The sequence below is a fragment of the Nicotiana tomentosiformis genome, chromosome 11 (assembly GCF_000390325.3).
Source record: "Nicotiana tomentosiformis chromosome 11, ASM39032v3, whole genome shotgun sequence".
In the NCBI taxonomy this organism is placed as follows: Eukaryota; Viridiplantae; Streptophyta; class Magnoliopsida; order Solanales; family Solanaceae; genus Nicotiana; species Nicotiana tomentosiformis.
The window spans coordinates 106,995,495-107,067,583 of NC_090822.1; the positions used below are offsets into that span (position 1 = coordinate 106,995,495).

The 72,089-nt window shown below is 39.9% G+C and overlaps 2 protein-coding genes across 4 annotated transcripts in view; one reads left to right on the forward strand and one right to left on the reverse strand.

Moving 5' to 3' along the window:
• The first annotated feature begins 32,230 nt into the window (after positions 1-32,230).
• LOC138901989 (uncharacterized) lies at positions 32,231-46,244 on the forward strand. Its single transcript, XM_070189791.1, has 6 exons — positions 32,231-34,120; positions 34,241-34,543; positions 36,434-36,530; positions 45,655-45,722; positions 45,882-45,967; positions 46,073-46,244. The coding sequence occupies exons 1-6, from the start codon at positions 32,231-32,233 to the stop codon at positions 46,242-46,244; spliced, it is 2,616 nt and encodes an 871-aa protein (XP_070045892.1).
• A 25,742-nt stretch (positions 46,245-71,986) lies between these two features.
• LOC104098369 (protein SOSEKI 3) overlaps positions 71,987-72,089 on the reverse strand; it is a 4,283-nt gene continuing 4,180 nt past the window's right edge. For all 3 annotated transcript variants that reach the window (XM_070188093.1, XM_033656685.2, XM_070188092.1), the window contains exon 6: positions 71,987-72,089. This exon is cut by the window's right edge and continues 671 nt beyond it. The gene's annotated coding sequence lies outside the window, so the exon portion shown is untranslated.

Genomic DNA, 72,089 nt, shown 5'->3' on the forward strand with positions numbered 1-72,089 from the left:
TCAGTAGTAATGAAGACTTTAAACACAATGAATTTCTTTACAATAAATGGAGTAAAATGATTGGCAGTCGAAGCACAAGTTAAAATCCTAAAAAAGTAACGCATCATTTATTCTTGAAATACTTTTCCCCGAAAAAGGGCAATACACAATTTCAACTCATGGATGTATGTAACGACCCGACCGGTCGTTATGAGAATTTAAGTCTCGTTCGGCGGCATAAGGCCCTGAGCAGCTTCATATTATGTGTATTGACTTGCGTGCGTGGTTGAATTCGGTTACCGGTTGTTTCGGAGTGACTTGGGACACTTAGTCTCTAAAACGGAAGCTTAAGTCTTAGGATTTTTGACCGTAATCAGAACTATGTGAAGACGACTCCGGAATGGAGTTTCGTCGGTTCCATTAGCTCTGTTGGGTGATTTTGGACTTAGGAGCGTGTCCGGACTGTAAATCCGAGGTCTATAGCTGATATAGGCTTGAAATGGCAAAAGTCAAATTTTGGAGATTTGAACCGGAAGTGGACTTTTTGATATCGGGGTCGGAATGCGATTTCGAGAGTTGGAACAGCTCCGTTATGTTATTTGGGACTTGCCTGCAAAATTTGATGTCATTCTGGGTTGATTTGATAGGTTTCGGCACGGGTTTTAGAAGTTGAAAGATTTGAAATTTATAAGTTCGATTCATGGTACGATGCGTAGTTTCATCATTAGTTAATGTGATTTGAAGGCTCGACTAAGTTCGTATGGTGTTTTAGGATTGGTTGGTATGTTTGGTTGAGGTCCCGGGGGCCTCGGGTGAGTTTCGGGTGCTTAACGGATTAAAAGTTTGATTTGTGTTACTGCTAAGTCTTCAGGCTTCTGGTATTTTCGCACGTGCGGAGAGGCAAGTGCAGAAGCGGAAAAGTGGAGGAGTTCCAGGGGTCGCAGGTGCGAGGAAAATTCCGCATCTGCGATGCCCGAAGATGCGAAGATTGAGACGCATGTGCGAGAAGAGCTGGACTTGACAGTCTCCGCAGGTGCGGAGAAATTGTGCGCATCAGCGGCTCCGCAGAAGGGAGAGGAAGCGCAGGTGAAGTTTGGACGTGCGCACCTGCGGTCGCGCAGATGCGACTAATTATGCGCAGGTGCGGTCATGCCTGGGTAGAAAAGAGAAATTCGAAGGTTTGGTTTCATTCTTCGTTTTTGGACTTGAGAGCTCGGAATTTGGCAATATTTCAAGGGATTTTCAGAGGAAGCTTTGGGGTAATGATTCCTAACTCGTTTTTGGTTGTATTGCATTAATCTATAGTTGTTTTCCCCATTTAGTTTCGGATTTTTGGGGTTGAAATTGGGAAATATTGGAAGAACTTCAATAAAGATTTCGAGTTTTGAAAGGGAATTTGTGGTCGGATTTGAGTAATTCTTATATGGTTGGACTCGTGAGTGAATGGGTGTTCATATTTTGTGATTTTTACCCAATTCCGAGACGTGGGCCCGGGTCGACTTTTCAGGGCAAATTTCGAAATTTTTGTTAAAATATTAATTTCATTAATTAGATGAGTCTATTATCGTTGTATTTATGATATGCAATTGTGTTTGGTTAGATTTGGACCATTCGGAGTCGGATAATTGAGGAAAGGGCATTCTTACGGAGTGTTTGAGCTTGGTTCGAGGTAAGTATCTTGCCTAACCTTGTGGGGGGGGGGGGGGGGATTTTCCCTTAGGATTTGAGTCTTCTATGTTGATTGTAGTTCATGCACGCGAGGTGACGAGTGCGTGCTCGGACTTATTTGTGAAAAGTTGGCCTTTTAGGATTCTTAGGTCCTTATATTCATTGAGTATGAAGTTGTTCTTGATATGACTAAGTTCTTATTTACTAGTTTCGCCTCTACATGCTTTAATTAAAATTAATTGCTTTCAGGATTTACTCTTATTGCCTATTTGACTCTTATTTGACTTAACTGAAGATTTTACCTCCTCTATTGTCATGCTATCTTTTCATAACTGCTTATCTTTATTTGAAATTATTATTGTATCATCTTATAATTTGTTCAGTCTTAATTGAGGTTATGATTATCTTTCCGCTGCTTATCCTTAATTAAATTATTGAAAATTCTTAGTAATTTCTCAACCTTAAAAGAAGTTTTAGATATCCTATGTCTTAGTCGACTGTTTTATTTGGAATTATTTGACTCGTGTTAGTTTTCCTGTTGTTGAAATGTATATTGTCGGATCGTTGATACACATTAGTTTCCCCTTTGTTGAGTTGTTCTCTTTATGCCTATCATTCTTTACTGTGGTTGTTCATTGTGATTTGGTCCCATATTTTCCTGTGATTTAAAAGTTCTTGAGTTGATTTACTTGTCGTACTTTGTATTATTGTCATTGTTATTATTGTATTTGTTGTGGTGATGCACGAGGTTTCTGCCGTGCGGTTGTTATTATTGTGATGCACGAGATTTCTGCCGTGCGGTTGTTATTATTATGATGCACGAGGTTTCTGCCGTGCGGTTGTTGTTATGGGGTTGCACAAGGTTTCTTTTGTGCTATTGTTACTATTGATATTTGCACATGTGGCGAGACAAGGTGGGAACATTATTATGCATGTGTGGCGAGACAAGGTGGGCATTTATGTTACTATTGCACACGTGGCGAGACAAGGTGGGCTGTGTCAGAGATTTATTTGTGATGATTTATGGCCTGGGGGCATTCTTGTTGCTGATATTTGTGTAGTGGTATACGTACCTGTGTGAGCTTTATCTGGTGAAAGCTGTGAGAAAATATTCTACGTGTTGTCTGTTCTTCTTCTTCCTTATTCTTATTTGCCGGTATGGGCTATGTTATGACACTTGCACAAGCATACACGTAGTTAATCACTCTTATCGGATAAGAGGTGTTCTTGATATTGTTGAGCATAGATGCTCACCCTTGTTTACTTGTCTTCTATGTGAGAATGGCTCTATTGGCACGTGAGTCATCGGTGTGGTCATTAGGTGTTATGAGGGCATAGGATGCCAAGTGTTAGGGTTCAGGTATTGAGACCCGTGAGTTATGAATTGTCCGAGGTTCGGTACCTCGTGGAGTTGTTGACTAAAACCTGATATAAAAGCTGTTGTAATTACCGAGTTATTACTTGTCCTTGCTGTATTCGTGATTCCAGATTTAGGTTGTGTTCCATTTACTTTGTCTATGTCATTTTCATGATATTCCGCCGATACTTGTTGTTTTCTTGCTTTAATGCCATTACTATATTGTGAGCCATATTTCATAGTCTTTATGTATATATCATACTTCTGTTATTCATGTGCTTATATATGTTCAGTTATTAGACCAGTGGGTGTCTTGACTGTTCCTCATCACTACACCACCGAGGTTAGTCTTGATACTTACTGGGCACCGTTGTGGTGTGCTCATGCTACTCTTCTGCGCATATTTTTGTGCAGATCCAGGTACTTGTTCGTTAGCTAGCTGTGTGGACTGTTGCTATGGAGACTCAAGGTAAACCTGCTGCTGCGTTCGCAGGCTTCGGAGTCGCCTTCCAGTTTTTGTTTTGCACTGTTTATCCTTACTTCTCGACTGTTGTATTTAGAAGTTTTATAGCAAACACTCTGTAGAGATTATGACTTGTACTACAGGTTTTGGGAATTTTAAGAGATTCTATTTAAATAATATTTTTTAAAATTATTGTTAGGCTTACCTAGTCCTTAAGACTAGGTGCCATCACGATACCCAGACGGAGGGAGAATTGGGTCGTGACAATACATAACAACGCAAAACAAATCGAAAATACTTACAAAGCGTAGCATTAGTTAAAACAGCCACATATGGGCATCACTTAAGTACATAAGCTTTTAGGCAATTCTATTTTCGAAATAATTTTGGAACAGTTGAATCAAAGCTCATTTCATAATCCTTCTCGCATCATCTCATTTCATTGGCACCACTAGCCACAAGTATAATTTTCGTTCTTGGCACGGTGGCCACAATTTATATCACCAACTCACTTCTTTCACTTTCGAGCATCTTTATGCATTATCAACAACAAGGAATTTCCAATCAAGACTTTAGGTACACATATGCGCAATTATGAGTCTTTAACACATCGAGATTTTCTCCCACAATTTGGCATACTAGCTTTCATTTGAAACACTACTCAAAGCCATAACATTTTAATACACATATCATTCTTGAACACATTCCCGAAGGATAACATAATGAGATAGGGACATTTAGAACACATTTTTAATACATAACTCTCGACACTTTGCTTACTCGGGACAATCGAATTTATAGGGAACAACTCAAAACATGAGAATAAGGAACTTGAGCCAACCATACGTGAAACTTACGGGAACATCATGGAATTCCATTCTAAGAGAGTAGTTTAGCCAACATACCTGAAATTCGCCCCTTAATGATACTACAATGATCCACTACACTAAGAAACTTTAATCTACAATAACAACATCCAATGGGAACAACATTAGTAACAAATTCCATAGTTTAGGCTATTTCCATTTTATCAAACACCTAGTAGAATGAATCTCTACGCCTCTTAATCATAGAATTAGTTCATACAATTACTACCATTTACTAATAATTTATCCCACCGTCATCCTTAAGCAATTTATAACTTCCAACATCATATACATGACCATCCATCCACACCCAACCAACAAAATTCCATCAAATAATCACCTTTCAATCTATGCAATGGTTATGTATTTAAATCAGGAACTTATGGCTTCCAATCATCATACCACAAGTTCCAATACTTAATTCATACTTATATTCTCATAATATATCCATGCATGTAAGTCCAAGGGTGTAGTATTACCTTTTGGAAGAAATCTTGCAAAACCCTTCTTTGAGTTCTTGAAGAATTACTTGAAGATATTTGTATTTTATGGAGGATTGAGTTAGTTCTCGGGTGGAATTGATGGAATGAAACACAAAATTAGTAGGGATTACTCACCTTGAAGATGGGTGGAGTTGGAGTTCTTGAGAGAGTGGAGGAAAATCCCAAAGTTCGGCCAAGAGAAATGGGGAAAATGAACCCCAAAATGAGTATATAGTGTTTCGAGCGCCACATGTGGTGTGGGGCGCTGCCTGTGGCGCTGGTTCCAGAACATCAAAATTTCCAGCGCTAGGGATAGCGCCCCATGCTACCATGGGCGTTGGCGATGGGAAATCATTTTTATTTCGCCCAAAAACGGGCATAACTCTCTCAGACGATGTTCGAATTTGACGATTCTTTTTGCTATGGCTTCGTAATTTCCATACGGATCTAATGCTTTAATCAAAACCGAATTTGGAGCAAATTTTCTTAATGTCATACCACTTATACTCGAAGAAACACCATCAAAACATTCTAGAAATATCCAAATTAAATTCCGGTCATACGCCCGAATCCAAAATCACCATCCGGCCTAACGGAATCATCAAAACTCTGTTACGAGGTTGAATATAAAAACAAACTCAAACTTGGTCATAATACAGCATATGAAGCTACTCAAGACTTTAAATAGTTGAAAGGAGTGTAAATTTTCAAAATGACAAGTCGGGTCGTTACATTCTCCCCCACTTAAGATCATTCGTCCTCGAATGAGGAGTAGAGTCCATCCCCAAACACTCAACATAACTGGTTTCTTCTTCCACACATCTTAAGCTCCCATATTTGACTAACTCCCAATTTTTTTCAGAAATTTCGGCAGAGTCTCCTGAAATTGGGCCTATCCACCTGTCAGAAAATCCCAAAAACCAATCCTAACAACATATCCATAACTCAACAAAGTATCACAATATATATCAACAACACTAATCTCAGAATTATAGGTACAACATTATCAAAATGATGTTTGGACATGAACTACACATTTTTAAATCATAACACCTAGAAAGTACCTTTCAAATCAAAACCAATTGCTATACAATGAATCAAGCGAAAATATTTTCTTTCCACAACACTTTCGGCCTTCAAGGTGACCTTATCGACTCACAGACTTCGCCATAACACCGGACGGAGGCAATCTCAACTTCCGGACTTATCTAACAAGGATGGCAAATATATACCCCTCATAATCCAATTATCCATTAACTTGACCTTTACTAGCTTTCACCGGAATGATAGACAGAGGATTTACAACTACCTCCTTAGACATAGACATATGAAACACCGGGTACACGGAGGACAATAATAGGGAAACATCATACTCACAGTTTGGCCTATTCCGTTCAAGATTTCGTAAGGCCTAATGTGACTACACATACTTTACCTTCCTTAACAATTCATCCAATATATTCATAGAGAAAACCTTGCAAATAATTCATTCACTTTCTTCAACTCTAAATCCCTACGCCAAACACCCAAACTAAACCTTTGGTGACCTCCAACAATTACTCTAAGATGTGCTAGCATGAATATGACCATAAAATTTCTTATCTAATATATTTGATCACGAGATAATGCTTCTTCTTTAACATGTTTGAACCTTCAACCCCCATAGATTTAATAACAGGAGAAACAACGGGGTTCGAGATTAGGATAGAATTGTTTTCAAGAATCCATCAATGTGCTGAGTAGGGCATTTCAGGAGGTTATATCCTAAGAGGCATGAAGGTAACTACCAATAACGCTGACATGGTTAATCATTGTGATGACATCATCAATTCGACAAATGAGGCATAGAGTTTCCTAGTACACATTGATAACGTCGAAACATGTACATGATCTAGAGATGAAAAAGAAGTGAGTCATTTTAGACATATGATATATGGGAGGCATGATCGGGACGATAAAACATTAGCCTCGGTTATTCTGGGAAGATGATGAGTTATGAAAGTGATAGTAATAATTGTTTCACTCCACATGTGCCTTGTTCGGCAATAGTAAGCCTCAAGGAGAAATAGCCAAGTACCTGACACCAGTTGTCTCCTAGAGTGTAGGGAAAATTAGTTTATCTCGAAATGAGAATATTCTGTCACCCTGAATGTGATATGGGTTTCAAAATACATGAAGTTGCATTACGCTCTTAACATTTACTAACACAAGAAATAGGTATGCCATAAGCCTATGAGGTTGAGAAAAGAAGTTGAACACTTGTGAGATTATTATAATTCTGACAGTTTAACCCTTGCTAATAGTTGATCCTATATGAGAGGACTAGAGATACGACAAACTTATCTCTCAAATCAATATGCTCACGATATGTGCCAAAATCTGAAAGCATCTAATTTCAACCTTTCATGAGTGAAACCGCATAGCAAGGACATCTTAAAATTGGGGTGAAATCATGTATTCGTTAGAGAGAATGAATATTTTGATATGAGCTAGACATGTTTCTACCATATTAACTCTCAAGCTGTAATACCAGGCCACTTCATGGGCAACTACAATACTAGGAACAAAGTGAGTTAGTCACTGAGGCATGATCTAGGTGGACATGAAAGCTATACTGATATGGGTGAACAAAAAAGATCTTCCTGTGATGAATTTGTAAAAATCTCAAATTTTCTAAAAACATTACGTGGACAAGTGACACATTTTAATTGACAAGTACACATATGATAGGTGCTGAGATATGCTCTCATGTTACAAGACAGTGAAAAGGATTCGTGATAATATTCACAAAGAATTAAAGTGACTCAAGAAGGATCTCAACACTAGGCTGCTTTACATTGGATTTGATACCACATAGGTAAACTTTATGACAGTGCATGCATAAGCACAGGTGAACAGATCTTATCCATTCGAATCAAGAGGTTCTATGAGAAATTCATCAGGTATAGTCCCTTGTTGAGAATTTAGGGAAGCAAGTGGGAAGTATTAGCCTAGGGTAATAACTCAATTCAAGAAAATAATTATATAGCTCAATCCCACAAGAAGCTGTAAATAAGAGAATTTCTGATAAATTGGCTTCACGAATAATGCGTCTCATTCGAAGAGTAGGTACATGTGATGTTTTATGATTCAATGTTTTGCCAAGACCATATTTATAAAGGCTCTTCAATATGGAAGTTCATATATAACAAGGAAACTAATGTGGTGTTAATAATGATGTACTAAGGAATGACTTACATGATGAATTTAGATTGACATAGCAATACCTAAATTGATGCCCCTCGACTCCACATCCATAATATACATTGGTACTATAGTGACATACCCCCGAATAATATCTCCTACACTTCACACAACAGGGATGAGGTCCACTAAACTGACTCGCCCCACTGACCTGATATTTACCCTTTTGCATACATCAAAAACATTCCTCATATCCTTCCTCTAAGCCTTCATGGCAGGAGTAATAGTCTCTATACTGGTTTGTTATGTGAGCCATTGGAATTTCCAAAGCCTACCACCCCAAACACACTCTTGAGCATACTCACAAGACGATGCAAAATATTCCTGCCCGTATATCGGGCAGACTAGGCTAAGTGTACCCAACCTGGGGCATTAGTTCTTCTTGTGCCCCCTCTTTCCACAACCATAACATATTTCAAGAGTCATCAAACACGTCCCCAAGTAGCACTTCTTACAAATCAAATATTCCGGCTAAATTGGTACAAACAACCCTCTTTCATTTCTTAAGTTCTCTCACCACATGATCTGATGGTGTAGTGACATTAATAGGAATAGGGACACTTCCCCTAGTAACTGGTTCTTTCATTCCCTCCTCGCTGCCTCAAACTCGTGGGTTACTCATATGGAAAATGATACATGACGAGGAAATTAGCTTCCTATCTTGAGCTCTATCGCACGATCTGGAGTATCAAAGAAGGGAGAAATTCCTAAATGTCCAAGTAGCCTTCTCATTATAGATGTGGTTGACAACACACCGATAAGAAGGATTCTACCAGACACGGCTCCGAGACATCCTAGGACAATTTAAAACCTTAGGCTCTGATACCAAGTTTGTCATGCCCCAAACTCGGGGAGCGCGACCGGCGCTTAATCGAGTGAATCTGGTCGAGTAAGCCTATTAGATTTTCTTCTACTCAAAATCATCCATGAATAAAGAGGATATGCACTCCATTAATCAAACAGTGAAGATTTCATTAACAACTCCCATTTCATTTCCATTAGCAGCTTCGTTCATAATTTCCAAAATATTACAAGTTTATAGATATAATGAAAAATATATTTGCCAAACACCAACATTTCTAGTTCAATTCTTCACATCAAATACCACCCACAACATGTCTATGGAGCCTCTAAGTACAATAGAAGAGTAATATAGAAGTGCCGGCAACAATGCCCCGGCAATACACAAGGAACAAAAGATACATGACCCTGAAATGAAGTGGGGATAACCAATTCAGCTGTGAAGAGGGTGTACTGCTATCACTGATCAATGTCTCATATTGTAGAACCACCTGCATCCATTGAAGATGCAGCACCCCGGCAAAAGGGACGTTAGTACATATGGAATAGTACTAGGATGTAAAGCTAATTGTCCTCTTTCAAAATAGAATGCCAATGTAAGAAAGGGAAAACCATGAGAACAACAATCAACAATCAATAATATCCAAATGCCAAGTTAAAACATACTAATTTCCAAAATATGAAGATAATACTGCGAAAATCATAATAAAAATATGAAGATAATATTTTATTTTTGGTTGGGAGATCTTTAGCATCAATATGTCACCGTTCACAATACCAATACCACCGTACTTTTAGCACGGAGCCCGATCATGACCCGACCGGCTAGGCCGTCTCTTTCGAGACATCAACCACAATCACAATTTCAATAATAATTTCCAACACAATCACCACCATGTGTGCGGCATGGCGTCCGATCATGACCCGATCGGCTAGACCATCTCATTCGAGACATCAACCACAATCACAATTTCAATTACATTTTCTAGCACAATCACCACCATGTTTGCGGCATGGCGTCCGATCACGACCCGATCGGCTAGGCCATCTCACTACAATGTCTTGTGGTATGACATCATCCTTTTCTATCAATCATCTCAACCCAAATTTACGGGACATATTTTAATTACATCAATCTCATCCCAAATAAGGGGAATAATCACAATCCACTCCTACACCTGCACGTGTAGTTTTGGAGTTAGGTTATTTCAACATACCCTTCCTCGGTGACTAACGATACTCCCAAATCTTTTTTTTGATTAGCATACAAATGAAATAACAATACAAATGCATTTACCTCATAACTTTTCATACCGTATATAGCCTCGTTGGCACTTTCAACCACTTACAACATCATTATTTCATTGGCTCTTTTGGCCATACATATGATTCATCATTCATGGCACGGTGGACGTATTTCATATTCCACACTTTTATTTCTTTCATTTCATGGATAATCATCAAAAATATCAACAGATAGAATATACCGAAAATCAGAACTCTAGGTTCAGTAGTAATTAAGACTTTAAACATAATGGATTTCTTTACAAGAAATGGAGTATAATGATTGGCAGTCAAAGCACAAGTTAAAATCATAAACGAGTATCACATTATTTATTCTTAAAATACTTTTTCCCCAAAAAGGGAAATACACAATTTCAACTCATGGATATATAACAACGCAAAACACATCGAAAATACTTACAAAGCATAGTATTAGTTAAAACAGCCACATATGGGCATCACTTAAGTACATAAGCTTTTAGGCAATTCTATTTTCGAAATAATTTTGGAACAGTTGAATCAAAGCTCATTTCATAATCCTTCTCGCATCATCTCATTTCATTGGCACCACTATCCACAAGTATTATTTTCATTCTTGGTATGGTGGCCACAATTTATATCACCAACTCACTTCTTTCACTTTCGAGCATCTTTATGCATTATCAACAACAAGGAATTTCCAATCAAGACTTTAGGTACACATATGCGCAATTATGAGTCTTTAACACATCGAGATTTTCTCCCACAATTTGGCATACTAGCTTTCATTTGAAACACTACTCAAAGCCATAACATTTTAATACACATATCATTCTTGAACACATTCCCGAAGGATAACATAATGAGATAGGGACATTTAGAACACATTTTTAATACATAACTCTCGACACTTTGCTTACTCGGGACAATCGAATTTATAGGGAACAACTCAAAACATGAGAATAAGGAACTTGAGCCAACCATACGTGAAACTTACGGGAACATCATGGAATTCCATTCTAAGAGAGTAGTTTAGCCAACATACCTAAAATTCGCCCCTTAATGATACTACAATGATCCACTACACTAAGAAACTTCAATCTACAATAACAACATCCAATGGGAACAACATTAGTAACAAATTCCATAGTTTAGGCCATTTCCATTTTATCAAACACCTAGTAGAATGAATCTCTATGCCTCTTAATCATAGAATTAGTTCATACAATTACTACCATTTACCAATAATTTATCCCACCGTCATTCTTAAGCAATTTATAACTTCCAACATCATATACATGACCATCCATCCACACCCAACCAACAAAATTCCATCAAATAATCACCTTTCAATCTATGCAATGGTTATGTATTTAAATCAGGAACTTATGGCTTCCAATCATCATACCACAAGTTCCAATACTTAATTCATACTTATATTCTCATAATATGTCCATGCATGTAAGTCCAAGGGTGTAGGATTACCTTTTGGAAGAAATCTTGCAAAACCCTTCTTTGAGTTCTTGAAGAATTACTTGAAGATATTTGTATTTTATGGTGGATTGAGTAAGTTTTAGGGTGGAATTGATGTAATGAAACACAAAATTTAGTAGGGATTACTCACCTTGAATATGGGTGGAGTTGGAGTTCTTGAGAGAGTGGAGGAAAATCCCAAAGTTCGGCCAAGAGAAATGGAAAAAATGAACCCCAAAATGAGTATATAGTATTTCGGGCGCCACATGTGGTGTGGGGCGCTACCTGTGGCACTGATTCCAGAACATCAAAATTCCCAGTACCAGGGATAGCGCTCCACGCTACCCTGGGCGCTGGCGATGGGAAATCATTTTTATTTCACCCGAAAATGGGCATAACTCTCTCATACGATGTCTGAATTCGACGATTCTTTTTGTTATGGCTCTATAATTTCCATACGGATCTAATGCTTCAAGAAAAACCGAATTTTGAGCTCATTTGCTTAATATCATACCACTTATACTCGATGAAATGCCGTCAAAACATTCTAGAAATATTCAAATTAAATTTCGGGCATACGCCCGAGTCCAAAATCACCATACGGCCTAACGGAATTATCAAAACTCCGTTAGGAGGTTGAATAAAAAAATAAACTCAAACTTGGTCATAATACAACATATGAAGCTACTCAAGACTTCAAATAGTTGAAAGGAGTGTAAATGTTCAAAATGACAAGTCGGGTCATTACACTTCATGATGCATGGAGTACGGAGTTTTAGCAGTTGTGCCAAGGTGCTATGAACGTATTAGAGTATGCTGCCAGGTTCAGCGAGTTGTCCAAACATGAACCAACTTTAGTCTCCACAGTCATAGAGTGAGTCTGTCGATTTATCAAGGGGCTCAACCACAATATTAGAGTCAACATAGATTGAGAGTTGGAGACTGAAATCCCATACCATCAGGTAGTGGAGATCGCTCGGAGATTAGAGGGTATGTGGGGGCGGGAGAGAAGGGATAGGGAGGCCAAGAGGCCTCGATATTTTGGCACATATAGTGGTGCCCGTGCCCCAGTTGCAGCCCGTCATGATAGAGGCTATGTGAGCCGTCCTATTCATTTATCACTTCTAGCTTCCAGTGGTATTCCGGCCACTCCCAGGTCTCCGGTTGCCTATTATGAACCGCCACTATCTAGTGCACCTCCTGTATGGGGCTTTCAACGGCCAGTCCAGTCGACCAGGCCCGAGCCAGTCTCAGTAGCCACGTCCTCCGAGGGCTTGTTTTGAGTGTGGTGACACTCATCATATGGTAAGGGAATGCCCCAAACTCAGGAGGGGTGCACCTCCACAGACTACTCAGGCTCCGCGTATTCCACAGGGTCCCCAGACTTCTCAGGTCGTGGTTACCGCACCAGTTGCCACTCCACATGCACAGTCAGTCAGAGGTGGAGGTCAGGCGGGTAGAGGGCTCCCTAGAGGGGGAGTCCAGACCAGATGTTATGCTCTTCTGGCTAGGACAGAGACGGTTGCATCCGACTCAGTTATCATAGGTATTGTTCTGGTTTGTCATAGAGATGCATGAGTTTTATTTGATCCAGGCTCTACTTATTCCTATATATCATCTTACTTTTCTCTATATTTGGGTATATCTCATGATTCCTTGAGTTCTCCTATCTATGTGTCCATGCCTGTGGGAGATTCCATTATTGTTGATCGTGCTTATCAGTCGTGTTTAGTTATTCTTGGTGGTTTTAAGACCAGAGCTGATCTATTGTTGCTTAGTATGGTAGATTTTGATGTTATTTTGGGCATGGACTAGTTGTCGCACTATCATGATATCCTTGATGGTCACGCTAAGACGGTGGCATTGGCTATGTCAGGTTTGTCGTAGTTGGAGTGGAGGGGTACTTTGGATTATGTTCCTAGCATGGTGGTGTCTTTCCTTAAGGCATAATAAATAGTTAGGAAGGGGTGTGAGGCATATCTAGCCTTCGTGAGAGGTGTCAGTATTGATACTCCTATAGTTAAGTCGGTTCCGGTAGTGAGGGATTATCCAGATGTATTTCCAGCGGACCTTTCGGCCATGCTGCCCGATATGGATATCAATTTTGGTATTGATTTGTTTATAGGCACTCAGCCCATTTCTATTCCACCATATCATATGACCCCAGCAAAGCTGAATGAGTTAAATGGGCAGTTGCAGGAGTTGCTTGATAAGGGTTACATTCGGCCCAGTGTATCTCCTTGAGGTGTTCCAGTCTTGTTTATAAAGAAAAAGGGTGGTTCTATGCACATGTGCATTGATTATCGACAGTTGAACAAGGTTACAGTGAAGAACAAGTATCCATTGCCACGCATTGATGACCTATATGATCAACTACAGGGTGCTAGAGTGTTCTCAAAATATTGATTTGCGGTCAGGCTATCACCAGTTGAAGATTCGGGATTCGAATATTTTGAAGACTGCCTTCAGGACTCGATATGGTCTTTACGAGTTCCTTGTGATATCATTTGGGTTGACCACCGCCCCAGCAACATTCATGCACTTGATGAACAGTGTATTCCAACCCTATCTTGACTCATTATTCATTGTGTTTATTGACGACATCTTGGTGTACTCTTAGAGCAGGGAGGATCATGAGTAGTACTTGAGGACCATGCTCTAGACCTTGAGAGAAAAGAAGTTATAGACAAACTTTTCAAAGTGTGAATTGTGGCTTGATTTGGTGGCGTGTTTTGGGGCATGTAGTGTCGAGTGAGGGGATCAACATAGATCTGAAGAATATTGAAGTAGTGTAGAGTTATCCCAAACCGTCTTCAGCTACTGAGATCTGGAGTTTTCTTGGTTTGGCAGGGTATTACCGCTGATTCGTAGAGGGCTTCTCATCTATTGCTGCTCTTATGACCAGATTGACCCAGAAGAGGGCTCTGTTCAGGTGGACCGAGGAGTGTGAGGAGAGCTTTCAAAAGCTCAATACTGCTTTGACTACTGCCCCAGTGTTGGTGTTGCTTACAAGTTCGGGGTCTTACACTGTGGACTGTAATGCATTGCGTATTGGCCTTGGCGTGGTATTGATGCAAGACGGTAGGGTGATTGCTTACGCATCTAGACAGTTGAAGGTACATGAGAATATTTATCCTATCCACGACCTTAAGTTAGCAGTTATTGTTCATGCCTTGAAGATTTGGTGGCACTACTAGTACGGTGTCCCTTGTGAGGTCTATACCGACCACCGGAGTCTACAACATCTGTTCAAACAGAAGGATATTAACTTGCGGTAGTGGAGATTATTAGAGTTGCTTAAGGAATATGATATCACCATTCTATATCATCCTAGAAAGGCCAATGTGGTGGCTGATGCCTTGAGTCGTAAGGCAGAGAGCTTGGGCAGTTTAGAATAACTATCGGCAACGGAGAGGCCATTAGATTTGGATGTTCAGGCCTTGGCCAACCAGTTTGTTAGATTGGATGTTTCATAGACGATTCGATTTTTGGCTATGTGGTTTCTTGGTCTTCTCTATATGATCATATCAGAGAGTGTCAGTATGATGACCCCCATTTACTTGTCCTCAAGGACATGATTCAGCACGGTGATGCGAAGGAGGTCACAATTGGGATGACTGTGTTTTACGGATGCAAGGCAGGCTATGTGTGCCCAATGTAGATGGTTTGCATGAATTGATTCTTTATGAGGCCCATAGTTCACGGTACTCCATTCATCTGGGTGTCGCCAAGATGTATCAGGACTTGAGGCAACATTATTGGTGAAAGAGAATGAAGAAGGACATAGTGGAGTATGTAGCTCGGTGCCTAAATTGACAGCAGGTGAAGTATGAGCATCAGTGGCCAAGTGGATTGCTTCAGATGCTAGATATTCCATAGTGTATATGGGAGCGGGTTAGTATAGATTTTGTTGTTGAGCTCCCACGGACTCAGAAGATGTTCGATATAGTATGGGTGATTGTGGATAGGTTGAATAGGTCGGCTCATTTCATTCCAGTGGTGACAACTTATTCTTCAGAGCAACTGGCACAGGTTTATATTCGCGAGATTGTCCAACTTCATGGCGTGCCAGTATCCATCATCTCTAACAGGGGTATGTAGTTTACATCACAATTCTGGAGGGTCGTACAGCGTGAGTTAGGCACGCGGGTTGAGTTGAGTATAGCATTCCACCCTCAGATGGACGGACGGACAGTCCGAGTGCACTATTCATATATTAGAGGATATGATACATGTTTGTGTGATTGAGTTTTTGGGTTATTGGGATCATTTCTTGCCGCTTGCGGAGTTTGCCAACAACAACAGCTACCAGTCGAGTATTCAGATAGCTCCATATGAGGCATCGTATGAGAGGCGGTGTCGGTCTTTGACGGGTTGGTTTAAGCTGCGCGAGGCTAGGATATTGGGTACTGACCTGGTTCAAGATGCTTTGGAGAAGGTTAGATTGATTCAGAATCGGCTTCGCACAACTCAATCTAAATAGAAGAGTTATGCAGATCGGAAGGTTCGTGATGTTGTATTCATGGTTTGGGAGAGGGTCTTGCTCCGGGTTTCTCCCATGAAGGGTGTCATGAGGTTCAGGAAGAAAGGCAAGTTGAGCCCTAGGTATATCACACCTTTTGAGATTCTTGAGAGGATTGGAGATGTGGCCTACAAGCTTGCACTGCCGCCAAGCCTAGCTGCAGTTCATCCAGTAATATATGTTTCTATGCTCCGGAAGTATCACGGTGATTCATCTCATGTGTTAGACTTCAGCTCAGTCCAGTTGGATAGGGATTCGTCTTATGTTGAGGAGCCGGTAGCCATTTTGGACAGGCAGGTCCGAAAGTTGAGTTCGAAGAACATTACTTCAATAAAGGTTCAGTGGAGGGGTTAACCAGTCGAGGAGGTGACCAAAGAACGATCATGATATGTGTGGCCGTTATGCTCATCTTTTCACCACTTCAGGTATGTCTTTATACCAATTCGAGGACGACCGTTTATTTTAAGAAGGGGAGGATGCAATGACCCGTCAGTTATTTTGAGTATTTTTTTTCCCCGATCCCCAATTTACTGCTTTCTCTATGTTGTATTATGGTTATGTGACTTGTCGAGAGTGTTTGGTTTTGGTTTTGGGTGAGTTTCAGAGTGAAATAGGACACATAGTCCCTAAGTTAGAGCCTTAAGTTGATACAGTTGATCGTAGTTAGACTTTTATGTAGAAGACTCCGAAATGGGGTTTTGCCGATTCCAATAGCTCCGTAAGATGATCTTAGACTTAGGAGCATATCCAGATGTTGATTTGGAGACCCGTAGGTCTTTTCGGCATAAATTGGCGAAAGTTTGGAAGTTGAAGGCTTGGAAGTTTAGAAAGTTTAACCGGAAGTTGACTTTATTGATATCGGGGTCGGTTTTCGATTCATGAAGTTGGAATAGGTCTGTCATGTTATTTATGACCTATGTACAAAATCTGAAGTCAATCGGAATTGTTTTGGTATGAATCGGCATTAGGTTTTAAATTCGAAAGTTCATAAGTTCATTAGGATTGAATTGATGCGTGATTCATGATTTTAGTATTGTTTGATGTGATTTGACGCTTCGAGCGTGTTCGTATGATATTTTAGTACTTGTAGGTATGTTTGGTTGAGGCCCCGGAGGCCTCGGGTGTAATTCGGATCATGTTCGGCGCACTTTGGAACCTTGAAGAACTACTGATTTTCTATTGTTGGTTTCCTTATACGCAATCGCAAATGGGCTATCGTGATCGCGAAGAGTTGTTAGCAACTGGTGGAAGATTGTTCTATGTGATCGCGAGAAGAAGTCGCAATTGTGGAGCTTTGGCATTTAATGAATCGCGAACGTGTATGTTGTGTCGTATCTGCGAAGAAGAAAAGAAGGGAATGGGGGTCCACGCGTTTTTGTTCTTTGCGATCGCGTGAAGGGTTTTGTTATCACGTTGCTTGTGGAGTCTGTGAGGCACATTCGCGCGTGGAGTTTCGCGTTTGCGGAGAGTTAATTTGGCAGCCTGTGAATTTGAGCTTCGCAATCGCGAAGCATTTCCTACGATCGTGAAGAAGAACATTGGGTATTTAAGTTTTCAAAAACGAGGGTTTCATCTCATTTTTCATAATTTGGACCTAGAGAGCTCGGTGTGTGGCGATGTTACGAGAGTTTTTCGAGGAAATCGTTAGGGTAAGTATTTCTAACCCATATTGGACTATGTTTCATGAATCTATTGTTATTTTCATCATCAAATTAGTGATTTGTGTTGAAATTTGGGGGAGAATTTTGAAAACATCCTAGACTAAATTTTAGGGTTTTGAAAGGCGATTTGAGGACGGATTTGAGTAATTCTTGTATGGTTGGACTCGTTATCGAATGGGTGTTTGGATTTTGTAATTTTGGTCAGGTTCCTAGACGAGGACCCCGGTTGACCATTTGAGTGGACTATTCATTTCTTTGCAAAGATCATAACCTTATTGTTTGAAATAGTTCTTATAGTTTATATTTATGGTATGAAGTTGTTTTGGCTAGATTCGAGCCGTTCGGAGTTTAGATAATCGAGGGAAAGGCCTACTAGTGGATTGAGTTAGCGTGTTTTGAGATAAGTGTCTTACCTAACTTTGTGTGGGGGAATTACCCCTTAGGATTGGTGTTGGTTTGTGATAATTGTGATATGTGAAAGCCGTATAGGCAAGGTGAAGAGTGTGTACACAGGTTAAATGTGAAAATTTGCCAATTTTAGCTATGTAGATTCCTTTCATGCCTTAATTGAGTTACCGTAACATTTTTTTATCCATCATCATTAGCCTATCTTCTCACGCTCTACTTGTCTTATCCCTTACTTGTTAATTTCTCTACATGTTTAATTGAAGTTCTTGCTCCTTCCATTCTTTATTCATTATTTAATTGTTGAGTTCTTCACTTGAAGTTGTTAATTATGGAATATCTTGTTGTTGGAATTGGTATTGAGTATAAAGGTCATGATTTAATTTAAGGCAAAGTTGTAAAGTTGTGAAATACTATTCTTGTTGAGTTATTCCCTTCTGGTTATTATTGTTGAGACTCTTGCATACATTGTGGTTGAGCCATGATCTATGTATTGTGAAAACACCATTGTTGTTGATCTCTCTGGCAAGTTGTGATATTAGGCACTTGAGATGCGATTTATGATATGATGTGACATTGATACGCATGCATGGTATAAGGTTTTGGGGTTGAAATTCATGCGGTGAGATTAGGTGGGCTTAATACGCGTATTGCTAGTAGGGGAACTACTTGAAGACACGCGGTATGATAAGGTGGGCTAAAACGCGGGAAGTTATTTCGGAAAAAATAATTTTCAAAATAAAATGCAAGGCTCCCGCGGTGATATAAGGAAAGATTGTGAATTGTTTTGTGATTTGAGACAGCGTGGCAGTACCTCGATAGTGACTCTTGTTGATATTTCACGATTACTTTACTTGTGTTTGGTTGTTTCATTTCTTTGGCATAACATCCCTTGTTTTCTTCCGTGATGCATTATTTGTCTTAGTCGGTGTAGTTAATCATTGTATATTTCTTACTTATTCCATTTCTATTGTTACTATTATTACACTGTTAATTACTCATTATGTTTCTTATTTATTCCAGTAGAGCCTTGACCTGATATCGTCACTACTCTACCGAGGTTAGGTTTGGCACTTATTGTGTACCGTTGTGGTGTACTCGTGCTATGCTTCTTCACATCTTTTTGTACAGATCCAGGTACCTCCTACCAGTCTAGGCACCAGAGAGGCGAGCTCAGTTCGGAGACATCAAGGTATACATGTCGGCATCCGCAGGCCTCGGAGTCCCCCTCTACCTAGACTATTTTATTTCCTTATCCTTTTACAGACACTGATGTATAGGGATGTTCAGTACCATTTTATAGAGCTTGCGACTTGTATTCGCCGGATTTTGGGAAGTTGTATATACTGAGTTGCGGTGTTCCTTTAAATTAGTTGTTGAGTTATTGAGACTTTAATCTTTATTTCAGTTATTTCTGCATGAATGTTAGGCTTACCTAGTCTTAGAGACTAGATGCCATCACGACATCCTACGGAGGGAATTTGGGGTCGTGATATTATGCTTTCCCTGGTAGACCTGAGGCAGAGGCATCCGATGCAGTCATTACAAATATTGTCTCAGACTTTCATAAAGATTTTGTTTTGACATTGTTTAATTTGGTTCTAATTATTCGTATGTGTCATCTTACTTTGTATCATATTTGGGTATATCCCGTAATTCTTTGGATATTTCAGTTTATGTGTCTTCACCTGTTGATTATCAATACCTTAGCACCATATAATCAATGCACATCCTCATATTACATGAGCCTATTTATGCATGCTAGAAATCATGTTTTAGCTTATGACATCTTATTTGGGCATGATGGACTATTTTGAGATATTGATACGCTTGTTTTAGCCGTAGACATACTTTATATCTTGAACACACATCTGCATCTTTATTTATTATGTTCTTGTGCATTTTGTTGATTATTTCTTGAGCATGTGCATACATCCTTAGAAATGAAGTTGTTGATACGAGTTGATATGATTATGGTATGTTTGGACATTAAGCGGATTAACATTGTTATGACATGATGGTTTATGTCGTGCGGTTATTGTGATATTAATATATTATAGCACGATCGATTTTAGGGGGGAGCTTGAATATATAAATGTTCTTCCGGAGTTAGGTGATTACTAATGTTACATTAGGCCTATTTGCTCAGGTGATACGCATATCGTGTTGAACATGTAGGACATGATGGATCATGTTGAAGAACATGGGATGTGCTGGACATTGGTTATGATATGTGAGCATATAATATTTGCCTCACCAAAAATACTCCCACAAAATTAATAAATAGATTTTTATTAATTATTTTAAGATTTTTTAAGAATTTTTTATAATTATTTGCATTTAGTTGCATTTTTCATGCATTTTTAGCATTTTAAAATCATAGAAAATTAACAAAATATTGTTCATTTTTACATTTTTAGCTCCTAGTGTTAAATTAGTAAATTTCTTTTGTTGATTTAAGATTGATTAATTAGGTAAATAGTATAAATAGATAATTAGTTTAATTTTACAAATTAGATTAATTTATGACTAATTTTAGGCTTTTAATTGATTAGATTTTAAAATAAAATAAAAAAGAGGTTTTATTTGGTCTTGGTCGAATTGGGCCAAAACCAATGGCCCAAAATTACCACTCCACCCCAGCCCAAATCCCAGGCCAATCCGGTCCACATCCCACCCAACCAAACGACACCGTTTCTACCCCTCTCAATCCCAGTCGTTGATCTCACTTCATCCAACGGTTCGCAACTGACTGCCCCATCCCCATTTAACTATCTGAAACCCCCCAAACCTTAGAGACCACCCTCATTCCCTCCATCTTCTCTCTGAGTTCAAGCCTAGCCACCCCCAAACCCCTCACTCTCACCGGCCGGTGGCGACACCCTAAACCACCCAAATTGATACCACACACTCCCCACACTCTCGTAAACATTATCCTACCATCAATCTCGGCAGAAAATCACCCAAACCTCAGCAATTTCAAATCTAAGAAAATCATAAACCTAAATATAATTTTTTCTGGAAATTTCAAGCATGTTTTGGCTCAAACTTACATGAGTCGATTGCTCTTAACAGGAGCAATCGATTCATGTTAGTTTGGTTCATTTTGAAACTCGTCGGATTCCGGCCGAGTCACCACTGCCCGACCAAGTTTCATCGCCATCATTGTTCGTTGTTCACCTCAAATCGTCGACTCACTTCTGGCCAAATCAGTATACTTTTCTTTTCCCTTTTCCTTGTTTCTTTTTTTGTTTTGTTTGGATCATTAGTTAGGTGTTAATTATTAAAAATAAGATTATCTAAGTAATTGCATGATTAATTAGTTAATTGCATATTTTAGGCTGATTGAATCAAGTTTATTTAATTTAGTGATCTAGCTAGGTTTAATTAGTTAGTTTATTTATGCTTTTATTTGTTCTTTGGTATTGGTCTTAATTGGTCAATTTTGACGCTTGAATGTCAATTAGAAATTAGAGGGGTTGAAGGGATAATAACATAAACTTTAAGGGGTTAATTGGAAACAAAAATTAGGGAATCTGAGTTTTTTTGATTGGGGAAACTTCTAGAGGGGATTAAAATGCATTGAAAACCAAAAATTAGATCAGATTTTAGGGTTAAAAGGGCTAAAATCAGAGATAAAAGGGCTGAAACAATATGAAGAAATATCTGAATTGGACAGCTGTCCATTTTTCAGTTTTGAAAGATGCCTTATCCTTTAAAATTAGCTGACAGATTCCCTCACACCCCTCTGATTTTTCCCTCACAAAAGCACACTCATACACTCTATATAAGAAGCCATATATCACTCACACAAGGGAGACGAAAATACACTCTGAAAATTGGCACTCTTTTCTTCATTTTAGAAACTGTTTTACACAGAAATTGACTACATTTTTCAGAAATCACATCTTCATCATTAAGTAGAAAAACTTTCTGGTTGGGTTTTCTTTAGCTTCATTTGCTGCTATTCCTTTGTTCCTGGTAGTGTTCTGCTGCTATCTGGTTTCTTGCTGCTGCTCCTTCCAGTTTGTTTCAGAGATATATTTTTTCTTTTGTTCTTCTTTTCTACTACAGGTACGTGCTACATAACTGCAGTACTTATTTAAGTATATGAATAAAGTTTGAGTGTCAATAAATGTATTTGAAGCTTTTCTATGTATTTTCGGATTTTGGTGTGCCTAGATCTGATCCATTTGATTTTTCCCTTTATGAGTATGTTATTCTGTTGTTTTATTTTAAATGAAATATGTAAGCTATGTTGACTCATTAGCTCGTTTGGTTTGCTATTAGTTAATCATTCATCTTAATGTGAGGTCATTGTTTGATTAAACATGAGTTCAAGGATCAATACATCTGTAATGTTTTGTTTTTGAGTGATTCTTTGGGGTAATTCATAATGAGAAGAGGCCATATTGCAACAGATAGGGCAGATGTTCATGGATCTGGTCATTAATTGGTCAAATTTATAAACACTCAAAGCCAAAGATACTCTATCAGAAGTGATTGAAGCTACTGTAAATGGACTAGTCCCTGTAGATATACAAATATTTTTTAGGACTTTGATTTAATTCTGGATTTGAGTATATTGTGTTATGTAGTGTAGCTAAATAAATGTTAAAAACTGCCCGGTTCAGGATGTGAACACAGTTATAAATGCAGTGAATGATTATTTGTAATAGATCTTATATTGCTACAACAGAATCAGTAATGAATTAGTTTAAATTTAGCATGATAATTGTTATTGAATTTAGTGGTTACAATTGCAATTAGAATCATGGTTTACCGTGATTGGGCCTAGCGTTGTGGGCTCGATGTCAAGATCCAATTGCGTGTGTAATTCATATGTTAAAAGACCAAGTTCATCCTTACTTAGCCAACCCCAACTCATGACCTGGTGTCTTGCAATTTTTAAGCAAATATCACCAAAGTGAAGGAGAAGAGACGTGCTTGTTAAGAAGGATTTCCAGAAATATTCAGTCAAATTAGGCAATATTTTAAAAGAGCAGAGAAACAGTCGACTCCCACATTTGTATGTCTCAAGCGGCCTTTTTTTAATTGACTTTGAACCCAAAGATGCCTATATCAATGGACCTTCGACTTATCTCGATCTTTGTACAGTTTATCCATGATTATGCTCAATAATTCTCACGGGCTCAATATATCTGAAAATCGTATTAGAAGTTAACTACTCATGAACATCTGTATAAATGCTTTAGGTACTATTTAATCAAATTATCTTGATTATGTACACATTCGCGTGACACGATTACGATTTTAAAAATAAATGTCCATAGAAAATGTTTTAGGCGCGACTTAATCTATCATCGTGATTGTGTACACGTTTGCGTGACATAATTACGATTTTCAAAATTAAATCGAGGTATGCATTCGCGCAACTTCGGTCAAATTAATAAAGCGTGACTAATTGTGTACATGTTCGCGTGACATAATTTTAGCGCCCCAAATAAAGCGGATATACCCACATGTAATCCGTTTCAAAGATTAAATCCTTAAACGCCATAATTAAAAGCGGTAAAAGGTAAAACGTACATAGGTTCTAAAAATGAGTAATTAAACAATTAATTAAGACAGGTGTGATTAAAGCGATCGTGCTAAAACCACGAAACTCGGGAGTGCCTAACACCCTCTCCCGAGTTAACAGAATTCCTTACCCGGTCTTTTATGTTCGCGGACTTTAAACAGAGTTAATTTTCTTGATTTGGGATTTAAAATAAACCGGTGACTTGGGACACCATAAAATCGAATAAATAATCCCATTTCGAATAACGTCACTTTAATTTGAAAAACCCCCTATCCCTCGGAAAAAAGGAGGTGTGACAGCTCTAGCAACTCTGCTAGGGATAGAACCCAGAATCTTTGATTCAGGGTTCAGAATTCGAACTTGTAATGTAATCTGTATTTGGCTTTGTTGTTTGTTGATATTACTGTGTTTGTGGGCCTAATGTGCTAATTGTCGCTCATTTACCACTTTGATATTATTTGAATTGTATTAAATTGTCTTCTTATACCTCCCTTTTGAGTCTTCTAAAAATATGGTGCATACGTACGCGTGGCCACTTTTCTATTAGAGATCGTACCAAATAGAACGAGGATGGATCAGCAACTAGGCCGGGTAGACTTTCGTGCTCCCTATACGTTGCCCCCACTTCGACTCGAGCTGTCCGCTTGGGTAAGCCATGTTTAGTACACACCCCCAGGTTTAAACCTAGAATAACATAGCCTCATGTCGGATCCCTAGTAGGAACGTTTGCCTGCATCATGTGCATTTGGCTTTGGGGACTCAACACAGGGGTTGGATCCATCTAGGACAGGTGTACCCAAAATAAAAGACCATCCTGATGCCTCTTACATGCTATTTGTGCATTTATTTGCTTCGTCTTGCATGTTGATCGGCTAGTAAAAGCAAATCAAGAGAAAAACAGAGATTGAGGTAGGAGAGAAATTAAGCCCAGTTCTGAAAACTGCGGTATTTGAAAATGCCTCGAAACTCTGCCAACATTTTTGAAAAAAAAAATGAGAAAAAGAAAATGCATTTCAAAAAAAAAAAATTCAATATCATGTTTTTCCAATTATGTCAAAATTAACCGAACTACGCGGGTCTGATTCTCACCGGATGTGAGATACGTAGGAAAATCTCGTCGGTACCGGCCCTATTTTCAAAAACAATAATAATAAAATAAATAAATAAATAATAAAAAGTGTCCGTTTATTTTGGTCAAAAGAGTAAGACGACCCCAGCTTCGATTGCGTCTTGCGCCGTTTTTGCCAGAATAGCCTTAGAATATCTTTAAATTGTCAAAGGGCTATTCTCATAAAGAAACGGCATGTCTATCCATAGGGCATCACTTTTCCCATGAAGTGCCTTTCCCCGGCCTCAAAACTTCATTCGAAAGTGGGAAGGGGCCATTATTGCAAAGATGGCCGTCTTCGGCTAATGTTGCATAAATAGCCACCCTTATGTGATTTCCCTTTGAAACATTGAAAACTATTTTTTGCAAAAGAGTCTCCTGGTCTGTCTTTCGAACTAGAGTCAACCCTAACCCTAACCATTCACAGGTACAAAATGAACAATGTCCAGAACCCGCTATTAAATGTTGTAGAGCAGGCTCCACTACAGCTTCAAATGTGGTGGTATGACTTGGATAAAGATGGTCAAGACTGGGTAGTAGAACATTTGGGAGCTCTCACGGATATTATGAAAGTCAATCCCCGGAATGATCTGATCAAGGCTTTAGTGCCCTTCTGGGATCCCATTCACAATGTCTTCCGCTTCTCGGACTTTGAGCTCACTCCCACCCTAGAGTAAATAGCCGGATATACTGGTTTCACCCGGGACTTGAGAAATCAGCAACTTATATTCCCAAGGCCTCCCTCTGTGTGCCGATTTTTTGATATCTTGAACATCACTAAACAAATAAGGAAGAACAATGTAAACGATGGATGTTGCTCTTTCTACTTCCTGTACTCCAGGTATGGGCATCCAAATGGGTTTGAAACGCATGAAAAGGGGTTGAACAACAAGCAAAGCAAAGATACTTGAAAAATTCATCGTCGATTTGCTTTCATAGTGGCATTCCTGGGCATCATGGTCTTCCCAAATGAAAAAAGGGACAATTGATATCTGTATGGCTAGAATTGCACAAGTTCTACCTGCCAAAGAAGATCACACACTTGCTCCACTTATATTGTCGGATATCTATCGGGCATTGACACGGTGTAAGTTTGGGGCGACATTCTTTGAAGGTTGCAATATCCTTCTACAAATGTGGCTAATTGAACATCTTCGCCATCATCCAAAATGTATAAGCTACGGCCCAAGCAAGAGCAACTTCATTGAGAGTTATGACGAGAGGGTAAAAGATTACAACTCTCCAGAAGGGGTTGAAGCTTGGATCGCCCACTTGAGAACTTTAAAGGTGAATCAGATTGAGTGGACTTTAGGATGGCGCCCAGTGAGGGAAGTCATACACATGACAGCTACAAAGAACTATTTGCTATTGATGGGCTTGAGAAGTGTCCAACCATATGCAACGCAAAGGGTTCTAAGACAATTGGGAAGATATCAAGTGGTGCATGAGGATGAAGATTTTAGTGTCCAAGTTATTGAGCTACGCCCCGAAGCCCAACTTCTTGAGGCTTTAATCCAACAAAACTGGAATGGTTGCTGATACTTGAAAGAGGATACCCAAGTGCCCGATCTTGCAATAGGTGAAGTAGATCCGGGCTATGCCACATGGTTCGAAAGAAGAAATTGCATTAATGATGAGCCATAGCCCGAGCCTGAAAGGCCCGCCAAAAGGCCTCATATTCAGGACTTTGATGACAAAGCCCGAGAGAGTTTGGCCTGGGGAGAAAAGGAAAAGAAATATCAAGCCACCATCCATGCCTTAGAGGAAAAGTTGAGGAACCTCGCATTTGAAAATGACTTACAGGCACAGGTAGCCGAAGGTGAAAAGAGAAAATTGACCCGAGAGAATGAGGCGCTCCGAGCCCAACTCCGGGACATGAGGATAGCCACCGAAACGCATGTAAGGAGCGAGAGAGATGAAAAAATCATCAATAACTTAAGAATGAAGGTACACGACAATCTAGCTGACTTGATAAAGGCCGAAAAAGATTTGCTAAATGCTCAAACAAAGTTGGCCAAAGGAGCAGAAGAACATGCCCACCGTTTGAAGCAGAAATACGACAAAGAAATAACAGTTCTAAAGAAAACATTGTTTGTTCTTGAGAATGAAATGGTCCAGCAAACAAAAGATTTTAAGACAAAAAAGAGCATTTCTATGCATTAATTTGCCAACTAGAAGAAAGCGTGCAACAGCTACAGGTCCAAAACAGCACAGACGCACAAGTGTTGGAAGACCGGTCATAGCAAATTGGGCGTCTGCTTCAAGAAAAAGGAATTATCAGAACAAGGATTAAGGAGATAGCTGACTATGTCATGATGAAATGTCACGAATGTGAAGACATGACTAGGTCCAAGTTTTTCGCTTCCATGATGACCTTCATTCACCAGGTAATGGATGACTTAGACCTTCTTCAAGAAGATATTGCGCGAAGGCCCGCACAAAGACCAGCTAATGCCCCGCAGGCTCCCAAAGTACCAGTAGAGGCTCTTACGTACTTTTCAGTTTTTAGTCTTTTTTCGAGTCTGTAATTTTCTTTTTTTTCTTTTTTTTTCTTTTCAAATTTTGTTCAAGGTTGTGTCATTGTTTATTTCGAGTCTGTATTGTTTTCCTTTATAGTCGTCAGAAGTTTAATTCCTTGTAATAGAAAATCAAAAAAAATATATCTTTGTTAATGAAAAATGAAATGCAAAATGTGTGTGGTTTTTGTTATTTCACACTTATCCCCTGAACTACGTAATGATCCGATTCATGCGACGATGATACGTATGCAATCCACGTAGAATTCGATCATAGCCATGAAATAAATAAATAAAAGAGAGAAATAAAGTGAGAAAGTAAAAAGGGAGATAACAAAGCTGGGAAAAAAGATACAGCCATTGCAAAAACATTTAGAAAACGTTTAACTGTTTAGGTGCATTGCATCCCCAATATGCGATTCCCTATGTGTTAAATATCTCAAACTAACGAGGTTGTTGTGTATGCTTTAAGAACATGTCCTATTTTTAGGTGGTTGGTTTTTGTGGTAATCTGCTTTACATCCTTACCTCACGAGATCAAAGGGAAGTATCGCCATGGCCTCAGAAAGTCACCTACCCATCATTGAGCCAGAGGATAGCCCGGTATCGGCTATCCCGCAGTCAGAGTCAGCAGCTGCTGAGGAAAATAGAAGGCTACGATGTCGTATGCTAGAAATGTGGGACGCATGGTCCAACGGCAGGGAACCACCCAGTACTATCCCTGGATTCCCTGAATTGCTCCCCAGGACAGGAGGAACCACCAATGTCCCTATCCCAGTGACCAACCCATTCATCCCGTTTGGGTACCCCACCATGTCAGCCAACTTCACCGGTATGCCTTTTGAGGTTCGCCCCCAGGCACCGTTTTCAGGAATATCATCTATTGTGTTCACAGCACCACCAGCCTCTACTACGGCACAACCAACAGTGCCTCGACCATGATTTGAACCATCAACTTTCACTTTTCAAGCACCCCAATTTCAACTGGACACCGCTTGTGTTACCCCAAACTCTTATCCTCAGCACCCACAATATGAGTCTCTCATAGAGTATCAAAGAGCCGTGAGGAACCCTGAACAAGAAGAGATATCTCGAAAGATGAAAAGCATCGAGCAGGGCCTTGAGAACATGCAAGGCCTGAGCGGCCAAAAGAGCATTTCATATGCTGATTTTTGCATGTTCCCTCACGTACATTTGCCTGTTGGCTTTAAAACACCAAAATTCAAAAGATATGACGGGCACGGAGACCCGATCGCCCACTTGAAGCGATATTGTAACCAGCTGAGGGGTGCTGGTGGAAAAGAGGAGTTGCTAATGGCCTATTTCGGAGAAAGCCTCACCGGAATCGCTTCTGAGTGGTATATGGACCAGGACATATCCCATTGGCATATATGGGACGACTTGGCCCAGGATTTTGTAAGGCAATTCCAATAAAATGTTGATATAGCCCCGGACATGAATTCCCTGACCAACCTCAAAAAGAAAGCCTCGGAAAGTTTCCGGGAATACGCTATCAAGTGGCGTGAATAAGCAGCCAGAGTAAAACTACCGATGGATGAGGCCGAGATGGTCAATGTCTTCTTACAGGCCCAAGAGGCCAATTACTTCCAAAACATGATGTCTGGCATGGGCAAACCGTTCTCGAAGGCCATAAAAATTGGAGAAATGGTAGAAAACGGCTTGAAAACGGACCGCATCATAAGTCAATCTTCTTTAAGAGCTACTACCCAAGCCGTCCATAATGGCTCTGGAGGTTTAGCAAATCAGAAGAAGAGGGAAGAAGGAGCCATGATGGCTTCAAGTTCGAGAAACTCTCATCGACCCAATGATTATTCTTGTCCGCCTTCCCGAACCCCGCAACACTACTACCCCCACCAAGATGCAGCATATGACATGGCCCCGCCTCCCTATGCGGTGATGAATACCCAACCTTACACACGGCCACAGCAGCATTACAACCAAAACAGAGCTCCACCTCTAAAAAAATAACCATCCTCACCAAGCTCCATATAATCCCCGTCCACCACAGAATAACTACCAACATAGCACACGCCCCCGTGAGCCCCCCAGGAAAAAAGCGACTTCACCCCTATTGGTGAGTCTTACTATAGCATGTTCCCAAAGTTAGTCCAAATGGGTCTATTGCAACATGTGCCTCCAAACTGGCAGAATCCGGAATCTCCATCATACCGGCCTGGTACTAGGTGTGCTTATCATTCAGGGGCAGAAGGCATGACACTGAAGATTGTTGGACTCTTAAGAGGGCAGTTGAGAATCTGATAGAATAGAAGCGGGTAGAGTTGAGGGACGAGGAAGTCCCCAATGTAACTAACAGCCCATTATTGGCTTACAACAACGGACCGGTTATTGGGATGATCTGTGAGGACAAAGAATTCAACCCAGCTTTAAAAGCTACCATTGCCATTGCCGACTCAGAAAAGAAATCCAAAGCGGTGGCAAAACAAGCTAGAGATGAGAAGAAGATCAATTCCACTCCCCAAGATGCAGAAAAGGCTGTGGAAACAAAGATAGGGGAAGCACCTGCTAAAGATTCCATTCTCTACGTTCCTAGGGCCCCCCAGGAAGGGACAACTCATGTTGAGCCCTCCCAAAATATTTGAACAGAGGAAAGCCACGTTGAATATGCCAAAGTTGTATGTACCAAAAGGGACTTACGTGGCACGGAGGCCAATAATTCCACCCAGGCTGGATGAGCCTTTGGTCATCAACCGCGCACCGCAGAATCCCATGAGAGACCCTACTGTCATCCCTTGGAACTACAATAAGACAGTGGTCACATACAAAGGAAAGGAAGTCATGGGAGAAGTAAATGAAATGAACCAATCCAGGAAGTATCACAACCCAGAAGAATTGAACAAATCAAAGCTAAACAAGGAGAAACGGCTTCCACTCAAGAAGCCGGTGAGTGCTGAAGAAGCGGAGGAGTTTTTCCGAAGGATGAAAACTTTGGAATATGCCATAATTGATCAACTTAGGAAGACTCTTTCCCAGATTTCACCTTTATTCTTGCCGATGAGCTCAAATGAACATCAAAAGGTGCTTCTAAAAACATTGAATGAGGCGTATGTCCCGATTGAAACTTTAGTCGAACAATTGGAAAGAATGGCTAAGCGATTTTTCGAAGTCAACCGGATCTTCTTCAGCTACAATGACTTGCCTCCAGAGAGAGCCACCCACAACAAAGCCCTTCACTTGACTGTCAAGTGTGAAGGTTATTATGTGAAGAGGGTTATGCTAGACGTTGGGTCCGAAGTCGACATTTGCCCTCTCTCAACGCTACAGAGGATGGAAATCGGGACAGAAAGGATTAGACCAAACAATGTTTGTGTGCACGCTTTTGATGGCGTCAAGTGAGATACGATAGGGGAAATTGACTTGATTCTAACCATTGTCCCCGTGGACTTTGAAGTGACGTTCCAAGTTCTGGACATGGATACTTCATATAACTTTCTCTTAGGAAGACCGTGGATCCATGCCGCAGGCGCAGTGCCCTCTACTCTCCATCAAATGATCAAATTCGAACATGAAAACCAAGAAATTGTCGTCCACAGAGAGGATGAACAATCCATTTATAGGGACCCGTCAGTCCCGTGTCTCGAGGCTAGAGAAGGAAGTGAGCACATTGTCTATCAAGCCTTTGAAATTGTGGTCTCCGACCAGTGTGAAGAAGGAACCTCGTTTCCTCAACCCTGCTTATCAAACGCATTAATCATGGTTGCCAGTGAAATGATAAAACATGGGTACAAGCCCGAGAAAGGGCTCAAGGTATCCTTACAAGGCGTCACAGATCCCGTCACTTTGACTGCTAATAAGAAGTTCTTTGGCATAGGATTCCAAGCTACCAATGCCGACATAAAATGGGCCAATGAGCGTAAGAAAAATGGATGGGTCCTGCCCCAACCCGTTCCGCATCTCGCCAAGTTATTTGTGAAACCAAAGTACGTAGAAGAAGAAGAAGAGGCCTTCACGGCCGAAGAAATCGAGGACATTTATGAGGCAATGAGACAAATGTTATACGAGGTTCACATGGTCTAACCAAGGGAAGGCTCAAGCACTGCTGAGGTGCAGTACATGGAGCCAAATGCTAAGCTTCAAAATTGGAAGGCTACTCCATTACCTGTCAGGCGGGAATCCCGGTAGTTTCAGTCTTGCCATCTTTTCTACATTCCGAGTTATTTCAGGGTGTAACTCGAATGTTTTATTTTTGTTGTCTTTTAGTTTCAATGTAAACCCTCCTATCTTCAAATTCAATGAAATGAAATTAATATTTCATCGTCTATGGATCTTTTCTTTTATTTCTTTCTGATTTTGCTATTTTCTTATCTTTTTCTTTTCAGTTCTAATAATGCGGACTTAAATAACATCACATGCTTGTGGACTTCATGCCCAGATCCTAAAACGTTGTCTAACTGTGAAATAATAAATCAAGAACCAGAATATGATGAAGATGAGGCTTTTAGGGAAATAAATCGAGAACTGGAACAATTTGAGAATAAGCTTAAGCAAAACTTAAATGAAATCGAGCCATTTAATATGGGCAGTTCAGAAGAGGTCCGGGAAACCATGATAAAAATTCACGCCGATGAAAGAACTAGAGATGCATTGATCCAACTTTTGTTTGAATTCAAAGACATGTTTTCATGGTCCTATGATGATATGCCAGGGCTGAGTGTCGATTTGGTAGTACATAAATTGCCAACTTATCCCGTTACCCACCCGTGCAACAAAAGCAAAGAAAGTTTAAAACAGACATCGGTGATAAAATCAAAGAAGAAGTCACTAAAAAATTGAAAGATGGTGTAATCCGGGTGGTCCGATACACCACATGGTTGGCTAATGTGGTCCCAGTGCCAAAGAAGGATGGGAAAACCCCGAGTGTGTGTTGATTATCGAGATTTGAACAAAGCAAGCCCTAAGGACAACTTCCCATTGCCAAACATCCATATTCTTGTTGACAACTGTGCCAAATATGAGATACAGTATTTCGTGGATTGTTATGTTGGGTATCACCAGGTTCTGATGGATGAAGAAAACGCAGAAAAGACGGCTTTCACCACACCTTGGGGTACTTACTGTTACAGGGTCATGCCATTTGGTCTGAAAAATGCCGGGGCAACCTACACGAGAGCCATGACTGTTATTTTCCACGACATGATGCACCAGGAAATTGAGGTGTATGTGGATGATGTAATCATTAATTCCAGAACGCAGGAAGACCATGTGCAGGATTTGAGAAAGTTCTTTGAGCGTCTATGCATGTATGACTTGAAATTGAATCCAGCTAAATGTGCATTCGGAGTTCCATCTAGGAAACTTCTGGGGTTTATAGTTAGTCGGAGGGGTATCGAGCTAGATCCAACAAAGATAAAGGCTATTCGAGATTTGCCACCTCCAAGAACCAAGAAAGAGGTCATGAGTCTACTGGGAAGATTGAATTACATCAGCAGGTTCATTGCTCAGCTTACTACCACATGTGATCCCATATTTAAGTTGCTGAAGAAAGATGCAGCGATCAAATGGACAGATGAATATCAAGAGGCTTTTGATAAGATCAAAGAATATCTGTCAGATCCGTCAATTTTGGTTCCACCCGAGCCCGGGAGACCTTTGTTTATGTACCTGATAGTCTTGGAAAATTCTTTCAGCTATGTCCTACGGCAACATGATGTGACCGGGAAGAGAGAGCAGGACATATACTACTTGAGCAAGAAGTTTACCAGTTATGAAGCCGAGTATACTTTGTTAGAAAGAACTTGTTGTGCCCTAACTTGGGTCGCCCAGAAGCTCAGACATTATTTGTTGGCCTACACCACACATCTCATAACAAGAATGGATCCCCTGAAGTACATATTCCAAAAACCAATGCCCACGCGAAGGTTAGCAAAATGGCAAATCCTGCTCACTGAGTTTGACATTGTCGATGTTACCCGTACGGTGATGAAAGCTCAAGCCTTGGCAGTTCATCTAGCTGAGAACCCGGTTGATGATAAATACCAACCCCTAAGTCCGTACTTTCCGTACGAGGAAGTAAACTCAGTTGAAATAATTCCAGAGGACACAAATGCTTGGAAAATGTTCTTTGATGGAGCTGTAAATGCGAAAAGTGTAAGGATTGGGGCAATTTTGATTTCGCCCACTAGTCAGCACTATCCGGCCACAGCCCGACTTCATTTCTTCTATACGAACAACACTACCGAGTATGAAGCTTGCATCATAAGCATGAACATAGCAGTTGATCTGGATGTTGAAGAATTGTTAATCATGGGAGATTCTAATTTGATCATTCGGCAAGCCCAAGGTGAATGGGAAACTCGAGACATCAAGCTTATCCTATACAGACAACATGTGGAAGATCTTAGCAAACGGTTCAAGTCCGTCGAGTTCAGGTATATTCCTCGATTACACAATGAGTTAGCTGATACATTAGCTACTTTGGCCTCAATGCTGCCGTATCCGGGTAATATTCATATTGACCCGCTGGAAATCCAAATTCGAGAAAGGCATGGTTATTGTAATGCAATTGAAATAGAACCAGATGTTCAGCCTTGGTATCACGATATCAAAAGGTTTTTGAAAACAAAGGAATATCCCGAGCAGGCCAGTAGAGACCAAAAGAGAACCATTAGAAGGTTGGCCAGCAGTTTCTTCTTAAGCGGAGAAGTTTTGTACAAAAGAACCCAAGACCTTAATCTTTTGAGGTGTGTAGATGCCAAAGTAGCTGAAAAGATCATGAATAAAGTGCATTCGGGGGTATGCGGGGCCCACATAAACTGATATGTACTTGCAAAGAAAATCCTGCGGGCAGGTTATTACTGGATAACCATGGAAAAGGACTGCTTCAGTTTTGTCCGAAAATGCCATCAATGTCAGATACACGGTGACCTGATTCATGCACCGCCCTCAAAGTTTCATCCTATATCAGCACCTTGGTCGTTCATTGCTTGGGGCATGGATGTCATTGGGCCAATCGAGCCAAAAGCTTCAAACGGGCACAGATTCATCTTGGTTGCCATTGATTATTTCACAAAGTGGGTTGAAGCAGTCACTTTCAAAGCCGTCACTAAGAAAGCAGCAGTGGAATTCATGCATTCCAACATCATTTGTCGTTTTGGTATTCCAAAAACTATCATTACATACAATGCTGCAAATCTGAACAGTCACTTGATGAGGGAGGTATGCGAATAGTTTAAAATTATGCATCGCAATTCTACCCCCTACCGACCCAAAGCCAATGGCACCGTTGAAGCGGCAAACAAGAACATCAAAAAGATCCTCAGGAAAATTATTCAAAGTTCTAGACAGTGGCATGAGAAGCTGCTTTTGCATTATTGGGATATCGCACAACCGTACGCATATCAGTTGGGACCAGGCCTTACTTATTGGTTTATGGCACTGAAGTTGTAATACCTGAAGAAGTTAAAATTCCCTCTCTTCGAATCATTGTTGAAGCGAGATTGAGGATGATGAATGGGTCAAGACCCGGCTGGACAAATTAACTATGATTGATGAAAAGCGGATGGCCGCAGTTTGTCACGAGCAGTTGTACCAATAAAGAATGGCCCGTGCCTACGACAAGAAAATGCGGCCCAGGAAATTCGAAGTGGGGCAACTCGTTCTGAGACGCATTCTCCCGCATCATGAGGAAGCAAAGGGAAAATTTTCTCCAAATTGGAAAGGTCCGTACATTATAAGAAAATTGTTGCCGAATGTGGCATTGTACTTGGGAGACATTGAAGGAAATGACCCCGAAACATATGTCAATGCGGATACGGTCAAAAGGTATTATGTTTAACTCCTTTCGCGGTCTTAATACTCTCTGATCGGGATGACGAAGGCTTTCATTCTCGCTACCCAAACACTACCAACCCTTGCAAACCCTTTGAGCCGGTTCTCTTTTCTTTGATTACCCTCTTTGGAACCTAAAAATCATGTTTAAAAAAAAGATGAAAAACAAATGATCAAAAACAAAGTTCCTTGAACTACGTTCGACTTGATTCCAAAAGGATATGTAGGCAGGCTCACTCTGGGGTTCAGTCACACCAAAATAAAAATTCAAATTTCCCCAAAGTTGAAACTGGGCAGAAGTTATAACGGTTGGGCGATGGTTCCGCCTGAATGTTTCCAAAGTTGTAACCCGATCCAAATTCTTTTTCCCAAATTCTCTTAAGTCCTTCTAATCAATCAGCGAGAATGTTACTTGGATCTGTTGCCACCAAATAAAAGAAATAAAATTAGAGAGTCTTATCGGTGAAAACCCTCACGGGCACCCTAAGGCGATGGTAAGCAGAGAAATTGAAATGAGAGTCTTGTTAGTGAAAACTCGCAAAGAGCACAACAGGGTGACGGTGAGAAGAGAAATGAGAGAGGTCAGCTGGTGAAAACCCGCAAAGGGCGCCACTAATCGAAAAGGGGAATCCTCACAGCCATCAGCATCGATAGAGTCCTAGCAAGGTTTCTCAATCTTGAGGTATACGTTATGATGAATTTCTGAGAGTTGGAGGGTTTACACAGATCAGGCATCCAGTCCAAGAGTCATGTCATGTTCATTGAAGTCCGCATGCACTCCAAATAAGTCCTTGTTTCCTTTCCCTGAAAGGGATGCCTCTCGTCTAAGTCCATTTTGTCCATTTCATTGTTTGTTTTACTTTGAATCCCATTCGGTCTAAAACTAAGACAAAGAAAGGATGGCAAGATTAATTTACATGGCTTTTTTTTTACACAAGCCAATATTCGAGGGCAGGTGCATCGAGTCGACTGGCCATGATGGTCGATGCCTTGAAATCAAAATTCCTGAAAGGAAAGGAAATCAAAGTCAAATGCCCACAAAGGCAAAATAAAGTTAAAATTGGTTAAGTCCCACGTGATTAACCGTTATGGTAAAGTTTTGGAAAAGCCAAGTTCTCCAAGGCCAAAAATGAAATCGGTCCTCAGAGAACAAGCAAGCAATTGAGATCTTCATCAAAGAAGCCGGACCGAGATCAAGTGACCGAAACATTCAAGGCCACAAAACCAACCACCATTTCAAACTAACAAATTGTTCTTTGTTTGAAAAACAGGAAACAGGTGCAATCCAAAGGCAACCTTGCAAGAAGCATGTGCAACCAAAAGGAAACTGCGCAAGGGCTAGAAACAGCTTTGCAGCAACAACTCAAAAAGGGAGGTTTTCTCCAAAATTCTATTCGCATTTACCCATTCTTTGAAATAGTAAAAAAAAAAAAAGAAATAAGAAATGATGATGAAAATGATGGGGAAAAAAAATTCAAAATCATGGTAGTATAGGGTCTCCATTCCCTAGTTGATGCCAACATAGGGTCTTCACTCCCTAGTTGATGCCAGCATAACCTGATGCCAACATATGGTCTCCTCTCCCTAGTTGATGGTTTTCCAACATAGAATATCCACTCTCTAGTTGATGCCAGCATAACCTGATGCGAACATAGGGTCTTCACTCCCTAGTTGATGCCAATATAGGGTCTCCACTCCCTAGTTGATGCGAGCATAACCTGATGCCAACATAGGGTCTTCATTCCGTAGTTGATGATTTTCCAACGTAGGGTCTCCACCCCCTAGTTGATGTCAGCATAACCTGATGTCAACATAGGGTCTCTACTCCCTAGTTGATGCCAATATAGGGTCTTCACTCCCTAGTTGATGCCAATATAGGGTCTCCACCCCCTAGTTGATGCCAGCATAACCTGATGCCAGCATAACCTGATGCCAGCATAGGGTCTCCAATCCCTAGTTGATTTTATAATAGACATAGGGTCTCCACTCCCTAGTCTACGTTTCCTCCAGGTACACCACTCCCGCCCTTTTTATCGCTTTCAATAATGAAGTAGTATAGAATTTCGTTACAATAACTCACGAAATTTTTCTAGTGAAAAATGTGGCAGAAAAAATTCGTTCGTTTGTTTTGATGTTTGAGCAGGTTATACCTCGAGGCACAGGATTCAAAACGACCAAAAGAAGAAGTCTCAGTCCAGAATAAAAGAAGGAAAAGAAAAGAGTTGAAACTAAAGTGCAGAGGCGGAGAAAAGATGTGGACCGCCCAAAATATGAATCAATCCATAAGCTTGTACCATACTGATCTGAAAAGCTAAAAAAGAATGAGCTAGCAACTACAGCTACCAAGCATCAAGATTCAGATCAGAGTCTGAATGAAGAACCAGCCCAGACTCAAGATCAAGCTTCAAAAGATTTATAGATAGGAATCTTGTAACTCGTAGCTGATAGGCTTAGCTAGTCTTTTGCAATTTGACTTTGGTGTAATAAGGAGCTCAGCAGCAGTAACAGCAGTGAAATCACAGCTTCCCGGTAGTCTCAGCTACCAAAACTTCCAAAACTACACTGACATGATTCCTTTATAGCCAAGAATATGTAGGGAACCTTTCAAGTAAGGTTTGATCAAACTTTTTCAAAATGCTTCCCATGGAGTATCAAACGGGTAAAAATTGTTCATGATTGCTCACTCTATCTTTGCCCGAAAACTCTTCGTGTTTTCGAGCAAAGAGGAGCAGCTGTGAGCACGTAATATTTGCCTCACCAAAAATACTCCCACAAAATCAATAAATAGATTTTTTTTTATTATTGTTTTTTAGATGTTTTAAGAATTTTTGGTAATTATTTGCATTTAGTTGCATTTTTCATGCATTTTTATCATTTTAAAATCATAGAAAAATAACAAAATATTGTTCATTTTTACATTTTTAGCTCCTAGTGTTAAATTAGTAACTTTATTTTGTTGATTTAAGATTGATTAATTATGTAAATAGTATAAATAGATAATTAGTTTAATTTTACAAATTAGATTAATTTAGCACTTAATTTGGGCTTTTAATTCATTAGATTTTTAAATCAAAAAAAAAAGAGGTTTTATCTGGTCTTGGTCGAATTGGGCCAAAATCAATGGCCCAAAATCACCACTCCACCCCAGCCCAAACCCCAAGCCAATTCGGTCCACACCCCACCCAACCAAACGTTATCGTTTCTACCCCTCTCAATCCCAGCCGTTGATCTCACTTCATCCAACGGTTCGCAACTGACTGCCCCATCCCCATATAACTGTCCGAACTCCCCCTCCCCCCTAAACCCTAGAGACCACCCTCATTTCCTTCATCATCTCTCTGAGTTCAAACCTAGCCGCCCACAAACCCCTCACTCTCACTGCCGGCGGCGACACCCTAAACCACCCAAATTGGTACCACACTCCTCACACCCTCGTAAACCTTATCCTACCATCAATCTCGCCAGAAAATCACCCAAACCTTAGTAATTTCAAATCTAAGAAAATCATAAACCTAAATATGATTTTTTCTGGAAATTCCAAGCATGTTTTGGCTCAAACTTACATGAGTCAATTGCTCTTGACATGAGCAATCGATTCCGGCTGAGTCACCACTGACCGGCCAAGTTTCATCGCTATCATTGTTCATTGTTGCCTCAAATCGTCGACTTACTTCTGGCCAAATCAGTATACTTTTCTTTTCCCTTTTCCTTGTTTCTTTTTCTATTTTGTTTGGATCATTAGTTAGGTGTTAATTATTAAAAATAGGATTATCTAAGTAATTGCATAATTAATTAGTTAATTGCATATTTTAGGCTAATTGAATCAATTTATTTAATTTAGTGATCTAGATATATTTAATTAGTTTGTTTGTTTCTGTTTTTGTTTGTTCTTTGATATTGGTCTTAATTGGTCGATTTTGATGCTTGAATGCTAATTAGAAATTAGAGGGGTTGAAGGGATAATAACAGAAACTTTAAGGGGTTAATTGGAAATAAAAATTAGGGAATCTAAGTTTGTTTGTTTGGGGAATCTTCTAGAGGGTACTAAAATGCATTGAAAACCAGAAATTGGATCAGATTTTGGGGTTAAAAGGGCTAAAATCAGAGATAAAAGGGCTGAAACAATATGACGAAATATCTGAATTGGACAGCTGTCCATTTTTTAGTTTTGAAAGATGCATTATCCCTTAAAATTAGCTGACAGATTCCCTCACACCCCTCTGATTTTTCCCTCACAAAAGCACACTCATACACTTTATATAAGAAGCCATATATCACTTACACAAGGGAGACGAAATTACACTCTGAAAATTGGCACTCTTTTCTTCATTTTAGAGACTCTTTTACACAGAAATTGACTACACATATTGCAACAAATACGGCAGATGTTCATGGATCTGTCCATTAATTGGTCAAATTTATAAACACTCAAAGCCAAAGATACTCTATCAGAAGTGTTTGAAGCCACAGTAAATGGACTTGTCCCTGTAGATATACAAATATTTTTAGGACTTTGATGTAATTCTGAATTTGAGTATATTGTGTTATGTAGCGTAGCTAAATAAATGTTGAAAACTGCCCGATTAAGGATGTGAACACAGTTATAAATGCAATGAATGATTATTTATAATAGATCTTATATTGCTACAACAGAATCAGTAATGAATTAGTTTAAATTTAGCATGATGATTGTTATTGAATTTAGTGGTTACAATTGCAATTAGAATCATGATTTACCGTGATTGGGCCTAGCATTGTGGGCTCGATGTCAAGACCCAATTGCGTGTGTAATTCATATGTTAAAAGACCTTGTTCATCCTTACTTAGCCAACCCAAACCCATGGCCTGGTGTCTTGCAATTTTTAAGCAAATCTCACCAAAGTGAAGGAGAAGAGACGTGCTTGTTAAGAAGGATTTCGAGAAATATTCAGTCAAATTAGGCAATATTTTAAAAGAGCAGAGAAACAGTCGCCTCCCATATTTGTATGTCTCAAGCGGCATTTTTTTTAATTGACTTTGAACCCAAATATGCCTATATCAATGGACCTTAGACTTATCTCGATCTTTGTACAGTTTATCTATGATTATGCTCCATAATTATCACGGCCTCAATATATCTCAAAACCATATTAGAAGTTAACTACTCATGAACATCTATAGAAATGCTTTAGGTACCATTTAATCAAATTATCGTAATTATGTACACGTTCGAGTGACACGATTACGATTTTAAAAATGAATGTCCATAGAAAATGCTTTAGGCGCGACTTAATCTATCATCGTGATTATGTACATGTTCGCGTGATATAATTACGATTTCCAAAATTAAATCGAGGTATGCGTTCGCGCAACTTCGGCCAAACAATCTTAAATTAATAAAGCGTGACTAATTGTGTACACATTCACGTGATATAATTTTAGCGCCCCAAATAAAGCGGATTTACCCACATGTAATTTATTTCAAAGATTAAATTCATAAATGCCATAATTAAAAGCGGTAAAAGGTAAAACATATATAGGTTCTAAAAATGAGTAATTAAAAAATTAATTAAGCCAGGTATGATTAAAGCGACCGTGCTAAAATCATAGAAATCGGGAGTGCCTAACACCTTCTCTCGGGTTAACAGAATTCCTTACCCGGTCTTCTGTGTTCGTGGACTTTAAACAGAGTTAATTTCCTCGATTTGGGATTTAAAATAAACCGGTGACTTGGGACACCATAAAATTATTCCAAGTGGTGACTCTGAAATCGAATAAATAATCCCATTTCGAATAACGTCACTTTAATTGGAAAAACTCTCTATCCCTCGGGAAAAAGGAGGTGTGACATGATTAACTCTTGAGCATGCATGATCATCCTAGACTCAGGTAGAAGCATTCATATAGGTGCTACTTAATGCATATCATCTTTATATGTTGACTTAACAATTGAGCTATGATCTATTGATCTTCTTTGAGGACCATGCTTATCCTATCTCTGATTTTTGTACCTTATTGCTATATCTATTATTCTTGGTTATTTTTCTGTGATTTCATGCTATTACGAATTTTCCACGTTGAGAAGTGAGTATCCTGCTTTTTTCAAAATATCGCAACTAATATTAGACTTGATAATTACTGAGTACACATTATTTTTGTACTCATACTATACTTCTATATATTTTGTGTATATTCAGACATTGGAGCTAGTGGACTTCAGGAAGGTGCCCAGTAGCTAACTCAGGAGACTAAAGATAGTGCTGCTTGATCGATCGTAGACACTTGAAGTCACCTTCATTTCATTATCATACTTTTATCTTATTCTAGACAGTATCTTTGTATTATGACTCAGTTGTATTTTACTTAGAAGCTCATGACTTTATACTACCAAATTCTTGGAGTTGTTGTTGAATATTTCGTATCTAGGTATTGTTGAATTGAGACGTATTTAAGCTTTATGTATGTTGTATCAGTAGATTATAATTTATTGTCCTGTTTTGGTTGGTTATTACTATTGGCTTGCCTAGCCATTTGGAGTTAGGTGCCCTCACGACCGTTGGTCGAATTTATGGGTCGTGATAATTAACTATTAACAAGGGTGATGTCTAAGATTGCAATAACTATAGGGGTATCAAGTTGCTGAGCCTCACTATGAAAGTTTGGGAGAGGGTAAGGAGGAGTGCGTTGATTTTCAAAAATCAATTGGGATTCATGCCAGGACGTGTGACTACGGAAGCCATTCACCTTGCAAAGAGCTTGGTGGAGCAGTATCGAGAGAAGAAGTGGGATTTACATATGGTGTTCATTAACCTTAAAAAGCATACGACAAAGTCCCAGTGGAGGTTCTATGGAGATGTTTGGAAGATAGAGGTGTTCATGTTACTTACACTAGGGTGATTAAGGACATGTATGATTGAGCTAAAATCTGGGTGAAGACTGTTGGGGGAAGGACTTAGACCACTTTCCAGTTACGATGGGGTTGCACTAGGTATCAACTCTTAGCCCATTTTTATTTGACTTGGCGATGAACATACTGACATACCACACTCAAGGGGAGGTGCAATGGTGTATGTTATTTGTGAATTGTATCATAATGATTAACAAAACGCGGTGTTAACGCGAGACTAGTGGTTAAGAGACAGAACCTAGAGTCTAAAGGTTTCAAGTTGAGTAGGACCAAGATAGAATACTTGGAGTACAAGTTCAGTGACGGAACCAATGAAACGAGCATGGACGTGCGGCTTGATATACAAGTCATCCCTAAGAGAGATAGTTTCAAGTACCTTGAGTCTTTTATCTAAGGAATTAGGGAGATTGACGAAGATGTTACCCACCGTATTAAAGTGGGGTGGGTGAAATGGAGGCTCGCATCCAGTGTTTTATATGATAAGAATGTGCTACCAAAACTTAAAGGTAAGTTCTAAAGAGTGGTTGGTAGACCGCGTATGCCGTATGGGGCAGAGTGTTGGCCAGTCAAGAACTCATATGTCAGAAGATGAAAGTAGCATAAATGAGGATACTGAGATAGATGTGCGGTCATACAAGGATTGATAAGATTAAGAATGAAGATATTTGGACCAGGGTGAGAGTGTCCCCGGTGAATGACAAGATACGGGAAGCAAGGTGTAACGACCCGACCGGTCGTTTCGAGAGTTATAGCCATGTTTTCCCCATTTCTACTTCTTTTTGTGTTATTCAACTATATTATGTTATATCGGGTTAGTTGGTTCGGGTCCGGAAGGAACTCGGAGTGAAATGAGATACTTAGTCTCATAATTGAAATTTTTAAGTTAGAAAAGTGGACCGGATATGGACCTATGTGTAAAACTCGAATTTGAATTTTGATGATTCCAATAGCTCTGTATGGTGATTTTGGGTTTAGGACAGTGTCCGAAATATTATTTGGAAGTCCGTAGAGGAATTAGGCTTGAAATGCCGAAAATTTAATTTTTGAGAAGTTTGACCGAGGGGTTGACTTTTTAATATCGGGGTCGGAATCCGATTCTGAAAATTGGAATACCTCTGTTATGTCATTTATGACTTGTGTACAAAATTTGAGGTCAATCGGAAGTGATTTGATATGTTCCGGAGTCGTTTGTAGAAATTAAAATTTTCAAAGTTCATTAGGCTTGAATTGGGGTGTAATTCATGGATTTAGCGTTGTTTGAGGTGATTTGAGGGTTCGACTAAGTCCGTATGATATTTTAGAACTTGTTGGTATATTTGGTTGAGGTCTCGTTTCAGATAGTTAACGGGTTGGATTTTGGACTTGGAACTCTGCTGGAATTTTTCTGATGCACCATCTGGTTTCCTTCATCGCGTTCGCGAAGAGGAACTGGGAGACTGGCAATATTTGCTCTTCGCGTTCACGAAGAGAAGCATGCATTCGTGAAGGGCAGGCTGGGTGTGCATCGCGAACGCGAGAGGTGTTACGCATTTGTGAAGAAGAGAGGAAGCAGCCGAAGACCCCCTAGGCAATTGATCTACGCGTTCGCGTAGGGGGGTGTCGCGTTCGCGTAGTGAGGGGGAAACGAATCATCGCGTTCGCGATGGGTTGAACGCGTTCTCATAGAAGGCATTGAGGCAGAGGCATTTTGTGCTTCGCGAACGCAAGGGTGTTGTCGCGTTCGCGAAGGAGGAATTTGGACGGGAGTTATTTTGTGCTTCGCGAATGCGAGGCACTGACCACGTTCGCGAAGAAGAAAAGTCTGGGCAGTGAGTTTAAGTTTTGAAATGGGACGACTTTCAGTTTTTGGCGATTTGGAGCTCGGAATTGAGGCAATTTTGGGTGATTTTCACAGAAAACAACGGGGTAAGTGTTCTTAACTCAATATTGGTTAAATTACCCGAATCCATGGTTGTTTTTATCATTTAATTGGTGAATTGAGTTGGGAAAAATTTGAAAACCCTCTGGGTTTAAATTGAAGATTTGAGGGTTGAGTTGGGGTCGGATTTTTGTAAAATTGATATGGTTAGACTCGTGGTTAAATGGGTTTCCGGATTTTGTAAATTTTGTCGAGTTCCGAGATGTGGGCCCCACGGGCGATTTTTGAGCTAGTTTTTATATTGTTTATGGAAAATCATTATTATCTTGTGGAATTAATTCTAATGAATTTTATTGACTGAAACGAATTATTTATGACCAGATTCGAGGCGTTTGAAGACCAATTCATGAGGAAAGGACATTGCAGAATAAGATTTTCGCGGTTTGAGGTAAGTACCGATTGTAAATCTAGTCCTGAGGGCATGAAACCCCGGATTCCGTATCATTCTACTATTTTGAAGTGACGCACATATAGGTGACAGGCGTGTGGGCGTGCACTGTTGGGGATTTGTGACTTGGTCTATCTCGTAACAACTGTAAAGTTGCATACTTTGTTGAAACCATTTGATACTGATATGTTTTAGAAAGAATTTCTGTAAATTGGGCTGAATGCCATGTTTGGGCCTTGCGCCAATGCTGTTTGGACCCTTAGGGGCTGTTTCTTACCATCCTCTCATTGTTTTCGATTGAAAATCTATACTCAGTCATGTTTATACTTGTTTACTGCATAACTTAGTTTTATGACTCCATTTTGATGAATATAAATGTTTTGGGCCGAATGCCCTGTTTTACTGAGATGCCCGAGTGGCTTAAGAGGTTTATGACTGAGTGAGGCCGAGGACCTGATTTGTAAGGATGAGTGTGGATCGGGGCTGCCCGCCTGCAGCATACTTTATTAATTTGGCACGTGAGTTGTCCGTGCAGCACGTGAGTTGTCCGTGCAGATTATAGCGCTTGGGCTAAAGGATCCCCTCCGGAGTCTGTACACACCCTCAGTGAGCGCAGGTACCTACTGAGTGCGAGTGCTGAGTGCTGAGTGACTGGGAGGTATGAGCGATTGTGAGGTATGCCCGAGTGGCAAGAGTGATTGTGAGGTATGCCCGAGTGGCAACAGTGATTGTGAGGTATGCCCGAGTGGCAAGAGTGACTGTGAGGTTTGCTCGAGTGGCTGTATATGAGTGATGTTATGCCCGAGAGGCTGTTTATGATTTCATCATTTTTGCTCTCCTATGCATTGAACCTTTGTTTGAAAAACTGTTGGAAAAATATCTTTAAATGATTTTTACTGAAACCGTGTTTAAACGAGATGATTCGATTCAAACACTGATTTTTAAAGCATGTTATACTTTACTGAGATTTCATGATATGAACATTATATGTTTTATTGCTCGTCACTACTGCTCAGTCTTTATTTATTATTGTTACTTACTGAGTTGGTGTACTCACGTTACTCCATGTACCTTATGTGCAGATTCAGGTGTAGCTGGACAAGGTAGTAGTTATTTTTTATTTTATTTTTTTTTGCCTAATGGCTAATATATAAATAAAATCCCAAAAATGGGTCAAATGCTTACAAGATGTCCAAACCAAAATAGAAGTTGCATGAAGCTACTAGCTATTAAAAAGATAGAAAAGCTAAAATCTAATGAACTAACTATTACAACATGATAAGTTGAATGCTTCCTTCTCCTATTAGTGTATGTGAATCCAATTGTCATTGGCAAATATCAAGAAGCACCTATCAAGCTCTCACCAGGTGCCAGGGTATATTTTCCATAGGCTAAAATGAATTCCAAACATCTCCACCGCAGAGTTGAAGTCTGCATCGTCCTCCAAGTGTCGCTACTATATGATCTCCATATGCAGTGGACTGATTTTGTTCAAGTATTAATCATGTGCTCACTCATCAAGATTAATGTGTAGAAGAGGAGGCTGGCTTTAGGCAGGCTTTGCAAGGCAAAAGCCAGGCTTGAGCTGGCTTTACGCAGGCATTACAAGGCAAAGGCCAGGCATGCGCTGGCTTTAGGCAGGCTTTGCAAGGCAAAAGCGAGGCATGAGCTGGCTTTAGGCAGGCTTTGCAGGCCAAAGGCCTGGCGTGAGCTGGCTTTAGGCAGGCTTTACAAGGCAAAAGCCAGGCATGAGCTGGCTTTAGCCAGGCTTTACAAGGCAAAAGTCAGGCATGAGCTGACTTTAGGCTGGCTTTACAAGGCAAAAGCCAAGAATGATCTGGCTTTAAGAAGACTTTGCAAGGCAAAGGCCAGCCTGTGCCTTTTTGTGATCTTGTAAGCTCAGATCCTTCCCTACTAGAACCTTTAATGTAGACATTAATCAAAACATTGCTAAACCATCCTCAGATTGAGCTTGAAATGCTAATACCACTGAGAAATGATTCAAAAATCTCCAAAAATACCATATGATTGGTTCAGCATTTTCCTTAGCATTTGGATATATCAGTTTGTGCAGAGTCCAATCTTATGAAGCCATCAGTTTGGGGTTCTTCTCTTTGCTATCCTAATCCTAAGGATAGGTGATTGAGATTTGTCTAGATTGATCTACCTCCTCCCTGCACTAGGCAGTTCAGAGAATGAATGAAACTCAGATGTACTTGCAAAAGAGAACACAATGTTAGCTATAAAATTCGCCACTGAATTGCCTTCTCTGAACATATGTTGAAAGATCACATTGAAGTTGTCCTTCATCTCTGTAATTTTCTTCACATCCTGTGCAATTACCCAAGGAGGATCCCATTCCCCTTCTATCGCCTTCTTCATCACCAATGAATCAGTCTCTAGTATGAGAGGGTGAAAATAATGCTCCACACAATATTCCAACCCTTGAAGAATAGCCTTAGCTTCAGCCACCGCATTAGTTGTAACTCCTAGGTCTACTGCCCTAGCATACACCACATCACCTTCATCATCCCTTACGCAAAAGCCTAGGGAGCTAGGTCCAAGATTGCCCTTTGAAGCTCCATCAGTATTACATTTGTACCAACCATGACAAGGAAGCTGCCGTGTTACTCTTGTAGTGATCAATATAGGTTTATATCCTTCAAAGTATTGAATCATGTCTGGCCATAACAATGGAATATTGGGGATACAAGCATACCTCACCCTTGCCAGTTGATGCAATGTCCTATTTATCTTATGAATCACCCTATTTGTGGAAATTGAACCACCATGTTTACCTGCATTTCTTCTCTTCCACAACTTCCAAGTGATGATAGCTGGTACTGCTTGAAATAGTGGCTTTAATTTCGGACAACACTGAGCATACCACCAATGCCTTATAATATGCTTCAATTGAATCAATTGCACAGAAATTCCAGCGGCCCCCATGAACAAGTTCCATACCTTAGAGGCAGTAGGACTTGTGACAAATATATGCTCAATGGATTCCTCTTGGGGCTGCTGACAACACCAACACCTAGACATCACCATTTGCCCTTGCCTCCTCCACATGTTATCGGTGGTTATTTTCTGCCTCCACAATCTCCACAAGAAGAAGGATATCTTGAATGGCAAACCTTTAATCCAAAATTAACTTGAATTCCTGATTAGGATCTGCCCTATGGCTTAATATTTGCCAAGCACTGCTAACACTAAACTTGCCTGAAAGAGTTGGCATCCAGTATGGCTTATCCCAATATCCCTCACTGCCTTCATAGTGCACATTTAGTCTTATATGTTCTGCAATTTTCTCATTGAAAGTTTGATCTAGCAGCTGATCATCCCATTTTTCCCCTTACCGCAGTTCTGCCACCTCCTGAAGACCTTCATTGATTGGAAAGTCTTTAGGTAATACATGATAAAGTGCACCCAATCCAGTCCAATTTTCATGCCAAATATTAGTTGTTCCACTCTTCAATTCCCATACGATCTCATGTTCCACTTCTTCCCTAGCATTCAGCATTTGTCTCCAAACATGAGACCCTACCCTAAAACGCAACACAGTTGGTGGCTCCTTCTTGCAATACTTATTCCACATGAAATTAGACCACAAAGATTTTGTGGTCCTAAACCTCCACCATAGTTTAGCAAACAGTGCCCTTGAGACATCATTTAAGGACCTAAAACCTAGCCCCCCCTTCCTCTTTAGGAAGGCAAAGATTTTTCCATGAAGCCCAGTGTCTGCTTCTCTCTTCTTCCTTTGTGCTCCAAAAGAACCTAGCAAAAGTCTTATGTAGATGCCCCAGGATGTTATTTGGTGGATCAAGGACTAATAACATGTGAACTGGCATACTTTGCAACACAATAGAGATGAGTGTTGCTTTTCCTCCAAATGACAGCAGTTTTCCTTTCCATGAATGCAATTTAGCCTTCACCTTCTTGATAAGATCCTCATAATAGTCCTTCCTCCTTCTAGTGTAAAAAATAGGACACCCTAGATATGTGAAGGGGAATTTACCTCTTGCAAATCCTGTAATAGCTCCAACTGCCTGAAACAATCCATTAGCAACCTTTGAATACATGTAGTATGAACTCTTATCTTTGTTGATCATCTGACCTGATATCTTCTCATAGTTCCCTAACACTGCCATAATCTTGCTTAAAGAGGGAGGATGAGCAGATGCAAAGATTATCGTATCATCAGCATACGCCAAGTGGTTTACAAAATCAGACCACTTAGGCATTCCAAATCCCACAAATGACTTGTCTTCAAAAAGCTTATTCAAAGACCTGGAAAGTACCTCAGCTGACAGAATGAACAATGCTGGAGATAGGGGATCCCCTTATTTCACACCCCTTGTCGACTTAAAGAACCCTGAGGACTGCCCATTCACCAATACTGAATACCAGTTATTTGGCATCAAGTTCCACACCATGTTGATGAAGTGTTCAGAAAATCCCATCTTCCTTAGCACATGTAATAAGTACTTCCATGAGACCCTATCATAGGCCTTAGCCATATTAAGCTTGATCACCACATTAGCTGGCTTTCCCCTTAACCCTATGTCAGTGACAATTTCTTGAGTCAATAAGATGTTCTCAAATATACTCCTACCCTTTAAAAATCCGGATTGATTAGGAGCTATTAGAGATGGCAAAAAAATCTACAATCTGTCATGTAACACCCTAGACAAAACCTTGTTAATGAAGTTGCTCAAACTAATAGGTCTTAAGTCAGAGAAGGTCTCAACTCTAGGTTTCTTGGGCATCAACACTGGATTGGTGTGAGTGATGGATTTAGGCAATGCAACTCCTCCATAGAAGTGTAGCACCATGTTGTGTATATCAGCACCAATAACATCCCAGCATGTTTGATAAAACAAGCCAGTTAATCCATCACGGCCACTAGCACTCTCCCCACTAAGCTCAAAAACTGTTGCCCTTACTTCTTTAATTGTTGGCAATCTTCTAAGTTCCAAATTATGATCCATAGTGACCATTGAAGGTACATTATTGAGCAAGGGAAATTCAGAAGCATCACCTTCATTTGTGAACTATTTTTGATAGAAGTCCACTGCAGATGTAGCCAATTGCTCCTGGTCTTCAATCCATACCCCACTGCCACTTTTGATCCTCTTCAGTTGAAATTTCTTTCTTTTGCCATTGACATGGTTGTGAAAGAAACTTGTATTCCTATCTCCTTCAGCAAACCAATTCATCCCAGCTTTTTGCTTCCAATACTGCTACTCAATATTCAAGTATTTCTTCAATTGAGATTGAGCCTTTTGAAGCACAATCCAATTCTCAGTTGTAGGCTCTTCTTCAAACAACATCTCCTTCACCCTAACAATGTCCTCCAAAATAGCCAATTGCTTGAAGATATCACCAAATGTTTCCCTATTCCATTTTGAGAGTGCTGCCTTCACCCTCTTGATATTCTGCTTGAACATCAAAAACTGATCCCCTGTGAAATCAGCTTCCCAATTCTGCCTCACCACGTCCATAAATGTATCATGCTTTGTCCAAAAGTTCAAGAATCTGAAAGGCTTGACAAACTTGGTTGTTTGCACCCCACATGTCATTAGCAATCGTGCATGATCTGATCCAGTTCTGATTAGATGCTCAACTTCAATAGTTGGCAACATGTTCTGAAATGGCAAAGTCAAAAAATTCCTATCCAATCTCTTGAATATACACTCAGCATTGGATCTCCCAATCCACCATGTGAATGGACTTCCTTTGTACCCTTGCTCAAACAAACAACAAGAGTTTACACAAAATGCAAAATCCTCATATTCAGGAGGGTGTACTGGAAGTCCCCCTTTTTTCTCATCTTTATGCAATAACACATTGAAATCCCCTCCTACCAACCATGGTAATTTCATATCACTTGCTAAATAATACAAGTGATCCCACAAATCCAACCTCTCCATTGATGAACATTTTGCATAAACAAATGTCATCATCATGTGCTGCCCCACGTCATGATGAAACACTCTAACAGTCACTTGTTGCTCAGTATCCTCCACTAATTCCCATTCCACCACTGCATCGAAGAACAACCATATTTGCCCATTAATATTTGTATAAGCAGTCTACATATTCAACCTCCTTTTATATCTATCAATGAGTCCCTTCTTTTGAAAAGGCTCCATCAATGCAACTACACAAAAATTATGCTCCCTATTCATATTGATCACCCTAGGAAAGGCATGTTATGTATTCACAGACCTTATGTTCCATATTAATGTTTTGATCATCATCTAGATAGAGAAGCTGCCCACCTGGGCATTATTCTTGAAGGTTGTGGTGAATCTTTACTCTGATTCTTCTTAGTTTTTTTACCTCCTTTAGCACTAGTTGTGGGTGATAAATCCCCTTCCCTAGCCACTTGTTTGAAGTTTTCGGCAGTTGATTCATCATCTCCTTCATCCTCCATTGGATTTTGTCTCAATAAGTCTTCATCAATTGGTGTCACATTGTGTGTAACTATATCATGTAAATGTTGTAGAGGAGTCTTAGTTAGAACATTAAGATGTAGTTGCATGGTTTGATCAGTGCCAAATTCCATAGGCACTTCCTCTATTTCCCCGGATGCTCTTGGAACAATTGCCCGCTCATCAGCCTGTTCATACTCCTTGAATTGTAGCTCATGGACATACGCAGGAACACCATCTATATAGGCCAAAATCTCTCCAGTGGCTCTAAGGTTGGGGTTTATTGTAGCTGCCTCATCAGGTGAACCTGGTTTTAGGCCTGGCATTGCCAGCCTATCGCCAGGTGAGCTTGGCTTTAGGCCTGGCATCGCCAGCCTATCGCCAGGTGAGCCTGGCTTTAGGCCTGGCGTCGCCAGCCTATCGCCCGATAAGTCTGGCTATAGGTCTGGCATCCCATCCTATCGCCAGGTGAGCTTGGATTGTTGTCCTTCTTCACCTTGTCTCCTATTGTCTTTGTTTTGCCCAGCTGATCATTCTTAACCTCAACTGCATCGCTCCATAAGACCTTTGTAGAGTTTACCTCATCAAGATCCTCCATCCGCCCAGAATCTTTAAAAGTTTGAGATGGAATCGCATGACAAGATTGGTTTGTGGTCACATTGAGTTGTTTTAGCTCCTCTTTGCTAGTCCCAAACCTTCTATGAACCTAGTCGATTGTGGACTGAATCCCAGAAGGAGTAGGACCATCTTTAGAACTGAAGACTGGTTTTCCCCCACCAAAACCAGTTGGTTGTTCTCGTTTATATCACTTTGTTCCTCCTCTAATACTGCAAATTTATTCCTTGTTTGAACCTTGTTTGTCTGATCTTCTTCGACCTCCATCAGTGCAAAGTTATTGTGCACCTGTTGTACACCAGCATTCACTGGCATGATTGCATTGCCAGTTTGCCCTTGTACCTGGGTTTTGTTATTTTTGTTGGTTCTCCGATTATCCCGAACTTCCTGCCACTGTGCACCTACGTTCCCGACTACTTTTCCACTCGTGAGAATCATTAAAGGGGTAATGTGATTTTTGGTTTTTCCTTGTTCATCAGCAGTAGAATTCCAGTTGTTCAACTCAGCAAGATCATTCCTTTTGTTGATGCTTCGATTCTCTATAAGCTCGGGGTGCAAATGCCAACATTTAATTTCATCATGTCCTTGTAGTTTACACTCCTTACAATATTTTGGTAGCATGTCATACTGAATTATCACCCATTCTGTTCGAACACCACCAAAAGCTTCATCATCAATATCCAATCGCACCTTTTTAGGTAGTTCGGCCAACAAATCGACAAGAACTTTTACTCTTGCGCAACTCGGCCTAGTTTTGTTTGTAGTTGCCGCGTCAAGACACACTGGCCTTCCCACAGTTGTAGCCAAGTAAAATAGAGTTTCCTTTACAAAAAAGGTAGGAAGAAGTCCAGAAAAAGAAATCCACGCCATCGCCATCGGAGTTTCTTCACCCGCCTTAAATTTTGCATCGTAGATAAGATTACGCAATTGGTATTCGTACCCATCTTTGGCTTTGATGTAGTACGTACTCTTTGATGTGAAATCGAGGAAATCTTGCCATAGAGTTAATCTAGTTAACACATGACGATCTCTAAGGAATCCGATATTACACTCACCTTTGATACCACATTGAGTTGGAATTATTCGGCGAAGCTCGTGAATCTCCGGAGAACCATATGAAAGCTTGCCAACGACAGGATATTGGAGGCCTTCAATCACCTTCATTCTATCTACTTCTACCTCTGTGAATTTAATCACTTGTTGGCCATTCAAATACACTACTCGTCGCAGTGGAATGGGTTGAATTAAAGCTGCAGCAGTAGCCATCGCTGGAGGATTTAAAGAATTTGGTTTCAAAATCTTCGAGTAATCTAGAAGAGCTGGGTTGGAGTTAGTTGTTGTATGTTGTTGTGCAACACTGGGGGAGGGCAGACCAGCCGGAAAAGTTGGTTGGTCGCCGGCCATTGTGGCCATTAAAGCCTAAAGCTCCAGCTTTGTCCGCGATGAACAGTGACGAAGTCACTATTCACGGTACTGTTTGGCACTGTTCACTGCTACAGTGGCGGCGGAAATTTGAGAGAAAAAAACGACCTAGCTCTGGTAGTTTGAATGGATTTCCACGGTAGTAGTTATTGAGTATTCTGGTTGCAGATTTTTCTTGGAGATAGCAAGGTAGCTGTTTGGCGATCACAGCCCCTACTCTTCTCCCTCTTATCTTCCTCTAGTTGTATATAGCTATTTTCCAGGCTGAGTTAGCCTTGATTTTGTTAGACAGATTGTAGTAGATGTTCATGACTAGTGACACCCCGATGTTCGGCTTTTCTTTTCCGCACTTCTATTTTTCTTTAATTTGAACTCTTTAAATTGAGGTTTTATGTTAAATAAACTTGAAATTATCTTTGAAATGAAAATATCGGTTTGTTTTGGAAATGAGTCAGCTTGCCTAGTTTCACGATAGGCGCCATCATGACAGAGGTTAGTTTGGGTCGTGACAGATTGGTATCAGAGACTAGGTTATATAGGTCTCACGAGTCATGAGCAGGTTTAGTAGAATCTTGCGGATCGGTACGGAGACGTCTGTACTCATCTTTAGGAGGCTGCAGAACCTTTAGGAAACTTCACATTCTTGAATTCTTGTCGTGCGAATTTGTTGATTCTAGTAACTAAATATCTGTTGTTTCATTCTCTCACAGATGGTGAGGACTCATGCTACCGGTCAGGAGGGCAAGCCACCAGTACCACCAGCCAGGGCCGCGAGAGGCCGAGGCCGCGGTAGAGGTCGTGGTATGGGCAGAGGTGCAGCCCGTATAGCAGCTGCGGCAGAACCTGCAGATCCACCAGTTGTCCCAGATCAGGACCAAGTTCCAGTTGTTGATGCACCAGCTCAGGCACCACCTGTGCCTATTGTGATTCCAGGCCTTCAGGAGGCCCTAGCTCAGATTCTGATAGCGTGTACTGGCCTTGCTCAGGCGGTCTCTATTTCGATGACCGTAGCCACTTCTTAGGCCAGAGGAAGAACTCAGACTCCCGTCGCTCGCACACCCGAGCAGGTTATTCAGGGACTTCAGACACCAGAGGCACCACCAGTCCAGTCGGTTATTATTGCTCAGGATTATGTGGTTCCTGCTATGCCTGAGGATGATCAGCGTAGGTTGGAGAGGTTTGGGAGACTTCAGCCACCACCTTTCAGTGGCACAGAGAGAGAGGATGCTTATGACTTTTTGGACAGGTGTCAGAGGATACTCCGTACTGCTGGTATTTTGGAGACTTGTGGGGTCTCACTCACTACCTTTCAGTTTTCTGGGGCTGCACTCAAATGGTGGGAGACTTACGAGAGGCGTAGGACTGTTAGCGCAGAACCCCTTACTTGGCAGCAGTTCTCCGTGGTCTTTTTGGAGAAGTTTGTGCCTCTATCCCGCAGAGAGTAGCTGCGTAGACAGTTTGAGCAGCTTCGCTAGGGCGATATGTCTGTGACACAGTATGAGATGCGATTCTCTGAGTTGGCCCGTCATGCTATCTGGTTAGTTCCCATGGACAGAGAGAGGATCATGAGGTTTATTGATGGCCTCACTTATCAGCTACAGTTGCTCATGACCAGGGAGCGGGTTTTGGGTGCTACCTTTGATGAGGTTGTCGATATTGCTCGGCAGATTGAGATGGTTCGTGGTCAGGAGAGGGTTGAGCGGGAGGCCAAGAGGCCTCGTGGTCAGGGTGGATTCAGCGGTGCTCCTTTTAGGGGTCAGTTCCAGCACGGTAGAGGTCATCATTTCAGACAGGCTCAGTAAGCTCGACCATTTCATCTAGGTGCATCATCTGGCCATAGTTCTCACAGTTTTCATCAAGACCACTCATCACTTAGTGACCTTCCAGTTCATAGTTCGTCCCGTGCTCCACATGTTCAGGGCTCTTCCATGCCAGGTTCTTCTACCAGTCATCCCGGTGCTAGGGGTTCCCTTTAGTTTCCGCCGCCAGCACCAGGGAGTTATTTTGAGTGTGGGGAGCTTGGGCATATGTAGAGGCGGTGTCCTCGTCGTCATGGAGGTCTATCTCAGCAGAGGAGTCAGCCTCTGACTACAGCACCAGTTACCTCACCACCCGCCCAGTCAGCTCGGGGTGGAGGTCAGTCAGCTAGGGGTCGCTCTAGAGGGGGAGGCAGATTAGGGGGTGGTCAGGACCGTTTCTATTCTCTCCCTGCCACACCAGATACTATTGCTTCAGATGTTGTGATTACAGGTATTGTCTCAGTTTGTCACAGAGATGCCTCAGTATTATTTGACCATGGTTCCACGTATTCATATGTTTCCTCGTATTTCGCCCATTTTCTGGATATGCCCCGTGAGTCCTTAGTTTCATCTGTACATGTATCTACTCCTATGGGCGATACTATTATTGTGGACCGCGTATATCGATCATGTGTGGTGACTATTGGGGGTCTGGAGACCCAAGTGGATCTATTCTTGCTCAGCATGGTTGACTTTGATGTGATATTGGGTATGGATTGGTTATCTCCATGTCATGTTGTTCTATATTGTCACGCTAAGACGGTGACGTTGGCTATGCCGGGAATTCCGAGGGTTGAGTGGAGCGGTTCTGTAGATTATGTACCAAGTAGGGTGATTTCATATTTGAAGGCTCAGCGCATGGTTGAGAAGGGTTGCCTATCTTATTTGGCTTTTGTGAGGGATGTTAGTGCAGAGACTCCTGTCATTGATTCTGTTCCGGTGGTACGTGATTTTCCGGATGTGTTTCCTGCAGACCTGCCGGGCATGCCGCCTGACATGATATTGACTTTGGTATTGATTTGGTGCCGAGCACTCAGCCCATTTCTATTCCACCGTATCGTATGGAACCGGCGGAGTTGAAGGAATTGAAAGAACAGCTTCAGGAACTCCTTGATAAGGGGTTTATTCGGCCTAGTGTGTCACCTTGGGGTGCACCGGTTCTATTTGTGAAGAAGAAGGATGGTTTCATGAGAATGTGTATTGATTACATGCAGTTGAACAAGGTCACAGTCAAGAATAAGTATCCTTTACCTCGCATTGATGATTTATTCGACCAGCTTCAGGGAGCTAGGGGGTTCACCAAGATTGATTTGAGGTCCGGTTATCACCAGCTGAAGATTCGGGATTCAGATATTCTTAAAACAGCTTTCAGGAATCGATATGGCCATTATGAGTTCTTGGTGATGTCTTTTGGGTTGACCAATGCCCCAGCAGCGTTCATACATTTGATGAACAGTGTATTCCATCCCTATTTGGACTCATTTGTTGTTGTATTCATTGATGACATCCTGGTGTACTCTCGTAGCCAGGAGGAGCACGCTCAGCATCTGAGGATTGTATTACAGAAATTGAGAGAGGAGAAGCTTTATGCAAAGTTCTCCAAATGTGAGTTTTGGCTCAGTTCAGTAGCATTCCTGGGGCACGTGGTGTCCAGCGAGGGTATTCAGGTGGATCCGAAGAAGATAGAGGCGGTGCAGAGTTGGCCTAGACCGTTCTCAGCCACGGAGATTAGGAGCTTTCTTGATTTGGCGGGTTACTATCATCGCTTTGTGAAGGGATTTTCATCTATTGCATCGCCCTTGACCAAATTGACCCAAAAGGGTGCTCCATTCAGGTGGTCGAATGAGTGTGAGGAGAGCTTTCAGAAGCTCAAGACTGCTCTGACCACAGCTCCAGTGTTGATTCTGCCATCAGCTTCAGGTTCTTACACCGTGTATTATGATGCCTCGAGGATAGGCATTGGTTGTGTTTTGATGCAGGAGGGTAGGGTGATCGCCTATGCCTCGCGCCAGTTGAAGACCCATGAGAAGAATTATCATGTCCATGATCTTGAGTTAGCAGGCATTGTTCACGCCTTAAAGATTTGGCGTCATTATTTGTATGGGGTTCATTGTGAGATCTATACTGATCACCGGAGTCTGCAGTATCTGTTAAAGTAGAAGGATCTTAATTTGCGTCGGCGGAGATGGTTGGAGCTTCTTAAGGATTATGATATCACTATTTTGTACCATCCGGGGAAGGCCAATGTGGTGGCCGATGCTTTGAGTCGCCAGGCAGAGAGTTTGGGGAGTTTAGCATATCTTTTAGGAGCAGAGAGACCTTTGGCATTGGATGTTCAGGCCTTAGCGGGCCAGCTAGTCAGATTGGATATTTCGGAGCCTAGTCGGGTATTGGCTTGTGTGGTCTCCAGGTCTTCTCTTTATGACCGTATCAGGGAGCGTCAGTATAATGACCCCCACTTGCTTGTTCTTTAGGACAGGGTTCAGAGAGGTGATGCTAGGGATATGACTATTTGTGATGACGGCGTGCTGAGAATGCAGGGCCGAATATATATTCCTAATGTAGATGGGCGTCGAGAGTTGATTCTTGAGGAGGCCCACAGCTCGCGGTATTCCATCCATCCGAGTGTCTCGAAGATGTACCAGGATTTGAGGCAGCACTATTGGTGGAGGCAGATGAAAAAGGATATAGTTGGGTTTATGGCTTGGTGTCTAAACTGTCAGCAGGTTAAGTATGAGCATCAGAGACTGGGTGGCTTGCTTCAGAGATTAGAGATCCCAGAGTGGAAGTGGGAGCGGATCACTATGGACTTTGTAGTTGGGCTCCCACGGACTTCGAGGAAGTTCGACGCTATTTGGGTTATTGTGGATTGGCTGACCAAGTCCGCGCACTTCATTCCAGTTGGTACTACTTACTCTTCAGAGCGGTTGGCTGAGATTTATATCCGAGAGATCGTTCGCCTGCATGGTGTCCCAGTTTCCATCATTTCAAATAGGGGTACTCAGTTCACATTGCAGTTTTGGAGGGCCGTGCAGCGAGAGTTGGGTACTCAGGTTGAGTTGAGTACAGCTTTTCACCCTCAGATGGACGGGCAGTCCGAGCGCACTATTCAGATATTGGAGGACATGTTGCGTGCTTGTATCATTAACTTTGGGGGTTCACGGGACCAGTTCCTGCCACTCGCAGAGTTTGCATATAACAATAGTTATCAGTCGAGTATTCAGATGGCTCCGTACGAGGCTTTATATGGGAGGAGGTGTAGATCTCCGGTTGGATGGTTTGAGCCGGGTAAGGCTAGGCTCTTAGGTACAGACTTAGTCCAGGACGCATTAGATAAGGTGAAATTGATTCAGGAGCGGCTTCGCACGGCGCAGTCTAGGCAGAAAATCTACGCGGATAGGAAGGTCTGTGATGTGTCTTTTATGGTTGGGGAGAAGGTTTTGCTGAAGGTATCACCCATGAAGGATGTTATGAGTTTTGGGAAGAGTGGAAAGTTGAGCCCCCGGTTCATTGGGCCTTTTGAGGTGCTTCAGAGAATAGGGGAGGTGGCTTATAAGCTTGCCTTGCCACCCAGCTTGTCGAGTGTGCATCTAGTGTTTCATGTTTCCATGCTCCGAAAGTATATTAGACATTTGTCCCATGTTTTGGATTTCAGCACGGTTCAATTGGAGGGTGATATGACTTATGATGTGGAGCCGGTAGCTATTTTGGATCGGCAGGTTCGAAGGTTGAGGTCAAAGGATATAGCTTCAGTGAAGGTGCAATGGAGAGGTCAGCCTGTGGAGGAGGCCACCTGGGAAACCGAGCGGGAGATGCGGAGTAGATATCCATGCCTAGTCGAGACTCCAGGTATGTTTCTAGACCCGTTCGAGGACGAACGGATGTTTAAGAGGTGGATGATGTAACGACCCGGCCGATCGTTTCGAGAGTTATAGCCCTATTTTCCCCATTTCTACTTCTTTTTGTGTTATTCAACTATATTATGTTATATCGGGTTAGTTGGTTCGGGTCCGAAAGGAACTCGAAGTGAAATGAGACATTTAGTCTCATAATTGAAAATTTTAAGTTAGAAAAGTGGACCGGATATGGACCTATGTATAAACGACCTCGAATTTGAATTTTGATGATTCCAATAGCTCTGTATGGTGATTTTGGGTTTAGGTGCGTGTCCGAAATATTATTTGGAAGTCCGTAGAGGAATTAGGCTTGAAATGCCGAAAGTTTAATTTTTGAGAAGTTTGACCGGGGGTTGACTTTTTAATATCGGGGTCGGAATCCGATTCTGAAAATTGGAATACCTCTGTTATGTCATTTATGACTTGTGTGCAAAATTTAAGGTCAATCGGAAGTGATTTGATAGGTTCCGGAGTCGTTTGTAGAAATTAGAAATTTTAAAGTGCATTAGGCTTGAATTGTGTGTAATTCATGGTTTTAGCGTTGTTTGAGTTGATTTGAGGGTTCGACTAAGTCCGTATGATGTTTTAGAACTTGTTGGTATATTTGGTTGAGATCCCGAGGGGCTCGGGTGAGTTTCGGATGGTTAACGGGTTGGATTTTGGACTTGGAACTCTGCTGGAATTTTTCTGATGCACCATCTGGTTTCCTTCATCGCGTTCGCGAGTGGAGCCTCGCGTTCGCGAAGAGGAACTGGGAGACAGGAAATATTTTCTCTTCGCGTTCGCGAAGAGAAGCACGCATTCGCGAAGGGTGGGTTGGGTGTGCATCGCGAACGCGAGAGGTGTTACGCATTCGCGAAGAAGAGAGGAAGCAGTCGAAGACCCCCCAGGCAATTGATCTACGCGTTCGCGTAGGGGGTGTCGCGTTCGCATAGTGAGGGGGAAACGAAGAATCGCATTCGCGATGGGTTGAACGTGTTCGCGTAGAAGGCATTGAGGCAGAGGCATTTTGTGCTTCGCGAACGTGAGGGTGATGTCGCGTTCGCGAAGGAGGAATTTGGACCGGAGTTATTTTGTGCTTCGCGAACGCGAGGCACTGACCGTGTTCGCGAAGAAGAAAAGTCTGGGCAGTGAGTTTAAGTTCTGAAAATGGGACTTCGTCCCATTTTTAGTTTTTGGCGATTTGGAGCTCGGAATTAAGGCGATTTTGGGTGATTTTCAGAGGAAACAACGGGGTAAGTGTTCTTAACTCAATATTGGTTAAATTACCCGAATCCATAATTGTTTTTATTATTTAATTGGTGAATTGAGTTGGGAAAAATTTGAAAACCCTCTTGGTTTAAATTGAAGATTTGAGGGTCGAGTTGGGGTCGGATTTTTGTAAAATTAGTATGGTTAGACTAGTGGTTGAATGGCTTTCCGGATTTTATAACTTTTGTTGAGTTCCGAGACGTGGGCCCCATGGGCGATATTTGAGCTAATTTTTGGATTTTTTATGAAAAATCATTATTATCTTGTGGAATTAATTCCAATTAATTTTATTGACTGAAACGAATTATTTATGACCAGATTCGAGGCGTTTGGAGACCAATTCATGAGGAAAGTAACGATTGTAAATCTAGTCCTGAGGGTATGAAACCCCGAATTTCGTATTATTCTACTATTTTGAAGTGACGCACATGCTAGATGAAGGGCGTGTGGGCGTGCACTGTTGGGGATTTGTAACTTGGTCCGTCCCGTAGCAACTATAAAGTTGCATACTTTGTTAAAACCATTTGATACTTATATGTTTTAGAAAGAATTTCTGTAAATTGGGCTGAATGTCATGTTTGGGCCTTGCGCCAATGCTGTTTGGACCCTTAGGGGCTGTTTCTTACCATCCTCTCATTGTTTTCGATTGAAAATCTATACTCAGTCATGTTTATACTTGTTTATCGCATAACTCAGTTTTATGACTCTATTTTGATGAATATAAATATTTTGGGCCGAATGCCCTGTTTTACTGAGATGCCCGAGTGGCTTGAGAGGTTTATGCCTGAGTGAGGTCGAGGGCCTGATTTGTGAGGATGAGTGTGGATCGGGGCTGCCCGCCTGCAACATACTTTATTATTTTGGCACGTGAGTTGTCCGTGCAGCACGTGAGTTGTCCGTGCAGATTATAGCGCTTGGGCTGAAGGAGCCCCTCCGGAGTCTGTACACACCCCCAGTGAGCGCAGGTACCTACTGAGTGCGAGTGCCGAGTGCTGAGTGACTGGGAGGCATGAGTGATTGTGAGGTATGCCCGAGTGGCAAGAGTGATTGTGAGGTATGCCCGAGTGGCAAGAGTGATTGTGAGGTATGCCCGAGTGGCAAGAGTGACTGTGAGGTTTGCCCGAGTGGTTGTATATGAGTGACGTTATGCCCGAGGGGCTATTTATGATTTCATCATTTTTGCTCACCTTTGCATTGAGCCTTTGTTTGAAAAACTGTTGGAAAAATATCTTTAAATAATTTTTACTGGAACCGGGTTTAAACGAGATGATTCGATTCAAACACTGATTTTAAAGCATGTTATACTTTACTGAGATTTCATGATATGAACGTTATATGCTTTATTGCTCGTCACTACTACTCAGTCTTTATTTATTATTGTTACTTACTAAGTTGGCGTACTCACGTTACTCCCTGCACCTTGTATGCAGATTCAGGTGTAGCAAGGTAGTTGTTTGGCGATCACAACCCCTGCTCTTCTCCCTCTTATCTTCCTCTAGTTGTATTTAGCTATTTTCCAGGCTGAGTTAGCCTTGATATTGTTAGACAGCTTGTAGTAGATGCTCATGACTAGTGATACCCCGATGTCGGGCTTTTCTTTTCCGCACTTCTGTTTTTCTTTGATTTGAACTCTTTAAATGGAGGTTTTATGTTAAATAACCTTGAAATTATCTTTGAAATGAAAATATCGGTTTGTTTTGGAAATGAGTCGGCTTGCCTAGTTCCACGATAGGCGTCATCACGACAGAGGTTAGTTTGGGTCGTGACACAAGGCTTATATGGTTTGGGCATATGAAGAGGAGAAGCACAGGAGTCCTAGTAAGGAGGTATGAGTGATTGGCCTTGGTGGGTCTAAAAAAAGGTAGAGATAGACCAAAGAAGTACTAAGGAGAGGTGATTAGGCAGGATATGGCGTTGCTTCAGCTTACCGAGGACATGATCCTTGACAGGAAGGTGTGGAGGTCGAGAATTAAGGCAGAAGGCTAGTAGGTAGTTGGGAGTGTTTCTTTCTCATACCAGTAGTATTAGTGTTAGTCTTGTATTCTATTATTGTTAGATTTCTACTATTACGTTGTTCCTTTCGCTTCGTTTTCTTATTATCTTGTTGTTGTTAATGCTTTTTGCTACTGTTTTCTTTTCATCTTTCCTTTAATCGAAAGTCTATCGAAAACAATCTCTCTACCTTCTATGTAGGGGTAAGATCTGCATAGACATTACCCTCCCCATATCCACTTGCGGGACTATACTGTGTTTATTATTATTATAATCGTATAATTAACTATTTAGTAAATCTCTTCATGTCCTTATTCGTAATTCAATACTTAAAAGTATTCTTTAAAAAAAATTGGTCAAACACAAATTATTATTCAAAAATATTTCTCAAATTGATTAGCCAAATAACTTTTTGGTGGTGAATTCCACGATCTCCGTTACATCATAAAGGTATACGAGTCGTTGTTCTCGCTTCGCAATTTCATCTTACTATCACAAAATACATATGAATGACATATAATTAAATAATAAAAAACTGAAAGTTTCTTTCAGTTAACACATTGAAAGCGCAACGGAGATGGAGATTTTAGATATAATTTAAACGCTGAGAGAATGAAGAAGACAGAACCCAAAAATGTCTCATCTCGAATTACAAGACAATAACTCATGCTGGAAATTAGTCATCGGGGACTTCTGTGAGGAAATTTATTCCTTAATTTATCAACTACTTAAGTGGGATCAACACTTTCAAGCATTTATTAATTTTTATTTTATAATTCAAATACATTGTTAAATAATATTTATGTGACTTTTTAAAAACACATACTATTAATACGAGTCACACGCGCAAAGACTCTTTCCAGAGGCTATCATAGCTCACATTTGGCAAAATTATTAGTTAATTACTTTTTAAAAATTAACTTCTATATTGACTATTAAATCTTGCTTATTTAAATTGTAGGAACTGAAGTTGTAAATTTATAGCATTGCCTAAAGTTTCAATTTGAAGTGAAAAGAAATATTACATACAAATTCAACGCTGGGTAAAATACCTTTATAACATGATAAACAAGAATCAAAAGAACGGGTAGACGAGAAACTTAAAAGAGAAAATGACATTGTATAGCCGAAAAATAATAGCCGAAAAAATATATAAAATTTAAATATTATATATATATATACACACACACATTTTGTATGTTATATATAAAAATTATATAAAATTTATACACTTCTTCGACTATCAAATATAAATAGTTTTTGGCACGGGCTAAAAGTGATAATACCCCAAATTTAAAGTCTAAGAAAACCCCTACAAAAAGATAATTCCAATTTAATAAAATCGTAGTAGTAAAAATCAGTGTTTTAAAAGACGTTTTTGGGACGAGCGATGGTGTGGGGCGAAAGTCTCAAGAGGCGTACGCCCAGCAATTCGGGGCATTCGAGGCGTATGCCCGGGTATTTGAGGCGCACTTTTTTTAGATTTTTTCAAATTAAAACGAAATTTGTTGAATAAGTCCTTCATATAATACCCAAAATCTCAAAATTAAGTTTGGTAATTACTCAAAAGTTTTAAAAAGGAACTTAAATGTATTAAATTTAAAAGTCAAGGCCTTTTTTATTGATTGAAGCCCCAATTCATGGTCTTTTCCAATTTTTTATCTTGTCTGCTAGTCTGCTAAGTGCTAATATCTCTCAAAAGCAATGAATATTCAATTTTTGTTAACAAATACAAAGAGAACTCCATTCTCCTTTACAGCAACAAGTTCAAAGTTCAAATTGCAGATTAGTCATCCTTTTTATTCCTCCGTGTAGAAAACTTTATTCTTTTCAACTCAAGTTAATTTAGCTTCTAATAGCGTATAATAGATTGTTTTGACTAGTTTTTTATGGGGATGAAGCGTGCGTGCGCGCGCGCGCGCACACACACACACACACACACACATATATATATATATATATATATATATATATATATATATATATATATTTTCCACATATTTATAGTTTTCTTCATTTTTTTATGCAATTTTACATGTTTATAAATATTTACTGTAATTATATTATTTTATAAAATAATAAAAATTAAATACTTATGGGGCTTACGCCCCGTGCCTCGGGGCTTACTCCTCGCTGAGGCATTATGTAAAACGTCTCGCGTTACGCCCACGCCTTTTAAAACACTAGTAAAAATCTCAACCAATATGAATTTTGCATGGACAACGAAAGATTCTAGCTAATATGGATTTTCCATAGAGTAAATCAGGGGCATTTTTTAATTAAGTTAGCTATTTATAATGAATATTCATCATTTTAATAACGTCCACTTTTATTATAAAACTCCAACTTAAGTTTCAATATAATATTTAAGTGATTTTTTTAAAAAAGAATACTCAATGAGAAAAAGAATACTCAATGAGATAAGGAAGATGCAGTGTGTGTGTATATATATGTCTCCAAGAATCATCAAGAAAGCACCAATTTGAAAAACTCAGACCAAGAATGGCCGATAGCTCACCTGTCTCGGTAAGAGATCTCGGATTCTATATTTTTTTAAGCAATGCGTATCCTGTTGGAGTGTTAATGCTTGTATGATTGAGTATTCGATTTGGATTATCAAGACTGAATAAATATTAGATTTCTTCTATTCCAATCTCAAAATAAGTCTACTTATCTCCCAAGTCTGTAAATGGCCGAATGCTTCGAGAATTGTGTCTAAATACTATCTTCCAACCTTTTCGTTGGTGGAGGGGATTATGTGTTGCTTTATGGAATTGCGTCTAACCTTTTTGTTGGGACAGAGGGTTACAGTTGCTTTGAGAGTTGTGTCCAAACCTTTTCTTTTTTCTTTTCTTTTTCTTGTAGGAAGAAGTAACTCAAAGCTGGGAATCCGCAGAAAGGGCTAGAATAAGAGAAAAGCAAGAAGAATATGACAGAAAGTTGGACCAAATACAACAATCGATTACACTTGCAAGACAAATAAGAGTGAGACATTCACAGGATCTGCTGCCCATAGGCTCATTGAAGACTGATCTCACAAGAATAATGAAGGGTGAAAATGCAGTGCGTGTCCCTGGTCTAATAGCCCGAAGGGCCAACATGGGAGAGTAATCTAGGTACAAGTCTTTTAAGTCTTGTCTTGAATAGTATATGATTAGGCTTCTGAATTGAAGTACATGCTAAAGTCATGAAGCTTTCAAGTATATCAGGTGCCATGTAATTACTAACAAAATCTCATATAGTTCTGTGAACTGCACTAAAGTGATACACAAATTGCGGAATGAATTTACCTCACAAGTCTCATAGTTCAAATTCCACAAATGTACTTCTATTTACAACTTGAAGAACCTTGAAAAGATCTTCATTTGACAAACCATGGCATATAGCTAGGCATCTATGGGGTGTCATTGACTAAATAAACTAACAATATCACTTCAAACAATCATTTCATCAACCTCGACCAAATTAACCATCAAGTAAGGACAAACTAGCATTTTCTACATACAAATGTTAGGCAATTACACTCGGTAAAGAAATGTTAACTTTCACTTTTAATATCCTCTTCATAGCCTCTTTCACGCACTGCACTGTTTCTCAGTCAGATCAAATATTCAAGTCAAGTCAAAACAACTAATGCTAGAGGGCACTAATGCTTCAGCCGCAACACTACACATTGGGCAAATTTCAACCTAATTCTTCCAAATTAACAAAGTTATTACCTTGTATTGCTTCTTGATATGTGCTTCTTTAGTGCCACAAGCTTCAGCAAGTGCCTAGATAATCTAAGCATCACAAATATCAAGCTCCAAACCATCATGTGCAGCTGCAATCTGGTTAGCTGAAAGGTACACAACAGGCAACAAATCCTCGGGCGTCGTCTCAATTACAGTCCTCAACATATTAGTCACGATTACAGTAATCACAATCCTTCCCGAGTCCCCCAAAATCGCGTCAAAAGCATTAACTACAGACATGAATGGCACTCTCTCAAGGTTCCAAAATCGTGTTTGGAAGTTTACGCGTACCAAACGCGGGAAAATGAATAAGATTACTACTTGTTTTCCAAGAAAACATTTTCCTGGGAAAACATTTTCTGTTATACCAAACACACCCTATGATTCATTCCTTAGATGTTGCCCAGTTGTTCTGAACCAAACTATATTTCCATATAGCAAAATCAAACAATTCACAGCCAAAAACCAGCAGTTCACTTCCAACTACTAACGACTCCTTATGTGCATAATGAAAACAATCATCACGCCGAATTTTTGGGAATCTCAATCATTTATTTCTGAAAGATTCAAATTTTGCTCATTTTTGGAGCTGTTTTTCCAATAAAGCTTCAGAATTTCCAAATCTTTTCAGATAATCTTCCCAATGAACCAAAGTTCAAAACCTTCAAATAATATTTGAAGCAGAAAATATAGAATACACAAAACAAAGCTATTGAACTAGAGCGAGAGGTTATTCGTACAGGAAATGGATTATCCGGGAAGAAAAAAATTATAGTCAGTCGGATCCAAACCTATTCGGATCTCACCGAAAAATCTGCCACTTAATTCTTCCGGCCGGAAATAAGCGTCATCTGAGAGCAAAACCAGCGGGTGATACGTTCATTGCCGGAGGAATAAATTTTCGATCCGATCTCATGTATGCTTCCACTGCCGGATAAATACATTTTTGATCTGATCTGAGGTACTATATCGACGGAATATCCACCGGAACTTATTTACGGCAACCATCTCACCGGAATCAATACGAGAGAGATTCAGAGAGAGTGAATGTGGGGATCGATCCGTTTTATCAGAACCAGGACACTGATAAAAGAAATTAACGAGAAATGAAAGGGGAAACTTTATTTATTTGCACTGGCGGTCCCTTATCATTTCGAGATTGTGCAAAATCATCCATTTTTGTTTTTTCTGGAATTTCTTTATCTATTTTCCTTTCCTAACCTAAACTACAGAATTACTCTAATTTTTAATTTTATTTTATTTTTGAATTTTTGACACTCGTGAAGTTTGTATAATTTAGCGGATTAAGCACCAAAAAAAGTTTAAAATGCTTCAGTCACCTCATCTATTTAGAGTTTATAATTCAAATGCTCACTTGAGTTTGAGAGTGTATTCGTCTAGTCAAATTGCAAATGTGCCTATTTTCTGGTTTGTTCAGAGTATATTATTGGGGAAATATCAACTATGTCCATTTATAAGTAGCCTATTACAAAAATTGGTCAATTCATAAAATATTACTAATATTAGTCAATTAGCTATTGTAGCAAAAAAAAATCATATGTTTGCTTTCTTTTGAATGGGTGTTATTAGAATAGATTGGTACATCTTAAGTAACTTGAATCTCAGTTTTTGGTGGAGTTTTGAGGTTCGAAGCAGAAGATGAACATGAAAAATGATATGTGTATCTTTCCGCCTATCTATTATTTTTTTTATCTTTATTCAAAGTAAGTAGATCGAAAGCACGAAAAGGAATGTCTTAGCATACCCTTACTCTAATTCGAAATCCGTCTCTTTCTTTCTATTCTAATTCATCTCCCGTCATTCCTCGATCCACTTGTAAATCATTGGTGTAATACTCACTCGTAAATGATTGGTGTCAGAGTTTCTCACTAATCAGGTGTGATCAGTCTCATCCGTGTAAGAATTAGGAATTCCTCTTCCAACTCGTCCCAGAATTGGCGTTATGGCAAAGAACAAGAAGAAAACTAAAGGAGAATTTTGTCTAACAGTAACAAAGGGTGCCCATTGTGTATCAGATATGTATCATATTTGTATCAAATGTGTATCACATGTATATCCATGTATACGTGTGTGTGAGAAACATGCGCGATACATGTTTGACACATGTGTCGCAGAAAAAAAAATTGAACTCGGTTTTAATTGCGAATTTTGATAATATTTCTGTCCAAATCACTTCCAATTTTTCTCAAATTTTGTATATTGACTCATTTATATGTTTTCAGTGAATCTCAATCATATCCATTGAAAAATGTCCCACTTTGCTTAGATTTTTGGAATCTTATATATATATATATATATATATATATATATATATATATATATATATATTATCACCTTATTTGCTACCTCGTCCATGAAATTTTCTTTCCGCTAATGTTGCTAATCACGCATAAAAATATGGAAGGAGATCTTTGTATGTGATTCTTGGAGAGAAAGAACCTTATTTCTTCGGGTTTTCAATTTTTATATGTGCTTGGCTAGTTTTAATAAGTCTATCGTTAATATCTAGAGGTTGGTAAGTTGGGATTATTTTGGGACATTTATGTAAGATTCCCTATATTATTCGTTCCATTTATATTCTACAAGATAAAGAGGTGACACCCCTAGTCAAGTTTAGTTATATTTTCGACAATATATTTAATTAATATTTTATCTTGACACTATTAGTACAATTTAATAAGATTTAATAATTAATTATTATCTTTTTCAAGTTAATAATTCATCTTATTGATAAACAGTGAAAAATATATATTTTCGAGTGTACTTTCATCTCATAACTTGTGTGAATACAGAAGGTTACATGAGTTTTTATAGTGAATTATGCTCATTACGTGCATTCTTATGTGTATGAGCAAGTTGGACGAAAGGTGAGCAAAAGAAATTGATTCGGGACCAAAAGACAAGAGAAGAGCTTTGCTCGTTCACTCTCGCGTGCACACAAGAGAGTGAACGAGCTAGCTGACAAGAGCTTGAAAAAAAAATAGTGGATTAAGGCAAAAAGGCATGGAAGTGCATCAGAGACATAGAAGGAAAAGGAAAAGAGAAGAAATTCGCTCGTTCACTCTCGCTGCACACGAGAGAGTGAACGAGCTAACCTGAAAAGGTTGTTCTGAATTTGGCTTGAATTATTTTGCCCCATGCTAACCCTATCCCATATAAATAGTCTTTAAACTCACTTTAGGAGGGGGAGTCGACCTATGGAGGCTAGAACACACAAGGAGCAAGGCGGAGAATTCTTCTACGAGTTTTCACTTTCTTCTTCCTATTTCTATTATTGGTTATGCATTTTAGTATTGTAATTTTACATACTATTATAATAGCTAATTCTGTTATCTAGGGCTTTGATGGAACCTTTTGTAGGATGAATTCTTGATACGTTTTGATATAATTGAGTCTTTGATTTTTTTTATTTGTTCAACTACGTGCTTATTTTAGTTAATTGAAAAGATCTCAATTAACGGTGCCTATTTATTATGTATTTCTTGAAAACGAGTACATATTTAGGTGGTTGTTGAACAACGTCACTGCTAACGTATATGAAAGATCAATATGGTGGGTTTAAATGCGGGATTAGAGATAATGAAGCTTTTACGTGATCATAGTGAGCGGTGAAAAAGTGCAAGTTAGCGTAATTCGAGAGAAAATGACTAGTACATTATTGTAGTTTGGTTTGTTTTGAAAAATCTGATTTGGGTAAAGTTTGGTTTGAAGATAAAAATGTGTTTGGACATTAGTTTTCAAAACATATTTCACTTTTATTTTTAAAAAAAATATGAAACATGACTTAAACCCACTGTCATCAATAACATTTATTATCTTTATCACAAACCATAGTCCTGAACATAAATAAATTTGGTACAAAATTATCATTTTTATAATGAACTATATAATACGCTATCAGATGACCGAGAAGACGAAGCAACATTGTTACAAAATAATAAATGGTGGGCTCTTTTATAAAATATAAAAGTTAGGGGCAATTTTTAAAAAATGTAATAGTATTATTTTGGGCCAAAAGCTTGTTTTGGGATTTAGGTTTTGGGAATTTGAAAAAAATATGGCTAGAATTTATGAACACGCATGTATTTGCTAAAAATAAATTGGCAAAAATTTGACAAAATCTATGGCCAAACGGGTCTTTAATATTTCTAACTTAGGAATTGTTCGAGCTTATTTTTTTAGTGATAGTGAACAGTTGTAGCTAAATTTTAGTTCTCTGTGGGAATCGACTTCGGACTCTTAGACCGGATTATATTTACAGCGACCGCTTATTTTTTTAAGATTAAAGTTGGGCGTGATCACTTATACTAATACTATCGGTAATTGTACTATTTAAGTAACTTGATAATGTAAAAATTCGTGCATGGTACTATAAAATTACTCCTAAACTCTTCGGGCAATAAGGTTTGATAGCTGGGACTAAGGGTGGCAAGTGGGCCGGTCCAGGCCCGGGACCGCAGGCTAAACGGGGCCAAACGGGCTAACGGGCCAGGACCGTTTGGCCCGGTTTTAGCGGGCCTGGGCCGGTCTCGTGGGCCTGTCCTATGATTTAGGCCCGTCTAGCCCGCCAGGTCCCTTAGCTGGCCAAACGGTCCCAACGGCTATTTTTTTTTAAAAAAAAAAAATTTGACAAAGAAAAACACTTTCCGTTTCTTTCAAGGATGGCCCGAGACATTTTAACTATTCAAGCTTCAACAATGGCATCAAAGAGCGCTTTCAGTCAAGCAAGACTTCAACTCGGTGATTATAGAGCGTCTATGAGGGAGAGTTTGAAAAAATCAGTACTTTTCAGAGATTGGATCCGGTCGGAAAGAAGAAATTTTGGACTTGCTGAATCACAACCAGATGAAGACGAAGCTTACGAAGAAATGCTAGCTGAACTTGCGGAGGATGTTGCTTCGTCCGGAAGTGGCGATGACCAAGCAACTTTTCCGCCACCACCAACGGAAATTCCTCCGGACCTTGATAGATTTATGAAGTTTGTAAGAGATACCATGTAACTTGTATGAACAAAAATTAATATATATTATGTAACTTATATTTTGGCACATCTTGATTAGTTTCTTTTTCTTCTCAATGGTGGTATTAGCACCTTGTTGTGCTCATTCCATAGGGGGATGAAGACTAAGAAAGATATTGCCATATTTTTTAATGCTATAATAAAATTACAAGGCATATCTCTTTACAATATTTTTGTCTTTAGACTTAGATATTATTTTTAATATCCTTTTGTCTTTAGATGTATATATAGCTTATCGAATATAGCTTATATATATATATATACACACACACACATCTTATATATATACTATATATACATTTAATACATATACTATACTATATATACATCTTATATACTATATATAAGATGTATATATAGCTTATATATATATAAGCTATATATACATCTTATATATAGTATATAAGATGTATATATAGCTTATCGAATATAGCTTATATATATATATACCATATATACATTTAATATATATACTATACTATATATACATTTAATATATATACTATACTATATATACATCTTATATATAGTATATAAGATGTATATATAGCTTATCGAATATAGCTTATATATATATATATACTATATATACATTTAATATATATACTATATTATATATACATCTTATATATAGTATATAAGATGTATATATAGATTATCTTATATACTATATATACTATATATACATCTTATAGCCCACTTAGCCCGTTTAGCCCGGGACCAAACGGTCCCGGTCCTTAGAAAAAGCCTGTTTAGGCTCGGACTCAGGACCGTTTGGACTGACCCACTTGGCCCGTTTAAGCCCGGGATCGGCCCACTTGCCAGCCCTAGCTGGGACAACAAATCCTTTACTGTTTTGTCGTCTTATATAGAGTACTTACTTAACTGTTGAAACAGCCTAGGTAAAAGTTTGTTTTGACCTTTCCAAAAAGTAAGTGAGTGAGTCAACAATACCAAAGTCAACATTCTGCCACAAAGCTCAATTGGGCAGAGGAATCCCATGCTCCTTGGTCATTGTTTTTGTCTTTTCCTCTTCAATCTCGTTTCAAAATTCTAACTGTTTTATTGGGTCGTAAATGGCCTTATTTAATGGCATAAAGACGAGAAATTTTCAACATATGTAAAAGTTCTCATAGGAAACATCAGTTGTTCATATTTGGGGAGGAAGGATCATATAATGATTTTTAACTTTTGTGTATGGCTAAATACCTAGATAGCCCCTTAAACATGGCACGTTAACATACAAGATACTCCATTTTACTCCGACAACAACAACAACAACAATAATCTTAGTGTAATCCTAGCGGGGTCTGGAGAGGGTAATGTATCAAGATTCATTGATATATACCCATTTTCCTAAAACAAAAATCATCTTAACATGAGATCACCTTATAGTATTCTCACCTATCTAATTTTTTGGGACACATAAAATAGAACTGCAAGACTAAATAATACAGCAGACAAATGATTGCTTGGATTTACTAGCTGAGGTCCAGGGGACCATTCAAAAGTGGAATATTTCACTTCAATGGCAATAATACACCACAAAACTGGA

What these genes read in the sequence shown, in the direction of transcription:
- LOC138901989 (XM_070189791.1), top strand. Translation starts at nt 32,231, where the DNA reads ATGGGAAAACCCCGAGTGTGTGTTGATTATCGAGATTTGAACAAAGCA. An exon ending in AGCTCTCACCAGGTGCCAGG is followed by an intron (nt 45,723 to 45,881) that starts GTATATTTTCCA and finishes ATTAATGTGTAG; the next exon opens with AAGAGGAGGCTGGCTTTAGG. An exon ending in CATTACAAGGCAAAGGCCAG is followed by an intron (nt 45,968 to 46,072) that starts GCATGCGCTGGC and finishes GGCTTTAGGCAG; the next exon opens with GCTTTACAAGGCAAAAGCCA.